At 47.6% G+C, this 70,745-nt stretch overlaps 1 protein-coding gene and 1 pseudogene across 2 annotated transcripts; one reads left to right on the plus strand and one right to left on the minus strand.

The window, feature by feature from the left end:
• The first annotated feature begins 7,289 nt into the window (after positions 1-7,289).
• On the plus strand, positions 7,290-31,733 carry UTP25 (UTP25 small subunit processome component). Of its 2 annotated transcripts, none has more exons than XM_064360333.1 (12): positions 7,290-7,456; positions 9,015-9,054; positions 10,023-10,269; positions 12,413-12,583; positions 14,322-14,410; positions 16,005-16,415; positions 18,042-18,261; positions 19,948-20,150; positions 21,366-21,548; positions 21,685-21,797; positions 22,529-22,774; positions 30,722-31,733. In XM_064360333.1, exons 1-12 carry the CDS (start codon positions 7,350-7,352, stop codon positions 30,963-30,965), a joined length of 2,274 nt encoding a protein of 757 aa, XP_064216403.1. In that variant the 5' UTR covers positions 7,290-7,349; the 3' UTR covers positions 30,966-31,733. The 2 variants fall into 2 exon arrangements, with proteins under 2 accessions (XP_064216403.1, XP_021532993.2); XM_021677318.2 differs by having other exon boundaries at positions 7,302-7,329.
• A 16,423-nt stretch (positions 31,734-48,156) lies between these two features.
• LOC105705178 (large ribosomal subunit protein uL3-like) lies at positions 48,157-49,220 on the minus strand (annotated as a pseudogene).
• Positions 49,221-70,745: the final 21,525 nt, after the last annotated feature.

The following is a 70,745-nucleotide window of genomic DNA, read 5'->3' on the forward strand; positions in this document are numbered from 1 at the left end:
TGATTTGTTAACAGTCGAAAGAGGGAGAACATTGATTTGAGCTAATAGGCGATTATAGACTCAGTTTCATTCAAGATTGTAATTCCTAACTTGATTTTTTAAAAAGCAGGACCACAATCTGCACCCTGGGGATTATTTTTCCCTTATTTCTCCCCTCCAAAAGAAAATTATTCTAAGTCATCACATAAATTAATCAGTGGTGCTCAGAAGAGTTGTGATTTTCCTGGGAAAAATGGCACATAAAATGTGAAAAAGAAAAACATGCATCATATGTAAGTCAGGCCACCCTAGACTGGATGAATCCCTCCCTCCTCTCTGTTCCCTTGGCTCATGCCTCACAGTTTCTTGAAAGAATTTCTCACCCTGTGATGTGGAGAATCATCGGCTTCTATGACTGCTCCCTCTCTCTGGACTGTGAGCTCCCTGAGGCCAGAGATTTTGTTTTATTCTTTCACATAAATTCCCTTGGCGCTTAATCTATTCCAGAGTGCAGTAGTAGAGAATCAGTGATTACTCAGCAAACGAACACTCCCTAGATTCTGTACTGCACCCAGTCTCCTGGATGAGGCGTAAGTCATTTGGCACCTAATGCGTGACTGAGATATGAATCCAGATCGATGTGAGCCCAGCATCCTCAGCCTTAACTCTTTTGTAAACCTGCCTTTCCTGAGAAGGATCAGTCCATAAATGGGAGACAACACCAGCTTTCCTGTTCCCCCAGTGGCTACCCCTCCTCAGTCACCTTCCTGGTTCTTCTTCATCTGCCCTGGGTCTTAAATTTGCAGCTACCCCAGGGCTGTTTTCAGGCTTCTTCTCTGTCCTTATACTAAGTGATTTCATGCAGTCTTAATCATACACTCACCACTCCCAGATGTGCATGGTCATCCTGACAGCATGGATCTTTCTCCTGAACTCCAGATGTGCCACATACGTAGACCTCTCCACTTAGATGTCTAAGGGGAATCTATCTGAAGCTTAATATGTGAATTGAATTATCTGGACACTGGCTGGGCGTGGTGGTTCATGCCTGTAATCCCAGCACTTTGGGAGGCCAAGGTGGGCACATCACTTGAGGTCAAGAGTTTGAGAACAACCTGGCCAACACGGCAAAACCCTGTCTCTACTAAAAATACAAATAAAAAAAAATTAGCCCGGCATAGTGGTGCAAGCCTGTAATCCCAGCTACTCTGGAGGCTGGGATGAGAGAAGCACTGGAACCCGAGAGGCAGAAGCTGCAGTGAGCCGAGATCACATGACTGCACTCCAGCCTGGGCAACGGAGTAAGACCCTGTTTCAAAAAATAAAAACAAAAAATAAGAATTATCTGGGCACTTGTTGGGAAAATGGATGCAGTGTTTCTGAGCGCACAGGGATAAATGGAGAACACAAGAAGTTATGGCTGCGGGGAGCTGGACGTAAGAAGTTAAGAGCCTTGGGTTCACCTGTGTGATTCCGTCATGTTATAATCATATTTGCACAGTGACCAGCAGGGATGGTGTGGATTTCATGGATGTTTCTGGTAAACTGAACTCATTACGGTCTCAAAATATAATAATTATACCAAGAGAGACTTGAGATCCTGGTTTCAATAAACACTGAGAAGTAGGAGGAAGCACTTGGTAAAAATATGAAAAAGTCCCCAAAGTCACCCCATATGGAGTGCAGTGGCACAATCTCAGCTCACTGCAACCTCCACCTCCCAGGTTCAAGCAATTTTCATGCCTCAACCTCCCAAGTAGCTTGGATTACAGGCCCATGCCCCAATGCCTGGCTAAGTTTTGTATTTTTAATAGAGATGGGGTTTCACCATGTTGGCCAGGCTGGTCTCAAACTCCTGATCTCAATTAACCCGCCCACCTTGGCCTCCCAAAGTGCGGGGATTACAGGCATGAGCCATAGCGCCCAGCTGAAAAAGTCTCCAAAGTCGTGGTTGGCAGCGTTCAAAGCATCAGGTAAGGCGTCAGAAAGGAAGATTTAATACCCTTGACACCCACTTCAGACATCCTTGTGATTCCTCTAAACTCCAAATCTGACACATAGCTCTCTTGCTTTAAATCACTTACCGCTCCTCACCTTTTATGGGATTGGATGCCACGTCACCTTCTCCACAAAGCCTCCAAGGCCTTTCACAGACTGGCTCCTCACCTACCTGCTCGCTAACCCCCGACTTCCTGCCAGTCCATCTCAGTGATGTGGACCACCTGCAGTTATCCAAACACATCTCTACACTTTTGTTCATGCTGTTTTCTCTACCCGAAATGCTCTTTTCCTATTTGTTCACCCAGGAAACCCTGACTCAGCCCAACCTCTGTGCAGCTCCCCACGAGCTTTTTCCTTTTTCCCAGGGCAGAATGACTTTATTTATCCTCTGGGTTCCTTTAACCTTTTCGTATCTTTTAGCCCGTGACAATGTCATTATTTGTTAACTGCTTTGTCTCCCAACTAGACTCTGAGATATTCAAGGTAAAAGTCTGATGTTTGAGTCTTTTAAATCCTTGATGCCCAGTGTCATTCCTAGAACACAGTAACTGCTTAGAAAATGCTTGATAAAATGAATAAATGTGTGAACAGCTGAGCCCTTGCCAGAAAAAAAAAAAAGAAAAATAGTATGTAGTTATAGCAGTATTCCACTAGAGGGAGCAATGCAAAACTTGATGCCCTCTAACAGCATTTTAGGCTTGTTCTCAACTAGATTAAAGTAATATAAAATATTTCCCATTTTAAGCTAGACTTAATGTAAATCAATCCCTGATACACCTGAGGAAACACATTTATAAAAGTTCTCTATATTCCAGGTCCTGAGTTCCACAGTGGGTACTTCTTACAGGTACAGATGAACAGGAAGGGCAGGGGCCACGTGTACTCACATTTTATGTTTTTATGTCATGTGGCGTCCATCACAAAGCTTTGCTCTTCACAGACATAATCTCATTTCTAAAGTCTGCTCCACCCTGAAAGCTTATGGCTCCACATACAATAAATGCTGTGGAATCCGATGACTGCACAGCTTTCTAATTTCCTGTTGTCCTATATCCTTCACATCCTGTCTTGATCACATACACTTACTATTCATGAGGTCAGCAGACACAACTCATACTGCCTCAGATCTAGAATTCAGATCAATTTTGAGTTCAATACTTGTGTTCAATGAACGTGTCTGGCTGACACATGCTCGGCCTGAGAGCAGCATCCCCCCACCTGGGTAAATGTGTCCTCGCAGATTCCTTAGCATCCAGCATTGTTCAGTTCAGTATTTAGCACAGTGTATTGTAATTGTCTGTGTACTTATCTACACCCAGACAGAACTGTGGAGACTGGCATGATCTTATTCTTTCTCCTAGCCTCAGCTGCCAGTATAATACCTGGCACATGATAAGTGTTAGATACATTTTTTTAAATGAATAGGTGAGCTAATTCCATAATTTTATAAGGGCAGTGAGAGTCTGATTTCTGCCAGCACTCTCAGGGAGAAGCTGGATTGCTTTGGGTGTGTACACAGACATACATGTATACATGTGGTAGAAGAGCTGGTCTTGTATGTAGGAAACTGTCTGATTTAAGGCTATTAGGAAAACACACACACACACACACACACACACACACACACACTCCTTCCCTAGAATCTTCCCAAATCAGAAGCTGAGGTGTCTGACTTTCACTATTAGAGAGTCATACCTTTGGATATACATGGCTTCCTCTCAACATATCTTGAAACCATGTGACCTTGTTATCACGAAAAAAATTAAATCTCAAACTCCCCAGCATCTGAGATGTATCCTCAAGCAGTGCTTCCCCCAGCTCTGCTGAGAATCTCAGATAGACCTCTGCTTACTTTCTGTATTTTACATTAGAAAGTGACTGACTTGTGTCTTTAAATATATAGCTGTATGTCAAGTAAGTTCTTTTAAATTATATATATATATCATAATATTTGCAAAACAAAACACATAAATTTGTATAACTCTATGAATTCATAATGATACTAAAAATGAAAACCAAAATTTAATTGGCCACCATAAATCTAGTGATCAACTTCTTATGGTGAAAATTGGCAAACGAAGGGAAAGAATCAAGCATTTATTCTTTCCTGTACAAACTGTATCACTGGGTAACCAAAATTTAATTAAGGTAGAAATTTATCTTCACGACAATTCAGCAAGTAAGTAAACAGTAAATGACAGAATCAGAGTATCACTCCCTGAGATAGAATTAGAACGTATTCATGAATTAATGAATTTAGACATTGAGCATCAGAGTCTGATAATATCACAAAAAGAAAGGCAACCAGACATCATATGACTTCTTATATATAACAGACCAGCTATAACAAAGTCTGCTCAGACTTCTAGATCCAACAATCAACTCGTAAGAAATATAGAGAGGAGCACAACATGTTAAACCAACAAAGAATTTTTAAAAGCCAACATTTATGAGACAATCAAAACTGTGAACACTGGAAGTATATATGACGATATTAAATAGTTATCACTTTTTTTTAGGTGAGATAATGCCATTGAGGCTACATTAAAAAAAAAAAAAAACAACCCTTAACTTTTAGAAATGCACACTAAAATCTTTACAGATGAAATAATACGATGTTCGGGATTTGCTTAAAAAATAATGCAGAGTAGGGACAGGGCAGCGGTTGGGCGTATAAATGAGACAAAATGGCCTTGAGCTGATACCGGCTGAAGCTGAGCAGCAGGTGCATGGGAGTCCATCCTTCCGTTCTGTCTGCTTTTGCATACACTTGAAATGTGCAATATGAAACATTTTTTTCTTTTGAATTATTATCTAATTCCTAAACATTCCGATATTCTTGTCCTAAGGGATAGCTATCCCTCTCCCACTCCTTGAGATCATTATCCTAGAGAATCTTCTGGAAATTGCAAATATCCCAAGGAAAGTAGCTTGTTAATTCATTAACCGCTATCTGTAAATTAACATAGAAGGTTATCTCCTGGACTGCCTTTAACCCTGAAAATACGGAGTGCCTGTGAGTAGAGGTAAAAGAAAACCTTGCGGGAGGGGAACAGAAGGGCAGAGGGAGGGAAGAAGAAAGAGGAGGAATGAGCTTTGTCTTCATGACAGTTTTCCCAAGGCCCTTTGTTGGCATATACATCTTCTCTGTGCAGGTTTTACTAAGAGAACTTCCATTGGAGGCATAAAAAAATGCTTACATTCTTGGCTCTTAGGTTAAATTTTCACAAAGGATTCCTTCTTATGTTGTCAAAGGCTAATATAAATATTTTTAGGACAAAAAGGACTCTTTTTCCAAAGTGAGCCAATGATGAGGCTGTTTGGGTGGGGCTAGGGTAAATTTTTGCCTGAACCCGAGAATCGTCTAGACCTGTACACGAGACCACAAGGATGTGGAAACCAGGAGAGTAAGAGTCACCTCAAGCGCTTGGGAATACAGCGTTCATAGATCACTGGAAGAACACCAAGAAAGTGGTTGCCTCTGGGGAAGGAAACTAGGTCACTTAGGATATGTTGGGACGGGGAAAAAGGATGGCTCTTTATTGTTATAGCCAAGTTAAACTGTGGTCAGCACCTTAAAATATATGATGACACCTTGCAAACAGGCTTTTGTTGACCTAAGTGACTGTACTTTTTATCTTGAAATTAGATAGAAGACAAATGGCTATTTAGGGGTTCCTTGGCTAGCCCAGTTGCTGGGCACCACCCACTCTGTTTGCGTGTGTTCCTCATATTCTTTGGCCCTGTCCTCCCTTCCCCACCCCAGCCTCTCCGAATCTAATTAAGAGTAGTAGACCGTCACTAGAATGGACACGAATCACATTCTAATAGTTTTGTTACAACTTCTACAGTGGGATATGGTATTGGGGAAAACCCAAATTTCCCACAGAAGTAGTCCAATAGCAGAGCCGTTCGATGCTCCTGCTTTACCTTAAATACTCAAGTAAATTCTGCGGCTTATGATTTAAGCACTCTGTTTCTACAGAACATGGTATCATAAGTTACTAATGGGAAAAGGGTCTCACCATCTTTATCCTGTGGTCTCAAGCAGCCCTGCACACTTTGCAAATCCCTGGAATACTGAGTCCACTTTCATATTTTTGCTTTTTCCTGTTTATTTAAGTGTTATTTACATACAATAAAATTCACCCACTTTAACTGTACAGTTTTTTTTTTTTTTTTGAGACTGGGTTTCACTCTGTTGTTGCCCAGGCTGGAGTGCAATGGCGTGATCTCGACTCACTGCAACCTCTGTCTCCCGGGTTCAAGCAATTCTGCCTCAGCCTCCCGAGCAACTGGGATTGCAGGCGTGCGCCACCACACCCGGCTAACTATGTATTTTTAGTACAGACTGTGTTTCGCCATGTTGGTCAGGCTGGTCTCAAACTCCTGACCTCAGGTGATCCACCCGCCTCGGCCTCCCAAAATGCTGGGATTAAAGGCATGAGCCACAGTGCCCGGCCGCAGTTTAACTTCCCTTATTGTATACATGGTGTAACTACCAGCACAATCAAAATATAAGATGGTTCCTTTACCTCCAAAAGCTGTTCCATTCAGTATGAGACACCGGGTTGGGTTTGACAGTCTTTTCTAGCATTGACGGGAGGTGATTTCAGTAAAGTCACTCTACCTCTCTAGATGTGTTTCTGCTGTTGTTAAATGAGGTATGCCGGAACAGATTTGTCTCCGGGGACTCTTCCAATACTTACAGAAAACGCGAGAGTTGGGTGAGGGTGGGAATCTCAGACTTGTGGGCCCCATGCTTGATATAACCCACGCAAGTGGCGGACCCCAATGTGTAAAAGCACGTGGTGGCATCAGTTAAGGTTTTTCTCTCTTCTCTTGCTAGCGTGCTATCCTTTCTAAGCATCAGCTTCCTCATCTGCAACATCAGGCTTATTAACAAGACCTATTTGCACACTGTCGTGATGACGAAGTGAGATGTTCAAGCACCCTTAAATGTTGGTTGATATTTTTATTGTAGTATATTGTAAAGTCACTGCATTCGACTGTCTCCACTACTACACATTTACGCACTTATTTCCATAACCAAAACACAAGCACAAAGCTCACGCCCCCCGACGCACGTAACCCGGGAAGCTCCCACGTTCCCTCAGCTGCCCACGTTCTGGGGCTCTGAGAACACAGAGGAACGAGCGCGCGTGCTTTCCAAGAGCAGCGGTAGGGGGCAGAGTGGGCCACCGGACGTTCTAAGCCTGTCGCAAGAGCGCGACGTAAAGCGGATCTGCTTTATGGCACCTTGCCTTCGCCGTAAAGCGCCGTCGGCGAGCCCACGTGCTTGTGTTGACTGGGTAACTTCCTGGTGAAAAGCGCGACTCCTGCAAGTGGGTAAGCTTGACGTTTTCGCTATGGGCAAACGCGGGAGCCGGAGTCAGAGCCAGCTGCTCAACACCCTAACTAAAAAGCAGAAGAAACATCTTAGAGATTTCGGCGAGGAGCATCCCTTCTATGACAGGTCTGGAGGGGCGTGGCGGGGTTCCCCAGTCGCCACAGTCGTATCCTCGAGTTTGTTCCTCTGGCCTCCCGGATAGCGCTGCTCCGGGCGTTTCTCACGCTTCCCCGGCTCCCGCAGTGCTCGGCCGGGGAGATTCTGGAGCCAACCCGCCGGGAGATGGAGTGCTTCCTGGGCCTTTTTGTTAGCCTGTAATTTCATACTAAGAGACACGCCCGTTGTGTGGGCGGAGTTTTGTGTAGTCGGAGATCTAGTAATTTTTTGTGGGTTTTTGTTTCTATAATTTTTTTTTTTTTTTTTCTGAGACGGAGTCTCGCTTTGTCGCCCATGCTGGAGTGCAGTGGCGCAGCCTCGGCTTCCCGTGTAGCTGGGATTACAGGCGCCCGCCGCCACACCCGGCTAATTTTTTGTATTTTTAGTACAGTCGTAGTTTCACCACGTTGGTCAGGTGGTCTCGAACTCCTGACCTCAGGTGATCCTTCCGCCTGGGCCTTCCAAAGTACTGGGATTACAGGCATGAACTACCGCACCTGACCTGTGTTTATAATTATTTTTAACTTACATAAAATGATGGTACATATTTGTGAGATACAATGTGGTATTTCGATACCAATACATGTACCCCACTGTATCTCACAAATATGTACCATCATTTATTTGCGTTGGGAACATCGAAAATCCCCTCTTCTAGCCATTTGAAAATATGGGATAAATTGTTAGTTATAGTCACATTATGTTTTCTGTGTTTTTAAAGAGTTTGTCACTGATCTGTGCAATTATGATAAGGAAATAAGTGTATTGGTAGTTGCGGTTTCTCTAGAAATGTCTAGGTGCAGTTATGATCTCAGTGCTCATCCCACCACTTTGGGCTGCTTTATCATCAGTTAGAGGAACTTTCTTTTTTTCTCTTTCTTTCTTTCTTCTTTTCTCTTCTCTTCTTTCTTTCTTTTTTTTTTTTGAAATAGGGTCTCACTTTGTTGCCCAAGCTGGAGTGCAGTGCTGAAATCCTGGCTTACTGCAGCCACCACCTCCTGGGCTCAAGCAGTCCTCCTGCCTCAGCCTCCCCAGTAGCGGAGACTACAGGTGCACACAATCAGACCAGGCTAATTCTTATTTTTTATAGAGACAGGGTCTTAATATGTTACCCAGGTTGATCTCAAACTCCTGGGCTCAAGTGATTCTTCCACCTTGGCCTCCTGAAGTGCTGGGATTCCAGATATGAGCCACCACTCCAAGCCTAGAGAGACATTCTAATTGAGAAATTTGCTAGAAAAAGATGAACCCCAAGATCTTTTCTTTAACCAAGTTGTATCCTTTTGGATGAGAGCCAGTTATTGTGTGAGTCTAGTGTTTGTCACGTGACCTCATTAAACTTTTCACTTGTCAGTTATTAACCATATTCTTGCAAGCCCTGCCTAAGTACATATGTGATTTTTGCATGGCTATATCTAAAACATATTTATAATGTTTATTCTGCCTTTTTCATTTAATGTCTTATTTGACTTTTTCCTAATTTGTACATACTAGTAGTTAGAGTGTAACATTGCCTGTTTCTTTTCAGGGTATCCAGAAAGGAAGCAAAACCACAGATTTGTCAACTGGTAATGCTTTATACCTTCTTTTTAATAGTTGGTTTTGGTTTATTGCCACTAAGATTATATCTAATAATAAAGCTTGATTACATTTCTGTTTTGATTTTAGATGCAAGCTATTATTTTGGCAATATTACTTAGTTTTAAATGCAGATGTCTTTAAAAATGCCATTGTGATATCTAATACAGAAGCCACAGTTTGAAATTGTCCCAGGAGACTAGCCTGTTAGGCCCTGTTATAGAGGCTTACCAGAGGACTCTTAGTGGATCCTAAGCGGGAATATCTTTTTTGCTTAGCATAAAGGAGTCACAGATACAATGCAAAATGAACAAAGGTCTATCATATTACAACAAGCTAAGAAAAAAAAAACTGTTTTCTTTTGTTGTTTTGTAATTGTCCTGTTGTTCTGTTAAACCTGTGTCCTAATGCCTAGGACGTAAATTGAGTATCATTATAACCGGAAGTTTTATGTTTTAAAAATCAGCTTTTGGCCAGATATGGTGGCTCACGCCTGTAATCTAACACTTTGGGAGGCCGAGGCAGGTGAATAATGAGGTCAGGAGTTCAAGACCAGGCTGACAAACATGGTGAAACCCTGTCTACTAAGAATGCAAAAATTAGCCAGGTGTGGTGGCTCACACCTGTAATCCTAGCTACATAGGAGGCTGAGGCAGGAGAATTGCTTGAACCCAGGAGGTGGAGGTTGCAGTGAGCTGAGATTGTGCCATTGCACTCCAGCCTGGGTGACAGAGTGAGACTCCGTCTCAGAAAAAAAGAAAAAAAGTCGGCTTTCTTCCCCTGTGGGGCAGTAGCAATTTGGAGACTATGAAGAGCTTCTAGAATCATAGCTAGATTAACTATTTTAAGTAAATTTGAATTTGGGCTTCGTTGAATAGATGTTGGCTTGATTAATAATTTTAGGGTAACAATGAGAACAATATAGTTTTTGTTCTTAAAATTCTCATTTTCCTTTTAGTCAGAGAGTTCAGATACTTCAGCTTCTGAAAGTGAATCAGAGAGTCAACCAGAACAAGTTTCTGGCTACCACAAACTGCTTGCTACATTAAAGAATGTTTCTGAGGAAGAAGAGGAAGATGAGGAGGAAGAGGAGGAGGAAGAAGAAGACAGTATTATAGATGATGCAGAAATGAACGATGAAGGTGGTGGTAGTGATGTCAGCGTGGAAGAAGAGTTGGCAGCAGAGTCTACTCAAAGTCCACATAGTAAGTGTCTTTGGTATGGGCTCATCATCTTTGCCAGAACTATAGACAGTTCACCTCATGGGCATGGTATCCTGTATACTGTGTGAGTTGGATGAAAGGACATAAATCCAAAATAGGGATTTAACCTTGTTGGGTTTGATTATATCTTCAAATGTGATGGAAACACAGAACCTTCTTAGCACAACTATGCAGAAATAACATTTTTGTTTGTGATTTCAGGGACTTCACCAGTACTAGTGAAAGACCTCCTGATACAGAAAAAGGAGAACAGTCTTTGTGTCTGTCTGAATTTATTGAAAAGGTTACTGTTCTTTCCTTAGGGAGACCAAGTTTGATGGAAGATAGACATAAAAATTTATAAAAATTTTCAAACAGTAGATTTGCGATTGCACGGAACAGCTAGATGTAAGGGGTTGAAGAGAGGCAGAGTAGTTGAACACTGCTAGTGTAAATTAGGGAAGCCTTCAGGGACTGTCTCACTCAGACTTCAAGGTGACTTTTTTCTTTAACTTAAAAATCACCTTCATTGAGGTATCATTTACATACAGTAGAAGGTATCCTGTTTAAGTATACAGTCTGATGGGTTTTGACAAAGGTATACATCAAAATCAAAATACAGAACATTTCCGTTACCTCCAAAAATTGTTCCTGTCCTTTTGCCATCACTTCCCCACCCTTGGCATCAGACGACCACTGACCTGCCTCCTGTCACTATAGATGGGTTTTGCCTGTTCTAGAAATTCACATAAATTGAATCATATAGCGTAAATCCTTCTGTGTCTGGCTGTTTTCGCTGCTCATGTTTTTCTAATTTATCTATGTTGTGCATGTATTAGTTGCTTATTACTTTTGATTGCTAGAGTAGTATTCCATTGTCTGAATATATCTGGGTGACTTTTTACATCTCACTGTTTTAATGCCTATTTTTCTTACAGCCTTATTTTCTTCTGTACCTTCTGATGTTATATATCATTCCAGATATTTTAACTGATCAGTTTTGCTGAAATAAAAATTCATTGACTCATGCTTAGAATTTTGTTTTGTTTCTATTTTTCTTTGCTTTTTTGGATTTTTAAAAATGAAAATATTTTTTATCATTATAAAAATAATATATATTTACTGTAAACATTTATGAGAGTAATATAGTTACCCTATATCCCTGCTACCCAGAGATAAACACCTTTAGCGTTGTATATAACCTTTCAGACTACATTTCTATGATTTTATATGTGAGTACAAGTGCGTATATATATTTACATGTATCTGTATAATGGCCTTATACAGAATGTATCATACAGAATATATTACATAGTATTCTTAATTACATAGTATTCCATTATAAAAATGTGATGATACCTCATTAATAGACACTTTTCCTCCCAGTTATTTCTTATAATCAGTGCTGCTTTGAACATCTTCTCGTGTACATCTTAGCATACTATGTCTAGTTACTAGTTTAGAATAAGTTCCTAGAAGTGGAACTGAGTATGTTAATCAGAGTTCTCCAGAAAAACAGAACTAATAGGATATGTGTATATATGAGAAAGAGATCTGGCTCACACTTATAATCCAGCACTTTGGGAGTCTGAGATGGGCAGATTGCTTGAGCTCAGGAGCTTGAGACTAGCCTGACCAACATGGCGAAACCCCGTTTCTACAAAGAAATACAAAACTTACCAGGGCATGGTGGCACATGCCTGTACTTCCAGCTACTGAGGAGGCTGAGGTTGGAGGATCACTTGAGCCCAGGAGGTAGAGGTTTCAGTGAGCCAAGATGATGCCACTGCACTCCAGCCTGGGCAACAGAGCTAGACCCTGTCTCAATAAATGAGTGAATGAGTGAATTAATGAATTAATGACCACTCATTCAAAAACATCCTCGCAGAAACATCCAAAATAATGTTTGGCCAGATATCTAGGCACTGTGTCCCAGCCAAATTGATACATAAAACCCTCCATCACACATCACATCTGTGTTGATGATTAGGCTTAATTTTGAAGTCTATGTTTTTCTACCTGAATTTGCCTAAAGATAAATAGTATCAATGAACATTATTGTTGGTATAGCCTGAGGAAATAAATTTCATCAATAGAAGCCTAATTTGTGAGTAAATAATTTATAAAATGTTTCTCAAAACTGCAGATGTGGCTTTATCTGCTGACCCTAAGGGAAAGGAAGATGGGGAAGGGCCACCAGGCACATCACAAGCATCCTCCGACGAGTTCACAGACGCAAAACATGAGTCACTGTTCAGCCTGGAAACCAACTTTCTAGAAGAGGAAAGTGGAGACCGATCTTCGCAGGCATCACAAGGTGATTGCATAGTGCGTGTGATTTGAATTCACCAGGTGCTTAGTATGGAATTTGTGTACTGATACACATTGAATCTATTATTGGAACAAACAGCAATAAAAACAGTTTAGTGGTTAGATCTAGAGCTGGGAAAACTTATTTCTATAAAGTATTTTATGTTTATCAAGGGTTACTCAGTGTTTAGGGGTGGGAGGCGCTGTGTAGGAGAACAAACAGCTTCAGGATGATGGTAGGGAAGGCCAGCCTCCCAGGCCTCACCTTCTCATTCTTGGGGTCACGGGAAGAGTTCTGACTTTTCACCCCAAGCAGAGAAAGAGGAAAAATACTTCATCTACCCCTCACTTGCTCTTCCTTTTTGGAGCAGTAATTTCAGATTTGCAGGACCCAGGGAGGGCTAATCTGAGTGGTCTTTATTATCAGGGAGACCCTCAAAAACCAAAAAGCCCTACCCTTTCTCTCCTGCCTCCCACAGACTCTTGACCACTCCTGTGACCAAATGGCAGTCACTTGGACAAGACCTGCCTGTGGCAGGCCTTGATGGGTTCCTGCCGTCTCAGGTCCAGTTTCTCGGCCAGTGCCTGAGTGGGCAAGTCAGGCTGGTCTCGTTGTGTATCCTGATTGCCTTCGTTGATGCCGTTGCCATTCTTCAACCCAGCTTTACCTTTGATGAAACAGAAATTTTAATCCTCATTTGCCTCATTTAGTTCTGTTGGTTATTTTGCAGGAGAAGGAGAAATGACACGTAGAATTTGTAGATTTTAGCATAAACTCTATTCTAAACCATTAAAACTTAGAAACTTTGGAGGAAACATTGGGAAGCTTGACTGTCCCAAAATTTCTCTGGTTTTCTCGTTTGTACAGATGTATTAGCATCTAGAATTCTTATCTCCTATTGTTCACTCTTAGATATTTAATACAAGATGCATTTCATTTGAAGTTTTACTGTTTGGATGCTTGAATGGGTCATTTAACTTTGTTCTGTTTCTTATGAGTGGGACTGGGACAGAAGGTTGGGTGGCTAGCTCAGAATACTAAAGATTACTCAGAGTGCAGATGCTATTGTGTGGATCATTTGTTCAGTTCAGTTGAGTATTGATCATTTCTATGTGTCTTGCAATGCAAGATCAATCAGACATGGAACCTCCTCTCAGAGATCATGCAGTCTGCCAGGTGAGACACGTATATATATGTGTTGGAATGGGTGGGTAGGACAGGGTAGGAGACTTGAGAAAATGATGACTCTATAGGGAACCAGGGATGGCCTTTTAGGGGAGCTAACGTGCCTAACACAGTAAGCCTGGGAGGTATTTATTGTGATTCAGTGGGTAACATTAAATTGATAATATTTGCATATGCAAAAATGAAGTGAAGGAGAGGCTGGAATTTTTGGTTGAAGGAAGGAAAAGCACAGAGGCAGAAGAATTTGAGGGCCATATATACAGTCCAGAAATGACCCTGGAGATGCAGGTTGCAGGTACATCCTAAAGTGCTCCAAATTTCAGGCCGAGAAGTTTCTTCAAAGGTTTTCAAGCTGGGAAGTAATATAATTAGAGAAATGTTTTAGGAAGATGGACCTTTCAGAAGTTTTTAAGCTCTGGACTTAGCTAGAGGTTGGGGAAAGTCAATTAAAAAAAGATGAGTTAACACAATGAAGATCAACGTGTCATTCACAGGGGAATACCAGAAAATGCCTCTATGGTTGCATTAAGTGTGCTGACATTTTTTATTTCTGAATTAGATCCATTTCTCCAACATGTGAACAAAGAACTGAAAGAGAAAGAGATTCAGGCTGTTGCCACAAATCCTAAAACTACCCACGAGCTTAAAGTAAGTGTCACTTGGTCATCCTGGTCCCAAATGGAGAAAGCTCTAAATAAAACAGTGGTCTTGGGTTTTAGTGGTCTCCCAGAATGTATGATGTACACCAGTGGTAGATGGCTTGGGGCACAGGTGTAGCTAGAAAAAGCACCAGGAAGCTGGAGTGTGGGTGCCAGATAATATAATGATAGGTAAGGGTGGATTTGGAGGCCAACATCTGCAAGGAGCTATCACATTTTGACCCAAGCCAACTTAGTCTGCTTTTTCACTATTCACTATTCTCGTCTGCTAGAGGGGGATAATAATGCCTACCTCAAAATAGAATAGTTTACTGAGTAACACATAGTTAGTGTTCAGTAAAACAGTGTTCATTAAAACAGTAGGTACTACTGTTGTTCATTGGTTGGAAATACCTGAGGTAGGTCCACAAATAAATTATTCAGGTATTGGGCAGGTTTTGCTTCTTTGTTGTCACCACTGATACCATTCATGAGAGTTGGTCACCCTTTTTAATTGGAATTTTTATTGAGGAAATAATTATAGATATACATGCAATTGTAAGAAATCATACAAAGACATCTTGGACCCTTTGCCCAGTTTTCCTCAGTGGTAAAATCTTGTAGAACTGTAGTATAATATCACAACCAGGAGACTGATGTTGAAACAAACTGCCAGTCTTATTCAGATCTTGTTTTACTCCTGTTCCACTGTGTGCGCCTGTGCCTGTGTTTGGTTATATACAGTTTTATCATGGGTATGTTCCCGTATCTACCCCCGCCATCAAGATGCAGAACATTTCCAGCAAAATTTTTTATTTCCCTTTTATAACCGTATCCACCTCCCTCTGCACCCTGCCCCACCCCCATTTCTAACCCCTGGTAACCACTAATCTTGTCTCCATTTCTATAATTTTGTGATTTCAAAAATGTTAAGTGACTCATACAGCGTGTAACCTTTCGAGATTTTTTTTTCACTCAGAATAATTCCCTGGAGATTCATCCAAGTTATTTCAGCTATCAGTAATTTATTTCTTTTTATTGCTGAGGTCATCCTATTTTTAGATCAGCAATTTAGCTATAATGAAAAATTCTTAAACTTGTATACCACAAAGTAGAAAATAGTATTCCTCAGAATTTAAACAAAATGGACAGATTTCTTGCCATGTAACTTGTCAGCACCTTTAGGATCTAATGCATATGGTAATCTCCCTCTGAGGGATTACGTTTTGTGACGTTTACCAAGGGTATTTGACCACGGAGCTCCCTTGTTTCTGGAATGAATTTTGACTCTTACCAGAATGTCTTCCACAGAACACTGTGGGACAGCTGATAGGGTGAAGATCTCAGATTTGCAGTCAGAAACCTTGGGATCTAGCCCTCAGCTCCATTTTCTTCTGTATAAACTTCGTATCATACAACTTCTGTATGAACCTCAGCAGAACCTAAACTATAGCATGAGTATTATGGTAGTTACCTTACAGGGCTGTTGTGAGGATTAAATGAGATGATCTATGTATCATGAAACTGTGCTAAATATAGTACTATGTGAATGTAATTTACTGTTACTCATTTCTAATTTAGCTCTTGATCTGTTTCTCCCCTAGTGGCCTATCCTGGGCCAGCTTGTCTTCTCCTCTAAGTTTCAAAAGTTGGAAACATTTAAACCCCCAAAGGATATTGACTTAAAGTCACTCCATCTCCAGAAGCCTCTGGAATCCACCTGGACTAAGACCAACAGCCAGTTCCTGTCGGGTCCCCAAAAATCAAGTAGTCCATTCACCCCAATCCAGAAAGAGCTCTTCTTAATTATGAATTCTTACCGGGACCTGTTCTACCCAGAAAGGACCGCCCTGAAGAATGGGGAAGAGATCCGCCACGTGTACTGCCTGCATGTGATAAATCATGTCCTCAAAGCCAATGCCCAGGTGCTTGGCAACAATGGCAAACGCCGAAGCCAGAAGTTTGGAGTGGGTGATGATGATGAGTTCAGAGACCAAGGGTTAACAAGGCCCAAGGTGAGTGCAGCAGGAAGGCTTTGCCCTCAAGAAGGAGGCGGCCAGGCACTGCCATAGAGGTGCCTGACACTTAGCAGGAACTTGGGTGTTTTAATAATTGACTGGCATAATGAATGAGCCCAATGTGAGCACATTAAGTAGGCCAGGTCATGTCAGAGCAGCCCTGCAGCAGCTTAGTGGGCTGTTTCTGACAGTGGATGTAGCTGCAGACTTGTGAGGAGGAGGCACTTCGTGACACTTTCCTTAAAGATAAACTCAACGCATGTATAAATAAAAGTCCATTATAAATCTCTCCTTTGTGGTTGTCAGAGGTGGACGGGACCTTAATGAGCCTTTTATCCAGTCCCTCCATGCTACAGCTGTGGACAGCCCCAAATTTGTAGAAATTTGAAGAGGGCCTTGCTAAAGAGAACCAGGGACAGAGTAGCAGAGATGGGACAAGAACCGTGGATTCTCGTCACTAAGCCACATACATACATCAGCCTTTGAAAACAAAAATTCACATTTGCCACTGTGAAGTTACTGCTGTTTAAAGTGATGAGTTTGTGCTCGTAAGTCTAAGCTCCAGTGGATTTGAGGCCTTAACAGGAAATGATTTTCAATTCTGTCTACGTTATTATGGAACCAGGTCTGTCCCCCTGCCCTGAACTGCATCTCACCATATTGAAGAAGCCTCATCTTTTTAGAATTTTCTCATCGAGTTTAATAGAATTCTAGAATTTTCATACTGATAACGGCTTTTAGAGATTTCTTAGTCAAACTTCCTTGTGTAATAGTCGGGGAAAGCAAAGCCCCGACACTTACTTAGTGTCACAGCTAGAACAATAACCCAGTCCTCTTAAATCTGTCCTGTACCGAGCTGAATCCACTGCACTCCTTGGGGCTTGAACATCAGGGTTATAAGGTTATGTGTTTCCATTTAGAATTACATAGAAGAGTAAGAAGCAGATTATCTGTGAAGCAGATTATAATGTGGTGAATTACATGATTTAACTGGGGTTATGTCCATTGTTTACAATAGGAAATTAGAAATTAATCATTTATTAAGCATCTTCTGTTTTTATTCTCAACTGTAGCTTTAAACATTTTTGAATATGCTTAGAAAGCTGAAAGAATGTACTAGAGAATGCACTAAAAATGCAATGATGTGTTAATCCTTTTTCTTACCTGCTTTATTTCTTCTCCACTTGTTCCAAAGAAGTGGATATTATTCAGTGGGTCTTATGGATAAAAATACTAGACTAAATTCTGTGGGAGACAAAAAAATGGAGTAACACTTCTCTCCCTCAAAGAGCTCATGTGTTTATGTCCTTGAGTTTTTACTGGTAAGTATATCTGTTAGAGGCATTGGCTTATTGTAAAAGGTATTTCCAAATTCTGCTTGAGAAATGTCTCACGTGGAGCCATGGGTCTGAAGCCCGCAGGCCATGGTGCTGGGGTTATGAAAGGCGCTCCGTTTCTGGTGTTGAGCCAGGCCCTGTGCAAAGCGGGTGATGTAGGTACGGTTCCTGGCTGGGAGCCACTGCTCTACCTGGAGCTTTTTAGCTCCACCTCCTTAGCACGTTCGCCTCGAGCTCCAGTTCCTTCCTCTTGCCCCCACTCAGGCTGCCGTCGCTCTCTGCGTAGGTACTGATAGTGGTGCCGTTCCGGGAAGCTGCTCTGCGGGTGGTGCAGCTCTTCATCAGCCTCCTCGAGGGTGACAGCAAGAAGAAAATCATCGTGAGCAACAAGAAGAGGTTTCAGGGAGAATACGGATCAGATCCCGAGGAGAGGCCACCCAACTTGAAGAGGCCTGAGGATTATGAAGCCGTGTTTGTGGGCAACATTGATGACCACTTCAGGATTGGTAATTCTTTCTTAGCAACTTTGAGACCTAATGTGTGAAGGTCAACGTAGCTGGAGACCGGAAGCTGGAATTAGACATTTTCCCAGTGGATCACCCACTCCGCCTCTTAACAGAACCAGTGTGCCTTTGAGACATGTTGTTTGCCATGGGAGAGTCTTGCCTTGGCTAGTGGGGTGGAGTAGAGAGGGCCTCTGAGGCCACATATGAAAGGCACATGTACATTTATAACAAGTGTATAACAGAAGTGTGTAAGCACACCCATAGCTGGTAGCAGATAGTCAGATGCTGTAAGGGGTGCTCTAGGAAGTGATGGGGCTGATGGGGTCATTCTGGGGAGGCTGAATAAACTGAATGTCTGTATGTAAGGTGGACTTCCCCCAGTCTGCTACATAGATGCCTACCCTGACTAATCTCCACATGTGACTTCCACCCAAATTTTTACATTTTTGCTTGTCTCTCATTCAGCTCCCATTGACTTTGGCTGGTTATACCTTTATAGAGTAAAGTTCTTGGGAAAATGTTCATTAGTCACATATCCTAATTCACAAACACTTACTGAGTATCTACAGTGTGCCAGACACTGTTAAGAAGCTGGGAATATGCAAATAAATGTAGAAATAAAAGTTGTAGTTCCCATTGCTAAGGAAATCCAGCCTACGACAGGGAACAGGCAGTGCAGGATATGTATGCAATGGTGGTTCTCGGAGCATTTAAAGCAATCCCCCTCACCCAAAATGGGGACAGGGTGGTTAGGAAAGATGTCGTGGCAGAGGTGTCATCTGTACTAGGTGGAAATCTGTGTAGGATTTAGCCAGTTTCAAAGGGAGGTGGCTGAGTGGAGGAAAACATTTCAGACAGGAAACTGCCGTTGCAGAGGCATCAGGGTGACTAAGCTTGGTATGACCTGTGGTTCACACAGGCTTTGGTATGGTGGAGTGCAAGGCATAAGGAGATGAGGGCTGGTGTTTCGTTTGGAACATATACAGCTGTCCAGCAAGCAGTTGGCATATTGTTCTAGAGCTCAGGAAAAAGATCTGGGCTAGTAATACAAATTGGTGTGATAGTGATGTTAAAGCCGTGATCAGTGAGTCAGTTTACCCAAAGCTTTATGCAGCATGAGAGCAGAGCTGACAAGTGAATCTATCGGTTTGTGGAAGAAGAGTTATTTGGATTTGGAAAGATGGACAAGGGCCAGGTTAGTGATGTAAGCAAAAGTGAGCACCGAAGTCATGGAAACGATTAACAAGGAAGAGAGCATTTCACGGCAGCTGTGCTTTCTGTGCCGTTTGTACATTCCTCATAAAGAAGCTCTCAAAAGTGTTTATCCTGTTGGTGACTGGGGCTGCCGGGACCTTAGCAAGAGTCATTTCTCTGGAGTCCTGAGAATCAGAGGCTAGATTGCAGTAGAGTCAGAAGTGAAGGAGAGATTTGAAAGTAGGGACTATTAACTGGAGTAGTTTGATAGTGACATAAAGGAAGAGAAAGTAGGAGCTCGAACGGACTGTAGATAGAAGGGTAAGAGTTCTCTTGTTCTTGTTTTAATAATTAAAGCATTTGAGCACAGTTACGTGCTAAGGGAACATACGAGATGTGGAAGCTATAGTAGTGGTGGGCTGCTTTGAGAGGGTGGAGGGTAATGGCTTGGTAGTGACTAATGAATTGGTGTGTACTGGCTGTTTTATATAGGAGTGGCAATACTTCAGAGAAGCATCCGGCTCTATGCCCCATTTTACTCATCAGATATCGTCATTGCTTCCCCTCTGGGCTTGAGGACCATCATTGGTGGAGAAGGAGAGAAGAAGAGAGATTTTGACTTTCTGTCTTCTATCGAGCTTCTCATCATTGATCAAGCTGACATTTACCTGATGCAGAACTGGGAGCATGTCCTGGTAATGCTGGCCATTCACATTCAGTGGGATAGTACTCACATTTAGAGGGACAAGACGCTCAGTGGTTTAAGTCCTAAAGAATTATTTAAGTCCAGATTAAAACCGTTTGGAAGCAAGGACACATTCCACGCTTTCTAATTTGAAAAAGCCTTTTGTCTCCTTTTCTACCCACCAATTGTCCATAATTAAACTATTTAGAGATTAAAATTCCTGTCAGTTATTTTTAAATCTCCAGAAAAGATTTCTTTCCCTTAGAAATTCTCTCTACTAACTTTAGGGTGGGTGGGTGGGTGGGTGAATGGATGGATGGGTCCTCACCAGGAACATCTTGACCTAACGTAGTTCCACTCCTGGTTTTTGGTTATGCTCTTTTGTTTGGTCTGGTGACGATGGGAAAACACTGCTTGGGGTTTTTTAATGTTGGATCTTGTTTCGTCGAGAAACAGAGGATGTTTTTATCTCCCTAACGTAATTTGTACTATAATTTTTTTCTCCTTCTCCACATATTCTGCCGTGTTATCAGTTTCAGGATTGAAAAACTGCTTTGGAGCAATCCTTATTGAGGAACTGTAGGTTTATTTTTCTAAGGCATATGGGAACTCACCCCTTCTGCAACCCCGTGACTTGAAGCTTGCAGGAAGTTTGGGACAAATGAAGGGTAGTACTTACTTCTAAAATGGGAAATAAATTTATAGTACTCATTACCCTTCAATATCTATTACAGTGTAAAAATATAATTAGAACGGAAAAGGCATTTTGGCATAGTCAAGTTTTATTCTTAAATTTGATGAAAAGGCAGGTAGGGTGATACTGGGAATATTCCTGATGTTTTGAGAACCAGGTCATTGAGGGACAGCAGCTCTGTTTTCCATGTCATTTCCCTTCTTGTCCAAGTCTGGGACTTGGGGCCCCTAGAGAGACCAGTGTGGCATTTCAGAAGTTCATTTTAAAGGACCATTCCTGTAGGTTCTATTTTGATCCTTTTTGAAAATTCCAGGAGGTGGTCAGTTTTAGCTTATCTCCTGATTGGGGATGTTTGGCTAACCGTGGGCAAGTCACTCACCCATCTGAGCCACAGTTTTCTTCTTACAATTTAGGGGATGATAGTACATGCTCTTTGTGGTTAACTGAGTTGATAGATTCGTAAAATGTTTAGCAATGTCCAACATGTAAATGCTCAATAAACACTAATGGTAGTATTATTTCCACTCAAAGCATTTGATGAATCACATGAACCTACTACCCCTGGATTCACATGGGGTAGACTTTTCTAGAGTGCGGATGTGGAACCTCAATAATTGGTCCAAGTACTATCGCCAGACACTGCTGTTTGGGGCCCTTCAGGATGCCCAGATCAACTCAGTGTTCAACAAGTACTGCGTCAACACGCAAGGCCAGGTGGGTTCTCGTCTTACTTCCTCGGTATCTTCATGAGCACTGTTTATTGTTCGGGTCCTGAGGCAGAAGGAGGGGATGGCATCTGCTCAGGAAGGGGGATAGCTCTTCACCTAATGCTGTCATTGACTACTGGCAGGTGGCTGTGAGGAATGTCCCAATGACAGGTTCCATCAGTCATGTCCTGGTGCAGCTCCCACATGTCTTCCAGAGGATGGAAGCTGAAAACCTAGCTTCCGTGATTGATGCCAGGTAACTCACTGCTCCCATCAGGCCCCTGGGGACCACATAGAGAGGTTCGACTTGGGTGTACAATCCTAGAATTGGATTCCATTTTGCTTTCATTGATTACTGTCTACCGAATCAGATGAGATAATTTAACTTAATTATGTCATTTGTCAGAGGAGGAAACTGAAGCCCAGAGAGTTCTCATAGTTAGTGGCGGGGTTATTACTGTAAATCAGGACTCTTTCCCTCTTGACTGTGGCATTTTAACTTACACAGCTTTGTGCTACAAAGTGTCTCATGTCAGCAAGTTAAATGTAAGCCCCTCAGGGAAAGGACTGTTTTTCTAATTGTGTAGATAATTTCTCCCTTTTTCTTCATTGTGTTTAGTTAGTGAACCCCAAAGTAGCTTAGTTGGGTTTAGTATATGGTAGATGTTCAATGATTATTTGTTGACTCACTGACTGACTGACTGAATGAATGCATGCATGAATAGCATGGCTTATACTTCCTAGAATAATTCTCTGGGATATAATGCATTACGTCTGTTTTTTTACTGAATAGTGTTGACACTTATTTTTTTAGTGTGCTTATCAGGTTTTATCCTTACATAATTTCTTTGAGAGGAGAGAAATCATATTGGCCCCTGGGGAGGTAATGTTTCACACAAGATTGTGATTTGCCCAGGGTCACACAGTTAAGAAACACCATAGCTTAGCTCTAGAACATTGACTTTGCACTTTGCCATTCCAAATCAGGTTTAACTTTTTTGTGAACAAGATTTTGCCGCAGTATCGTGATGCAGTCATGTCTCACACGCTCATCTACATCCCCTCCTACTTTGACTTCGTGCGTCTTCGAAATTACTTCAAGAAGGAAGAACTGAATTTTACCCACATCTGCGAGTACACGCAGAAATCTGGTGTCTCCAGGGCCAGACACTTCTTCCTTCAAGGAGAGAAACAGTTTCTGCTTTTCACGGAGCGCTTCCATTTCTACAAAAGGTAAAGTGTGCCAGGTTTCAAGCCTCGTCTCTGCAGGGAAAGTGCAGAACCAATCATGGCCTGCTCTGAGTGCACAGCAGGCTTCGTGGTGTTTCAGGGTCATCTCTCACTCTACCACTCTCACAAAGTACCCAGAGGGTTTTTGGTGGGGACAGACTCTTCTTGGTTGGTTAGTTAGTTTTCTCCCAAAATGGGCATTGCTGAAGAAGGATGTAGAAACCAAAGCTTACCTTGTCTATAGACCTGGGGTGTAGCTGTGGTTGTACCTGCAAGAAGGACATTACAGAGTGAACTATGCTAGACAGGGACAGCTCAGGTGAATACAGGGCACAGGGCACTTGAGTTGTCCCTGTCTAGCCTAGTTCAGCTCTGTAATGTCCTCTTGCAGGAGGGACCTTCCCTGTATCCACTTGAGTTGTCCCTGTCTAGACCTGTTCCCTTTGTTTTCCCTCAAAAGTATTGAGAGCTGTGTTTCCTGGGGAGATGGAGGCTGAGTACAGTGTCAACTTCCAGGCAGTTGGAGTGTTCCTGAGGTATGCACAGATGCTTCCTACCAAGGAGAACTGGGACTGTGGGCTCCTTGATGTTTGCAGAAGTCAAAAGGGGAAGGGCTTTGAGTTGAATGTTGAAGCGTTTCAGTATTTGCTTAGATTGCCTACCAGGTGACTGACAAAATAAGTTGATTGGCCTTTTTGTTATTTTTTTAAAACTCAGGCCGAGTGCTATAATCCCAGCACTTTGGGAGGCCGAGGTGGGCAGATCACCTGAGGTCAGGAGTTCGAGACCAGCCTGGCTAACATGGTGAAACCCCTTTTCTACTAAAAATACAAAAAAAATTAGTGGAGTGTGGTGGCGCACACCTGTAATCCCAGCTATTCCAGAGGCTGAGGCAGAAGAATCGCTTGAACCCAGGAGGCAGGAGTTGCAGTTAGCTGAGATCACGCCATTGTACTCCAGCTTGGGCAACAATAGCGAAACTCCATCTCAAAAAAAAAAAAAAACCTCTAATTAGAGGGTTAGTGGGATTTAAGTTCTGACTTTACTATTTTATTAGCTCATAATGGGTGCATTTTCTCAGAGAATCCCAAATAGATACGCCAGAAATTTCTAAATCTTCGGAGCACGTTACGTGCTGCACTTTTTTGTTTTAGTTTATGCTTAGGATGGTGCTCCCCAGATGTGTTCTTGTTAGCAGGATGGGGAGGGAGGAGTCCCAGCACTTTGCCAAGGCATAGCAAAGCTGGCAGGACATGGGCTCTTGGAGAGCTGAGGACTGAGTTTGTGCTTCCCAGGCTCCCCTCTTGGCTCCCCAGAGAAGGCCGTTTGGCCGAAGAGTGTTAATGAATGCCTGCTTGTTGGCATCATTATTTGCTCTGTTGCAGTAAGTTGCTGTTTCAGTTCTTGCAGTCATCGGGTCTTAAAAGCTCTTAGCTTTCTATCCTCTTGACAAATGAAAGCAGGCCCTTTAAGTGAAGTGGATGCATTGGAAAACTTCCCAGTGTGATTGTCTATAGCAAGTGTGAATTAAACTGGGCTGAGGACTGCTCTTAAATATCTCAGCAGCTTTTCAAGGACAGGGCACGGAGCCCTTTGTAAGCAGGACGGTTCCCTGTATTACACTGTCTATTTACCAAACCATGTTGCCCTCAAAGTCACAATAAGGACAAATCTCAGCATATGCCATTTGCTTTATGCCCTGGGCTAGGTTAATTGGTGTTTCTTTTGCAGAAGATGAATGAAAATAATGTGCTTTAGAGTTCTGCAACAGCTAATTATCTCAAGGTTTCCAACTATAGAATTTTTTGCTTCAGAGATCACCAAGGTGATGATGGGTGTTTGGTGTGCAATGCCTTTATAATTTTTTTTTTTTTTTTTAATTTGACCTTGGAAAAAGTACATGTTTTTTTTTGGTTTGTGGTTTTTTGTTTTTTTTTTTTTTTTTGAGACAGAGTCTCACTCTATTGCTCAGGCTAGAGTGCAGTGATACAATCTTGGCTCACTGCAGCCTCCACCTCCCAGGTCCAAGCAATTCTCGTGCCTCAGCCTCCAGAGTAGCTGGGATTACAGATGTGCATCACCACGCCTGGCTAATTTTTATATTTTTAATAGAGACGAGGTTTCACCATGTTGGCCAGGGTGGTCTTGAATTCCTGGCCTCATGTAATCTGCCCACCTCAGCCTCCCAAAGTGTTGGGGTTACAGGCATGAGCCACAGCACCCAGCCGGAAAATGTACATGTATTTTAAACTGTAGTATCCGACTCTGTTTTTATATTCTCTATGACAGCTGGCAGTGTTAGAAACGTTAGAATTCATTTTTGAGTTAACAAAAATTTTTTAACCTGAAGATTTGTTTTATTTGGGGAAGATTAAACTAGCAGAATCTTAGAATTGGGTGAACATTTGGTCATGATTACCCTCCCAGCAATGGGTCACAGCTCTTTTCCAGTGTGTTTTCAGTGTGTCACCACAGCAGGGAGGATCTCAGCCAGAAGGCAAGTCAGAAACTGGAGGTGGGATTTGTGGAGCTCGGAATGGCTGCTGGGGAGTTTCTGAGTACTCCCTTCCCCTACATGAGAATCCAGCTTCTAGAAGTGGTAGACTTGGTCGTTATGGGCCAGAGGAAGGAGCTAGCCTTTCAAGTTCATTGTGGTTGCCTCATCTGTCTGTAACAGTTGGCTGGTGAAATAGACATCTGGAAGGTCCTGTCAGGATGGTTAGGCTGTGTTTGTAGGGGGTCACTGAAGGCAAAGCATGTGCAAGGGAGGAGGAAGGCAGGGGAAGGGGTGCTCAAGCTATGGAAACTTGGCACTAACTGCCCCTTGGAAGAGGTTCTGGCCATGTTTTCTGTTGCCAGGAGATACTTAGTCTCTATTGTGGGTGCATTGGGACTCAGACAGGTGTGTGTGTGTGTGTGTGTGTGTGTGTGTGTGTGTGTGTGTAATATAACACTTAATGGCTTTGTTTTATTTTGTTTTTCCTGATTATGAGGGTATTATACAGTTACTTTAGAGAACTTGGAAATTTTGGGTTAAAAATCTCACTGCCCTGATACAAATATTCTTTTTGGTATATTTTTTCTGTCTTTTTTATATGAAAAATGTGTGTGTGCATGTGTGTACTTGCACACACACAAGTGTTTTTTTTAAAAAAAATACTGGCTGGATGCGATGTCTCACGCCTGTAATCCCAGCACTTTGGGAGGCCGAGGCAGGCAGATCACAAGGTCAGGAGTTCGAGACCAGGCTGATCAACATGGCGAAACCCCGTCTCTACAAAAATACAAATATTAGCGGGGCCTGGTGGTGGGCGCCTGTAATCCCAGCTACTCGGGAGGCTGAGGTAGGAGAATAGCTTGAACCCAGGAGACGGAGGTTGTAGTGAGCTGAGATTGTGCCACTGCACTCCAGCCTGGTCAACAGAGCAAGACTCACTCTCAAAAAAACAAAACAAAAAAAAAAAAAAACGCTAAACTAAAATTGGAATCTCTTTTTCTTTTAAGGAATTTTTTCCTTTGTCTTAGATGTTTTATGTGCTCACTGAAAAAATATTCAAAGACGTTAACATTTTGGCCTATGTATTTGTATATTGTGGATGTATTTTTAAGTTACTATATATAGCTCTGTCATATCCACTCTTCATCCAGGTTTTTATTTGAAAAGATTTCATTTTGAAAGAAAATTGCTAGAGACTAAGAATAAACATCTGTTTATTTATAAACCCTTTTACCCCAAATTCCGCCAGCTGTTCACATTTTATCACATTTGCACATACCCATCTCCCTATTCCCACTCACATCTCTTATTTTTTCTTCCTGAACCATTTGAAAGTAAGGTAGCGGGCGTCTTCATTGACACTTTACTGCTAAATATTTTAGCATGTAGCTCCTAAAAACAAAAACATTCTTTTATCCAGCCGTAACACCTTTATCATATTACTTGATGTTACTACAATAATATCATCTGATATTTAGTCTATATTCAGATTTTCCTAGTTGTCACCAAAATGACCATGATAGATCTTTCCCCTCCAGCCAAAAAGGATTCCGTAAGGATCGTATGTAGCATTTGGGTAGCTTACTGCTTTTGTTTCTTTAATCTAGTTTAGTTCTCGATTGGGGGGCTCCCTCGGGGACATTTGGCACTATCTGGAGACATTTTTGTTTTGGTTATCACAACTGGAGGATCCTTCTGGTGACTGGAGTGGGTTGAGGCCAGTGATGCTGCTAAACCCTCATGCACAGGACAGCCCCCAGCAACAAAGAATTCTCCATCTCAGAATGTCAGCAGTGTTAACGCTGAGAAACCCTCATCACGCTCTGGCTTTTTTACTTTTTCATGATACCGACTTTTTTTGAAGAGTCCAATCTGGTTTCCTGTAGAATGTCTCACAGTCTGGATTTATCTAATTGTTCCCTTATTACTTAGATCAGTGGTTCCCAAACTTTGCTGTACGTTAGAATAGAAGCTTTTAAAAGTCCAAATGCCCAGGTCACATCCCAGTACCAGTTAAATCGCAGTGTCTGGGTATGGGGGCCAAACGTAAGTATTAAAAACAATGACAACCAGCCAAGTGATTTCAATGTGCAGCAGTTTGGGGATGACTGATTTAGAATAAACATCTTGTGATAAGAATTCTACTTAGGGAATATTATGTACTTTCCACCTCATCAAGAGGCACGTAATGTCACTTTGTCTGATTCTTGGTGATGCCAAATCTCTCAAGTCACTGAATCAGTGTGGGTATGTAATTAACAAGTAACGTGTGAGGTAAACATCACCTTGTTCTTAACGGCTACATAGTATTACATTGCTTAATTAAGCTACCTTCCTTTTAGTGGGCATATAGGGTTTTTTTTTCTGTTTTCTGCTGTTGTGTATAGTAATGCCCAAAACATCCATATGCATATATTTTGATGAAATACCTACTTATTTTGTTGGGATAGATTTTGAAAGGAAAACTTGTTAGCACAGAGTGTACGCAATAAAAAATGTGTCATGCGTGGCTGCTTACCTGCTCCTTCTCACCTTTTCCGTATCTTCTCCCGAATTCATAGACAAGGTAATTTATGCTCCGTTGACCTATTTCTGCAAAACCCCACGGACTGAATTATTGCTACTGATGTGATCGTCATGATGGTATCTCATTGTTCAGATGTCTTTTTCTTGCTTTTTTGTGTCTTCTGTAACTTTCAGTGGAATGTGGAGGCCAAGGTGAATAATACTTATGTCCGGGTGCACCCCTTTTTCTGTAGGCCACTGGTGAGGGTGCTATCAGTCTAGTCAGGATTTGACTGTTTCTATAGATACCCTCCCAACACCACAGACTTCAAATTGCTCCAGCAGACAGCGGGCTTGGTGTAGGGTTTGCGGTGCTGGAGGGTTTTTCTCAGTGTCCTGATCACTCAGCCGTCACTGAGGCCTCGGCCCGTGTGCCAGAGGAGCATCTCCCTCCACACTCGGACCCCACCTCACAGGAGGCCTCTTGCTTGTATCTCTTTGCAAGGCATGAAGTCCGGGGGAGGGGGTTCTCCTGGTCCAGCTCAATTTTTGGCAGGCCCTTTTTATTCCAAGCTTTGGGGGTGAGGCTTTCTCAGGGTTCCTGTCCCGCCACCTCCATGTCAGCCAGACTCTACCTTTTATTGAGGAATCTTTGTGGTGAAGTGTATACAGCTCCTTCCCCAGTCATGGCAGAACTCTGCTTGTATCAGTGCAGGAACTTGGGCTGAACGGGTTTCTTACCCCTTCCCGTGGGGCAGAATGCTTTTTACTGGGTGCAAGTCTTATGTTGGGGAGAAATGGAAGGGTAGGGGTTTGCTGCCCTTCCCTTAAGGGCAGACAATTTTTGCTTCTATTCCCCCTCCCACTCCAAGGGGTTTGCGTTTGCCTGTGATCGGGGGTGGAGGCAGGGTGTTCCCTTTCTCCCATGGGCTTCAGGTTTTTGCCATGGGTTTCACAGTAATAGGCCTGGGAAATAGGTGGGCTTTCATGTCCCTGCCACCAGTGGCTTCTCCCTCGGGTCTTTTGCTTTGCCTCCAGTCTTTCTCCGGGGCTCCCAGTGCAGGCCCTGGAATGAGCTCATGAGTGGATGTGAACTAAAGGAGCATCCGGGGATCCCTGGGGTTCTAAATCAGGCAAGCCTATTCTTGACCTTTAAGAATTTGTTAAAAGCGTATCTATTTTCTTACACCCACTTGTTTGGCAGAGGCCGTCTTTCTCCTCTGCTCTGCCTAAGGTGCAGGAGTTCATGTGTCCTGTGCTTCCTCAGAAGTGCTGCTCTTTGGAACTCAGTCCATGGTGGGCTGAAGCTGGCTCACACTGGCTCCTGAGGCCTGGCTGATGTTACACTCAGAAGTGCTGCTCTTTGGAACTCAGTCCATGGTGGCCTGAAGCTGGCTCACACTGGCTCCTGAGACCTGGCTGATGTTACACTCAGAAGTGCTGCTCTTTGGAACTCAGTCCATGGTGGCCTGAAGCTGGCTCACACTGGCTCCTGAGACCTGGCTGATGTTACACTCAGAAGTGCTGCTCTTTGGAACTCAGTCCATGGTGGCCTGAAGCTGGCTCACACTGGCTCCTGAGACCTGGCTGATGTTACACTCAGAAGTGCTGCTCTTTGGAACTCAGTCCATGGTGGACTGAAGCTGGCTCACACTGACTCCTGAGACCTGGTTGCACATCTCTGTGTCAGCAGCATGACATTGATAGCTTGAAACTGACAAATCCTTCAAATTAGCACCCTCCCTTTCTCCCACTAAGGACCAATTATTAAACATACACCAGCTCACCACCTAATACAGTTTACCTGATTGCCTCATGATGGTAGTTCTCTGGGCTCAAGAAAAGGAACATTTTTGTATAGTTGATGATCTGACTTTTTCTTATTAGTACAGGAGCAGTATTCTCTTGAGTTTTATACATTCTAAGCAGAAGTGGAACTCAGTGTTGTTTTTGTTTGTTCTGAGAACTAGTGAGATATAACAGCTTATTCAAGTTCATTAGCCATTAGAATTCCTTCTTTATGGAAAGGTGGTGTTGAAAGGTGAACCACATAATAGATCGCAGTCATAGTTTGGAAAAGGAGGATCTCCAGAGAGATCAGGATGAGCCGTGAGGGAAAAAGACAAGGGAAACTTATCTTCTGTGAAAGAAATAAAATCCCCAAGGGAGTCTAACATCTTCAGTGTAGGAGAGAAACCAACAGGAAAAATCAGAACCTTGTCAACATATAAAATCTTTTGTTATGGAATCCCACAGGGAACAGGTGACCTCAACCTGACTGAACCATACCGTGAGCTAGTCCCCTGGGTCTACACCGCCCCCCACCACAGGGCAGCTCTGAGCAGCTGAGAAAGAGGTGGAAATGCATAAGCTGTTGAAACTAATTGCTTTCTCATGATGCCTAGCGGGTCCTCAGGCAGGGTTTTGTAAATGAATGAACTTGGGATGTCTGCCATGGAGTTAACATGTCTCCAGAGTGGCAAGAAAAGACTAATGGGAGTGTATTTACAATTTGTGCAGCTTATTTTATGTACTGGGTCTGACCTGATCTCCATTATAGAACATTCTTTTTTGCCTGATTATAATAAGGATAATGTTTCATTTTAAGTGCCTGCTTTTTAAGTTTTCTGTGACAGATTTTTAAATCCCAGTCTACTATTCTTCCCCACGCTATCTCAGCCTACCCTGAGTAGGAACAAGAAATGTGTATTTATTTTATTATTTTAAGCCAAATATTAGGAATTCAAGTATGCTGTCACAAAATAAGTGTTGCCACCTCAAATTGCAATAACTTTTGTTCTGTTATTTGTGCCATTTGTTCTGTTATTGTGCTATCTCCGATAGCAGGAAGCAGCAGGCATGAACTATGCCTCTGTACAACTCTTAGGCAGTTTTTCTAGAACTCGTTTCTCAAGTTGACGTAGGCTCTCTCTTTCCAATTCTAACAGGTATACAATAAAAGGCATCAGGAACCTGATTTTCTATGAACTGCCGACATATCCACACTTCTACAGTGAAGTCTGTAATATGCTGAGAGCCACCAACAGAGGAGAAGAAGCCACGTGGACCTGCACTGTTCTCTACTCCAAGTATGATGCCCAGAGGTTAGCTGCCGTGGCTGGTGTGGAGCGGGCGGCACAGATGCTACAGTCCAAGAAGAATGTCCACCTCTTTATTACTGGAGAAAAATGAGATTTTTGTTGAACAGGAAATGGTATTTGGCACATTACATAATGCTTCATTCTATGCCACTTGGTCTCAGTTCCGATTCCTTGCAGGAGAAGGATTGATGCAAAGAAAGAGCATGAGGCAATGTCAGTTTTATCTGACATTTCTTTCTTTTCAGGTCATGTGTCCCTGAAAAGTTAAATGTAAACCAGATTTTGGTGAATCACATCTTTCATAAGTCAAGAGGGGGCTAGAAGGACTCTGAGAAGTTAGTAGAAGAAAAGTTTCACTTGTGAATATTTTTGTGAGACATGAATTCTTTTATTACGGATACCTCTAATTGATACACTTAGTAAATTCTTTCAGATTTTTCTATTTGACACATTTTTAAAGTAAGGCATACTCATCATTGCTTGTGAGAACTGGTTGTGAGACATTGGAATACTTCTTGCTGCTACACGTCATCTTAATTTTGGATGGCATGGGTTTTGTAAAACTTATTTTCCCCCAACCAAACTTTTTCAAAACCTTAGATAGTCTATCTTAATTCAGCCTAGAAGAGTACATTGATTCACTGATCTTTTTTTATACTCGTAATAATTAATGTTTTAGTTTTGTTCAAATACATGCTTAAAATCACATTATATAAAAATATCTGCTCTGTTTCAAGAAGTAATTTTGTAGAAACTCCATGTTAAAATATCCATCTTCAACAGTAGTGTCTTCATAATAACTAGTCACTTTTTGAGTCATAAACAGATGCAAATAAAAAGGAAATTACACTTTTAAAAACATTTTTATTTTGAAACATTCCCAAACAGAAAAATTACAAGTACAGAACCTGAACCATTTGAGAGTAAGTTGCCCCCACCCAATGGGCCTATCATGTTTAAATACTTTAGTATATATTTCCTGTAAATAATTAAAGGTATTGTTTCTGATTAGGAACGCCCCTCCAATAAGGATAATGCAAATATTCCAAAATCCAAAAAAATCCGAAACACGCCTGGTCCCAAGCATTTCAGAGAAGAGACGTTCAACCCGTCCTAGTATGGACTTGTGGTTTCCTCTTTGGTAGGTTACAGTTCGTTCCATCATTATTTCTTTAGATGCTTGACTGGCCTCAGATATGGCCAGTGGGAGCACCTTCAGGTTAGCCCTGTGTCCTTCTGACGTGTCCCCCAGCTACTTGGTCACTGCTGTATTTTTTGACAATAAGACATTCCAGGTTTCTCTCCTCCAGCCCTGCTTGCCTTTAGTAGGACGTGATTTTAAAAGGTTAGATGGGAGTGCCTGCTGTCGTGGTGCCACCCATCCCAGGCTCCGTGGTCAGAGCTGGGGAATTGTGTACGTGTACACACACACATACGTATGCACATTTTCTAAATTTGCTTCACATTAATAACTCAATTTACTTTCACATCCATATACTGAAAACCATGAATTCACACCAGAACCTCCAGGTCTAGTCCCAACAACACAGGGTTGCTTCTCATCTGCTTTCTTTCCATTTTGGTAAGTCTTCCTCAGACAGTGCCTCCCATTATCCTCCGTGTAATAACCCGTGATTGGTACTTTTTCTTTTTTTTTTTTAATCGTTGGACACACTTAAAATCACTTATCCAAAAAAAAGTAAAATCACTTTTGAGGTAGTATTTCTGCTAAATATTTAAATAGACATTTTTCTTCAGCATGGTAAGTAAAACCATTTATTCCATATTTAGATGGTTTTCTAAATTTCAGAAAATTTAGTTGATGGATAAAAGTCAACCGAACCCATGCTACAAAGAACTAAAAACTTCTATAGGCATGCCCTGTGTTTACCGGCATAATTGTGCTGCTGCTTACCATAGATCCTGTATATTATGAGAAAAGAAATGAGTTTATTTGCCTAGTTCAGAAATGTGAAGTGAAGGGACTGTAATTATCTTTCTCTCTTTTTTTTTTTTTTTTTTTTGAGATGCAGTCTCGCTCTTGCCCAGGTTAGAGTGCAGTGGCACAAACTCGGCTCACTGCTCTCTGTGCCTCCCGAGTTCAAGCAGTTCTCGTGCCTCAGCCTCCCAAGTAGCTGGGACTACAGGCGCATGCCACCATTCCTGGCTAATTTTTTTTATTTTTAGTAGAGATGGGTTTTCGCCATGTTGGCCAGGCTGGTCTCAAACTCTCGACCTCAAGTGATCTGCCCACCTCGGCCTCCCGAAGTGCTGGGGTTACAGGCGTGAGCCACCATGCGTGGCTGATTACCTGCATCTTTCTCTGCTTCCATATTCTTTTGCCTGTGAATTGTAGTTCATCTTGTGGTTTCCATTATCACTGTTCACAAGGCTCCCAAATCTCTAGCTTCTCTGGCTCTCCACTCACATGTGAGCCTGGGTTTCAAATCCATGATGTAGCCCCAGAAATAAACATTTTATTAAGCACCCCTAGTGATTTTCATGCTGGCGTAGAGCCAAACCCAGCCAACTGCTTCTTGCCTGCAGAGAACATGCAGGATTTCAAGTGTGAACAAAGTAGTGTTGCTTTGTTTCTGCCTCAGCACCTGGAAAGAAGGTCAGCCTCTGCAGTTGACCCTGGCTCCTCAGTGCATTGCAAAGAGTGGAGTCTCTGGAAGGGTTTTATTAAAAGGATGCCTTACCTTCTGGTCTCTCTCACATACACAGTAAGGGAGAGGACAGGCTACTGAAATGCGGATGCATAAGCTGGAATTCACGCTATCTTGATGTTAACAAGGCTCATTTATAGCAAGCGTCTGTATAGGGACTGGAATATAGGCGAAAGAGTGGTCCCAAATCTGGGAATAGTGGAATTAAAAGGTAGAGAAAGGAACTTATCCACTTTTAAATGTTTTTTTCTTTCCCCATAGTAAAAACAACTAGCTTAGCACTTTTCTTTCTGAGGGAGAAAACGCTTTGAATCATGGATGCTTCTCACAGCTGGCTGCACCATGTGCAGTGTTCAAAGAACAAGAACAAGCTAATCAAAGAGAACAGCAGCAGCTAACAGCCCTCTGCCGGCTTCCAAAGGGCTTGTAATTGAGTGCAGATGGTCCTGGCAGAGATGGGGAATGTGTCCCTGCTGACTCCTCATACCCCAGAGGACCAACGGGGGCTCATGAAGGGTCTCAGCCCTGATTGTGCCCTCCTGAGGGCAAGGAGCTAGGCTGCTGAAGGAGGAAAGGGAAAGGCAGGTGGGGCCAGACCCTGCTGCCACCTTCCCCAAGGCCACATGAGCAGATCTTGAGGCTGCCAGAGTTCAGATTTGGTAAGTCTAGGGTCTCGAGATTACAGAAGGCGGGTGAAGGAGCAAGAGTTAGAAGTTCTTTATAATTGTCTGAAGAGCCTCATTGTCCAACTGCAGGTGGCTCTGAGGTGCCAGAAGCTTCGTGGAAAAGGAAGGTCAGTGGAATGCTCAGAAGTGGCTCTTTCAGGGCCCGGCCTCTGAGGAGGGTGGGGCCGTCACAGCTAGCCCGCCCTCCCCCTAGCCATCCTCTCCTTCCAGTCCCTTTCCCATCTTCTCTCTCAAAGGAGCATGGTAGTGATTTTTATCACCCAGTTTCTGCTCCACACTTACTAATTGATGAAGCATTGGAAGGTGAAAGAGGGACCTCTTCTTTCCGTCTGGACCTGGTCATTTCCTCCCAAGCGAACCCCACGATGTTCGCCTGGCTTCCTCCTATACCACGTGCTCTCGCCAGAACTGCAGCAGAACTGCGTTTTCTGTCCTGTGTCTAAAGCTAAACACATGTTCCTGTCTACTCATGTTTGCTTTGTTTCTATTTCCTGTCAATGAGGACCTTCCCCTCTTCAGATGTTTGGAGGAGTGGCCTCTGCCTGCATTACGTGTGTTTCAGAGTAGATCACGGGCGCCCCTTACACCTCTGGCCACATTGCCATTATTCCTATGGTAGGTAAGGGCATGAGAAAGAACAGAGCTCCAGGCCTTTTTCAAACAAACTAGTTTTCTCAGTAGTTACAGCCCTATGCTACAAAGGAGTAAGGACTGATGTAACTGCCACGAGGAGCTGTTTGCTTTGCACGGAGAAATCGAATCTTGCCTCTGCTGCACAGCTCAATGCAGATGTCCCCTCACTGCTGGGAGAAACACCTGTCCCTGCTTGTCCTCCTGATGGGGCCTCAGTCAGGTGAGGGATGGCACATTCCCAGGTGCTCCTCCCCGAGCTGTCATGGGCCTCAGTCTTGGGCCTCTGCAGCTGGCTGTGTCCAGGTGGGGACTGTAGCCTTGGCTGACCCAGAGAAGGAAAGAAGGCAGTCTGCCGCTTGGCTGATTTGGGAGTTGCACCGAATTCCTGCCCATCTGTTCTCCCAGCTGAGCCAAGGCCAAAGCTATCTACCTTTTGCCAACCTAGGGAATGACAGAGCACGGAGCATCGTCACTGAGACATCTGCCCCAGTGCCCTGCAACCCTCGTCCTCACTGACCTCTGCAGCCCCTCTCATCTGCCAGTTTGATTCTGCAGGGAGAGGTGGCCCTGGGCTCACAGCTGGTGCTTGTCCACAGATGTTCTTGGGTTTCTGTCTTTGCGTTCTCATTTTTCAAAGCTGGGTGTTGGGACCAGCATCATCACTGACATTCTGTGGCTCTAAGCAAGTCCTCATGACCACTGCTTAGTTTTCTCATCTTTTTTTATTCTTTTGAGACGGAGTCTCACTCTGTCACCCAGGCTGGAGTGCAGTGGTGCAATCTCGGCTCACCACAACCTCTGCCTCCCGGGTTAAAACAATTCTCCCTCAGCCTCCTAAGTAGCTGGGATTACAGGCGCCTACCACCGCGCTCAGCTAATTTTTGTATTTTTAGCAGAGACAGGGTTTTGCCATGTTGGCCAAGCTGGTTTTGAACTCCTGACCTCAGGTGATCCGCCCTCCTCGGCCTCCCAAAGTGCTGGGATTATAGGCGTCAGCCATCACGGCCGGCGGTTTTCTCGGACTGATCCATATAAAGGGACTAACCTTACAGAGGGACGGTGAGAGGGGGGAAGAGACTGGATTGTTTGCCCTACGTCCACCTACTCCCCTAGTTCCAGAACATTGGATTTTCATGAGATTACAAAGTACCTGGTGAAAACACTACATCATTTTCCACCTCCCATCCCCCAGCCCCCACCCCGTGCCGTAAGATGTGGCCCATGAGACAGAAGCACTGAGTACTGAGCAGGACTTCTAGGGGAGTTCCTGAAAACTCAGAGGGGCGTCGCTTTTACCTTTTGCTCTTCCCTTTTTTCTGCCTGGAACGAGGAAGTGATGACTGAAACTCCTGAGGCTGTAAGCTCTGTACATAGGATAGTGGTGGAGAAAGGAGCCTGGTTCCCTAAGGACGTTGCAGAGCTGCCTTGCCATCCTGCATGGTATTCCTGTACACTGCTCTCATGTGAACACATAAACGCCTCGTTTGTTGCAGCCACCGAGGTCAGGGCGCTGTTAGCCCTTCCTGACTGATACAGAAGACAAAAATGGCATCACAGACTCCTGAACTCCAGACACTGCCTATTCTTTCGTCTGTTCTCGGCAGGGACCAGCATTGGGACTGTACTTCAGGGTTGACCCTGGCCGTTTGGTGGCAATGAGGAGTGAGCCCTCAGGAGTCTCTGCTATCATTCTGACATGTCCATTCCACACTGGATCCATAGAATGAGAGAACACAACTGTCTTCTCATAGGATTTATGGAAACGGTGATAGTTGCAGAAAAATCATTGGCAAGAGAACGGACTTCAACTCTGAAAGCTGATGACCACCTGTTTCTTCTATCTCTTCCGGTGTATTTCAAAGCTAAATTAGGTCAAATAGGAAATGAATCAGAATCCCCAATTCAGTAGAAACTTGGAGGCCTTGTGATCCAGTCTGCTGCTTGATCCGTGCATTCCCTGTAGCTCATCTCTGAGAGGTGGCCTCCCACCTCTGCTTGAACTCCTTCGAGGATGGGGCGCTCACTATGGCTTTTCTAATCATCTCTGATTGTTACAGACGCTGTGAAACTTGTATCCATCAGTCCTAGTGTTTATGAAGCTGTACAGTACAAATCTCTTTTTTTCCCACTTGTCAAGCCTCAACTATTTGAAGACATCTACCATGTCTTCCATGAGACTTCTCTCCTCCAGGCCGATCATCCTTAGCTCCTTCAACTCTTTTTTTTCCCCCTGAGAGGTTATTGTTTTGTTCTTACTTATTAAAAAAGCAGCCCGTGCCCATTCAGCAAAGACAAGTAGTGAAAAACAAAAATCAAAACTACATCTATTTGGTGATAATTATTAATGTCTTATGTTTCCTGCCGGAGTCTTTTCTACATGAATGATAACAATAATAGCCAACAATGTAAGTATATGTATATATATTTACTTTTGCATTACAAGGTGGTTTTGAAGGTAGCATTTTTTAGAGTACTCGTTGAGTGCCAGAAGCTCACATCTCTCACCCATTTGAGGTAGGCATCCTTATTTTTCCCCATTCTATAGAGAAGAAATCTGACCCTTAGAGATATGAAGTCACTTTCTGAGTCAGCAGGACTGCCAACATTTGAACACAGGTAGCACGACCCCAAAAACCTACACTGTTGTTCACATTGTTTAAAAACAAAAACAAAAAAGCACTCAATAAATACCAACTATTATTACCCTTTTTAAGGGAGCAATCTTCTTAATTGTTGAACTGTTAAAAGAAGGACTAAGGGATAGCTCACACCTATAATCCCAGGGCTTTGGGAGGCCAAGGTGAGTGGATTCCTTGAGGTCAGAAATTCCAGGTCAGCCTGGCCAACGTGGCAAAATCCCATCTTTACTAAAAATACTGAAATTAGCTGGGCGTGGTGGCACCTGCGTGTTATCCCAGCTTCTCAGATGGTTGAGGCACGAGAGTCTTCTTCTTCAAAAAAGAAGAAGAAGAAGGACTAAGGGAGATGATTCAAGCACCTGAAGAGCCTCAGGATTACTTAAGGCCTGTTTTTCACTCCCTTGCTGCTCTGTTTATCCTTGGTCCGTCGAGCTTTACCTAGAGAAATTAAATTCTTAATGACAGTCCAAATAAAAGGCGGTATTTTTTTTCTTGAAACACACACATACACAGAGAAGCAGCATTAAGAATGTGTGGGCACTGAAGCCAAGCTGCCTTAGGTGCAAATTTTTCTTTTAATATTTTCTAGCTGTGTAACTTTTGGCAAATTCCTTAAACTCGCTGTGCCTCAGTTGCTATCTGTAAAATGGGGATGGTCATCATAATACCTGTCCTCAGGGTTGTAATTACTAAGTTACTTAATCCATGCAGGGCACTTAGAACAGGACCTGGCACAGAAGTAAATGCTCAATAAATCTTTATTACATACAGACCTTCTCTTCCACGTTACAAAGCTTAGTAAAGTCTTAGATAATTAACTCTTATTTTGGATTATTCTTGCTTATATGCCTCGTACTCTTCAAGTGAAAGAAAAGAGATTTTGAGAGAGAATGCTTCAGAAAAACAGCTGTAGGGATCTTTTTTACTTAGCAAATTCCAACTCTTAAGGGTGAGGAAGCTTGTGCGTTATGAACACCAGGTGGCGCTGTAAACAAGTACAGTAAGGAGATCCGCACCGCCCCTCGAGTGCCGGCCTTGGGCTGCGCTGCCGGTGCCTGGTGGCTCTCAGAGCTGGAGAAGACACAGGGACTCAGGCCTTTTTTTTTTTTTTTTTTTTTTAACAACTTCCGCACATAGGAAATTAAGAACTTCAAAGACAGTTACAAAAAACTGTGATAGAATTTGTTTATAAGTTAACACCTTATTAAAATTATTTCATAATAGTGTATTTCAGGAAATAATTTTATGGAGTAGTGAACATTTTAAGAAATGGAAAATCTCCAATAGGGGCTATGGCGTATTTAAACTCACAAATAATTTCTTAAAAACTAACCCCTAAATTATTATACTAACTATGAGTAGCCTCATTTGGTTATTCATAACCCAATTCTCAATTCTTGCCCTTTGGTCCTCTTCTTGGGAACAGTATTTCCTGAGCCAAAAGACATCAGGAAACTGTGGGGAAAGATAAGTGAATTAATGTTTATGGAACACCTACTGTGGGCCAGGCCCTGTCCTGGGTGCTTTACGTACATCATCTCCCAACAACCCTTAAAAGCCAGCTGGTTGGCCGGGCACGGTGGCTCATGCCTGTAATCCCAGCACTTCAGGAGGCCAAGGTAGGCGGATCACCTGAGGTTGGGAGTTCGAGACCAGCCTGACCATCATGAATAAACCCCATCTCTACTAAAAATACAAAATTAGCCGGGTGTGGTGGCACACACTTGTAATCCCAGCGACTCAGGAGGCTGAGGCAGGAGAATCGCTTGAACCCAGGAGGCAGAGGTTGCGGTGAGCTGAGATCGTGCCATTGCACTCTAGCCTGAGCAACAAGAGCAAAACTCCATCTTAAAAAACCCCAGCTGATTGCTCATCACCATATAGCAGGGGAAGAACATGCTCAAAGATCTTTGGGCAGATGTCCCAAAGTTAAATAACTGCCTAGTGGCCAATGCCACATGTTTTTTCTGAATCCCCATGTGACTGAATCCAGTGAGAGGGAGGTCAAGACCAGCCACTCACATGGAGATGAGTCCGCGAAGGGATTTCTCCCTTTCCATCTGTGCTTGAGTCTGGTCAGTTTTATCAACCCACTGCCTCAAACATGAGCTCCCCTCTCTAACTTCCTCCCCACAGCTTCACTTAGTACAGGCCTTCATTAGTCTCTTCCTGGCAAAATCTACACTTTACAAAGTGATAACCTAGGCTACTAGTCCCAGCTTTACCTTTTACTGGGAGTGTGACTAGAGTAAGTTACTTACCTTTGCTTACCTCTCTTTCCTTATTTGTAAGGTAGAGATGATTATGTTTTTCTCGAACGGTATCGTAAGGATGAGATGAAACCACATATGTTAAAAAAGCAGAGTTTCCTTCTCCCTTTTCCTTGGACCGACCATGATTTATCCAGTCTGTGAATATGTGCTGAGCACCCATGATGTGCCCAGAATTATTTTAGGCACTTAGGACACAGAAGTGAATGAAGCACTCATATTTCTTGCACTCATAGACAGAAAAGAAACAATTAGAAGCTAGATAAAAGTACAATTTCAGATGGTGCTGAATGTTGGAAGAGAATAAAACAGGGTCAGATAACAGTGATCTTTGACTATCCTGTTTCCTTTGCCCAGAATGCCCGATCACTACTCCCCAGCTGAAAGTATTCCTCTCTCAAAGCCCCCTTCAATGACAGTCTCTGTGAAATCATCACAGCTCACTGTTAACTTTAATCGTGCCCTCCTCTAGCCTCTCCTTCCCACTGGTTGTCTAAATCCACCTATGAGGCTGAGGACATTCACTCGTATCTTATTGTTCCATCCTGCACACCTTTGTCCCACCCTCAAGCAAAGCTCCTCAATGCCGAAGAGGAAAACCGACACTATAACCCCAAACAACTACCAGATACGTTGGTTTGCGGTGGCAAATCCTCAGTGGGGCCACCGAGAGTGGGGAGAAAGGGGACGGGCATCCTGGCACCTCTAGACGGGGACAAAGGAACAAACTTCCAAACAAAATGAAACATTCACCTGGGATGTGTGTGTGTGTGTGTGTGCACACGCCCATGTGCTCATGACTGTGCGTGTCCCCGCCTGTCTTAGAGGCAGGGATGAAGGCTGATAGGAGGGAAAATCCCAGCAGGAGGGGTACTAGTTCTTTGTTTGTTTTTTCCTAAAAGGCTTAAGAAGCCTTCCTGCAAAAGGCTGGATTTCTGGAAGCCACTTACATGAAGGCATTTTGCGCATGAAGGACATGCGGAGACTGAGTGAGGTCACCTGGTCCTCAGGGCCCGCAGTGAGCCGCTGGCCACCCGCATCACCCCAGCTCCAGCACCACAGTAGCAGATTCATCCTTTTTAATGAGATGCTCAGAGTCTGAGCACAGCTGCTCCCTGGGGTCCTAATCATTTCCAGAAAGTGGCTGCCCTGCACCCTGGAATTCAAGTTTTTCATGTGTTTCCCTTTCCAGCGCCAGCCGCAGCTGGGTGAGGAGGTGTCGACGGGAGGGGAATGGCTGTGTAACACCTGTCACAGAGCTCTTCCCAGCCCCTGTGGGTGGGCAGGGAGATACCCCGGTTTTGTTCTCTCTGTTATGAAACCCGCAGAGAAAGCTAAATCTGGCTGCACTGACTTAACTCCCGGGTCGAGAAAAGCTGCTCAAGAGTCTTGGGCACGGAAAGGAATCGGAGCCAGCAGCCGTCATCTGCAGAGCTGCCTTTGTTCCCACAGGAACGTGAACTCAGAGGAAATGCCAGCTGAGCTCTTCTTGCCCCATCTGTGACAATTCCAGCTGTTCTGCCTCAGAAACCTGGCTTGGAGAGTGTGGTGGCTTCCCTGTACTCCATCAAAACAAAGCGGGGTGGCTTGTGAGGTGCTAATTTTGGCTTCATTTTTGTTGCTGTAAATGTTCCTGCAAATTGCCACCAAGAAGTTAACCAGGCCTTGCATTCCTTGTCTTGGGGAGCTTTGGGAGAGAGGTAAACAGCACTTTCCAGGCCAGGGGAACTTTGTTGGCTTGTCATGTAAGTAGAGGACATTGAAGCTAGGGTGGAGGAGGGGGAGACAGAAGCAGCCGAAGGAAAAGAATTTTAAGGGTTTTTCTAGAACAGGAGAGAAGGGTGTTGCAAAGACCTTCCTGTCCAAGCACGGAACAAAAGCGATGACACTGCCCCTTTAAGCACTCATAGAAGTTTGGAAAACAAGTAAACCTGTTAATGGCAGCAAATCTATAACGGTTTGCAGCAACCTCAATTCTTGCCTTCTCAGAAGAAATAATTCCCCGGGGGGCATAAGGCAGAGGGAGAGACCAAGGCAAGTTTTAGAGCAGGCGTGAAAGTTGATTAAAAAGCTTTAGCGCAGGAATGAAAGGGAGGAAAGAACACTTGGAAGAGACCCAAGCGGGCAACTGGAGACGTCAGGTGCGCGGTCTTGACCTTTTGACCTGGGGTTTTGGACGCCGGCATGCTGGCATATTTGCGTCCCTTATCCTCTGATTCTTCCCTCGGGGTGGGCTGTCCATGCGCACAGTGGCCTGCCAGCGTTTGGGAGCGGAGCTCACACACTGTGTTTACTGGAATTGTGCGCATGTTCTCTTGAGACATTCTTCCCTTGCCAGTCAAATGTCTCTAAAGGTCATATACCAGTTAAGCTTCGCCACGTTGCCGCGTGATGTGAGCCCACTCACCCAACTGCTTGGATCAGGAAGCTGCTGATCACCAGTTTCAGGTGCTTCTGTTTGCTGGAAGACTGCCTTTCCCTGGCGCTGGCTGAAACCAATTACTATTTTAATGAGACCGTTTAACAGTTGCCTGACCATCACCTGATAGTTGCCTAACATTCCTGGGGTGTGGGGGTGTGGGGGCGTAGGGGTGTGGGTGGGTAGGTGGCAGCGGGAAGGTGCAGGGGTGCCTATCCTGCCCTGCTCATGTCTGACTAGCCACCTACTGTAACAAAAAGAGACCAGAGTAACTGAAGGCCAGGCCAGAAGGCCTTCCCTAAATGTTGTACCCTCTATAAGATGTCCGGGACTTTTGCACAAATCTGGAAGGAGGAGCTGGAGGTATGAATGAAATTGAGTTTCCGGTCAGTTAGGAGGGATGAGATTTAGAGCAGATTATATCTGTTTTGAAGAAATAAATGAAAGGTGATACTGCTTACACTCCTAAGCTTTAGGGAGCAGAAATATATACTTGGATCAAAACATTAGCACAGCATACCAGACGCTCTTCTTATGAGTAAACGGTAGGGCAGAGCTGGGAAGCAAAACCCCACGTGGGATTCAAGGGACCTTGCTCTCAACCTTGTAAAGCCACGAGTTGTGAGAGAAAGGTGGGCAACTGACATCCTGCAAGGAGCAATGTGTTAGTTTGCTAGGGTTGCCATAAGGTACAACAGACTGAGTGGCTTCAAAATCCAAAATTTGGCTGGGCACGGTGGCTCATGCCTATAATCCCAGCACTTTGGGAGGCTGAGGCAGAAGGATCATTTGAGCCTAGGAGTTTGAGACCAGCCTGGACAGCATAGTGAGATCCTGTCTCTCCAAAAAATAATTTTATAAAATTAGTTGGGCATGATGATACGTGCCTGTAGTCCCAGGTATGTGGGAGGCTGAGGTAGGAGGATTGCTTGAGTCTGGGAGATCGAGGCTGCAGTGAGCTGGGAGATGGAGGCTGTACTCCAGTCTGGGTGAGAGAGTGAGACCCTGTCTCAAAAAACAATAAATAAGTAAATAACAAAAATCTGTTTTTAATTCTGGAAGCTGAAAGTCCAAGATCAAGGTGTTAGATGGGGCGGTTTCTTCTGAGACCTCCCTGTGCCTTCCCGTGGTCTTTCCTCTGTCTGTCCATCTGTGTCCTTCTCTTCTTATAAGGATGCAAATCAGACCCGCCCTAATGATCTCATTTTACCTTAATCACCTTTTTTTTTTTTTTTTGGAGACTGAATCTCACACTGTTGCCCAGGCTGGAATGCAATGGTGTGATCTCAGCTCACTGCAACCTTCTTCTCCCGGGTTCAAGGGATTCTCCTGCCTCAGCCTCCCAAGTAGCTGACGCCCACCATCACACCCAGCTAATTGTTGTATTTTTAGTAGAGACGGGGATTTCACCATGTTGCTCAGGCTGGTCTTGAACTCCTGACCTCAAGTGATCCCCCTGTCTTGGCCTCCCAAAGTGCTGGGATGACAGGCGTGAGCCACCGAGCCCAGCCCACCTTAATTATATTTTTAAAGACCCTATCTCCAAATACAGTCACATTCTGAACTACAGGGGGTTAGGAACTCAAGATAGGGATTGGGGGAAGCACTCATTTAGCTTATAACAGGTAGAAATGCCCCCTTTCTGCCCAGACTTTAATCCAAATGTAGATTCACCAATCTATCGGAAAAAGGCCACTGAGAAGGGAGGCCACACTTCCAGGAGGAAATTACACTGGGGAGGAATAAACACGAGTCTGTGGACGTGTGGGAAGGAAGGGGAAGCTGAAAATCTGTTTGTCTGCCTACACGCTTGGTACTTCCTACACGTGGGCAGCAAAAGGATGGTACCCCACACTTCAGCCCTGTTCGTTCCCTTCCGCCCGCTCCCACCCTCTGTGGATAGCCTGGGGAAAGCATTCTGACGTTGTACTTCTCTTTCTCCAGTCACTCTAGGAGAGAGTCTGCAGGGCATCTTTACAGGAGGCTGCAAATATTTTGCTACAGAAAACTACCCAAACCTCTTAGTTAAGAACCTACCTTATTGGACCATTTGGTGGGAAAAGCGTGGCCCTAGAAGACCGGCCCTAAGGTGGGGCTGTTAAGATGTGACAAAATAAAGGGAAACTAAGCTGCTGCACTTAATAATAACAGCTTCTGCCCCAGGAGCATCTCTAGGTTCCTCCATGGCTCCTTGAGCTCTTGGATAGGTCCAGCCAAGAGGAGCCCCAGCAAATGACGCGTGATCATGTGGAGGCCTTGGTTCTCCGGGTCTCCCTGCTGGGTTGCCGGTGGTTGGTGGCTGCTGCCTCTATGAAAACCACAGCTCCTGCTGCGCACTGTCTCTACTACAGCCCACTCTCTGGATTCCTCCCTTTGCCCTGGGACCCTCCAGCATCTCTTGTACCTTTCCCCTGATCCTGCCCACACCTTTGTGAATAGACACTTCATTAATCTCTCTTTAATAACTCATGTCAACGTGCCGTCTGCTTCCTCTCAGGTCCCTGAGCTTCTCTATGTACCAGGCACTGTTATAAATATAAATATACATTTCCTCTTTTTTTAAAAAAAGGTTGTTGAGATATTAATTCACATACCATACAATTTGCCCATATAAAGGGTACAGTCAATAGCTTGCGGAGTACTCACAGATATGTACAAACAATACCACAGTTAATTTTTAGAACATTTTCATCACCTCAAAAAGAAACCCCGTGTCCCTTAGCTACTAGCCTCCTTTCCCCACGCCCCACCCCTCAGTCCTGAGCAATCGCTCATCTACTTTCTCCAGATTTCCCTCTTTCTTTTTCACATGAATAGAATGATGTAGCATGTGGTCTGTTACGACTGGCTTCTTCTACATAGCGTAATGTTTTCAGGATTCTTCCATGTGATTATAGCTTATGCCAGCTCTTTGGTCTTTTCTGTAGTTGAATAATACTCCACTGTATGAATCTAACACATTTTGTTTCTCCATTTGTCAGTTGATGGACACTAGATTGTTTCCACTTGGCTGTAATGAGTAATGCTGCTGTAAACATCCAGGCAGGAGTTTTTGTGTGGACATTGTTTTCATTTCTTTTGGGAATGTAAGAGTGGAATCACTGAGTTCTTTTTTTTTTTTTTTTTTGAGACAGTGTTGCTCTGTCACCCAGGCTGGAGTGCACTGGTGAGATCTCAGCTCACTGCAACCTCTGCCTCCCAAGTTCAAGCGATTCTCCTCCCTCAGCCTCCCGAGTAACTGGGACTACAAGTGCGTTCCACCACGCCCAGCTAATTTTTTTGTACTTTTTTAGTAGAGACAGGATTTCACCGTGTTAGCCAGGACGGTCTCGATCTCCTGACCTCGTGATCCACCCACCTCGGCCTCCCAAAGTGCTGGGATTATAGGCGTGAGCCACCGCGCCCGGCAGGAATCACTGAGTTCTATAGTAACTCTATGTTTAACTATTTGAGAACTTGCCAAACTGTTTTTCAAAGCAGCTGCACCATTTTACATTTCCATCAGCCATGTAGGAGGTTCGGATTTCTTCACATCCTCACCAACACTTGCTATTATCTGAATTTTTTATTCTGGTCACCCTAGCTGTGGCGGTATCTCATCGTGATTGTGATTTCTATTTCCCTGATAACAAATAGTGGCAAGCATCTTTTAATGAGCTTACTGGCGATATATATCTCCTTTTATTCTCACAGCTACTTTATGAGATAGGTGAGCTACTAAATCCATTTTACAGACGAGAAGAATGAGGCACGGAGAGGCGAAGGGACTTACCTTAGGTACACAGCGCGTGGGAGTGAGACTGGGATAGAACTCGGGCAGGCAACCCTCACACTCCTAACTGTTAGAACGCACTGCCTTTGCACGAAAGAACAAGAAGATCTGGGGGATGGCAGAGCAAGAAGGCAGGGTGGCCAAAGGACTTTTAAGACGAGGAGTATCCGCCGTGCCGTTTAAAATAGCTTATGTTGCTGCATGGAAATCTCCTTCATTTCCATGTGTGAATGGTTATCTTGTGGAAAGCAAGGAAAGAGGGCCAAGTTCTTTCATGTTTGGGTTAAAGCCAGAGTGAAAATAAAGGAACAGCCACAAGCAATGGGCGGAGACCAAGAACTCAGCTGGAGCAGAAAGTTGGAGCCAGAGCTAATAAGATCATATTATTAATTCACAGAAATATGGAAGAGGGCTGTAGCTTTTCCACAGTCCAGACAGTTCAAACAAACTTTATCTGGATCTGAAGGGCCTGGGAGACCCCCAGCTGGGTTTCATTTATAAAGTACTTTAGCAAAAGTGTGGCCATTCCCTCCCCATCTCACCCCCAAGTTCTCAGCCTTTTATCCAAATGAAATGTGGGCACCAAAGCCTGCGCTTTCCTCCTTCTGTCTTCGTATTAACACTGAACACACTGACCTTTGTTTCCGACCTTGAAAAGACAGTAAAATCAACATGATTTTCCAAAACATCCCTCAAAGATGGGCCTATGGCCAGGTGTGGTGGCTCTTGCCTGTAATCCCAGCATTTTAGGAGGTCGAGGCAGGCAGATTGCCTGAGCTCAGGAGTTTGAGACCAGCCTGGCCAACACGGTGAAACCCCGTCTCTATTAAAATACAAAAACTTAGCCGGGCGTGGTGGCATGTGCCTGTAGTCCCAGCTACTTGGGAGGCTGAGGCAGGATAATTGCAAGAACCCGGGAGGTGGAGGTTGCAGTGAGCCAAGATGGTGCCACTGCACTCCAGCCTGGGCGACAGAGCAAGACCCGGTCTCAAAAAAAAAAAAAAAAAAATGGGCCTATAAGAATTCAGAGAGGTTAGATAACCCCTGCTTGGAAGCTTTCTCCCCTCAAACTCATTCCAGGAATCTTCTCCCTTTTACACCCCCTCCTACCCTCAACACATCACACACCACACACACACACACACACACACACACCCCTCCCAATTCACTGCCAGACTGCCTGATGGTGCTCTCTGGTGAGAAAAGCCAGGGCAACAAGGAGGGAGTGAGTCTGCAAATCAGGTATATTTTGGAATTTCCATTCTGCATCCCCAGCATCTGTCTGCTGATTTATCAAGAGAACCAGAGATCCTTTAGGAATGATGGACAGTCCTCTGAGGAAGCAATGCCAGAAGCATGATGAGCAGAAATGCTGAACAAGATGCTGGCTGGAGGGGAAATCAATCTCCCAGGCCGATTAGTTTGGGTGGGAGCCAGCAGAGGCTGAAACTTGTTACAGCTACAGTCATCCTTCTTGCTACTTTTTTTCTATTTCCCGGAATAAAATCAGATTAGCCTTAGAGCTCGAGGTAGCTAACAGGTCTGCACATGCCATGGCAATGTCTCAAAACAGATGACTGTTATTAAAAATGCACGTGATGCATCTCTCCACTTGGTCTGTAAGATACTTAAAGACAGGAGCTCTGACCTTTCTTCTATGATTTATGGTGTAACCAGCACAATGCTGGGCCCAAAAGGTCACTAAACAACTTGCTGAAGTGAATGGGCTTAAAGTAGACATGAAAGGAACTTTCTTTTTTAAAAAAAAAAATAAAACAAAGAGACTTTGTTTAATCTGCCAGCTAAGAAATGAAAGCCAGATGAGTCCAATTCATTATGATGCATAGAGAATAAGATGGATAATTATAAACAGAAGCCCACAGAGAAGTTTGAGGAAGGGGGATGCTATTCAGTGTAAAAGCGTGATGTGCATACAGACCTAGTTGAAGATCGATCTAACTGGTTAGTGAGGGAACCGGCAGGAAGACAAATCCGAGTCAAAGGAGAAAACAGGAGGCTGTTTTCTACGATCATTGAAAGTAAGGATGAAGAAGTGGGTTTGTAAAGCTGGGCAGAACTACTTAATGTCCTACACAGAAATAAGATCAGACCCTTTGTGGTTATGTTTTCTTTTCTTTTTTTCAGTGGAAAATAACTTTTATGGAGACCCCACCTGCAAAATCTGTTCCTGGCGTTAAGCTCCTGCGTCCTTTGCAATTCGGCCTTTCTTGAGTGGTCCCGTGAATGCTTTCTTCTCCTCCGTGGTCTGGAAGTGGCCATGGCCAAACTTGGAGGTGGTGCCAATGCACGTAAGATCAATATTCTCCAGAGCCCACCATTTGGTCTGCACCAGCAACGACTTGCAGAGGCTGGGGACTTGCTTCTTGGTTCCCACCACACAGCCTTTCAGCATGATAAAGTCATTGGTCACTTCACCGTGGGGAACAAAACCACCCAGAGGGTTGATGCTCTTGTCAGACACGTTGTAGTCAGTAGGGGCGCTGTTCTTCATCAGTTTGCGTCCTTGATAAGGTAGCCCTGGCCGATCTTTACATCTTCTTGTTGATCTGTGTGGTGATGGTAGCCTTTCTGCCCAGCGCATGCCACAGAGAAGGCCACACGGGCGGGATGCCATGCCCCAACACAGGCCACCTAGTGCAGGCCTTGGCGGGTCTTGCAGAGCAGCTTCTTGATGTGCCAATGACAGGTGACCCCTTTGTAGCCTTTGCCCTTGGTCACCCCAGTGATGTCGATCACCTCATCCTGCCCAAACACTTGGTTCACAGGTACCTGCTGCTCCAGCCTCTTGAGGGCCCAGTCCAGCTTCTTGGCCACGGTGCCTCCATTCACCTGGATCTCCATCAGGTGGGCCTTCTCCTGCACAGAGGAAGCAGACGCATCTGGGTGTGGGCGAAGACGCGGGTGACCGGGCCTTATTCTCATGCTGCTGAAGTCCTTCTCCAGCTGCTTCTTGCCATCCTCATCCTGCCATTTCTTGCAGTACTTGGTGAAGGCCTTCTTCTTAGATTTATGCCAGTTCTTACAGAAACGCCTCTTGTACTCATCGCCGACGTGCTCAGCAAAGACAGTCTTGAAGGTCCGGAGGCTTCGAGGGGTTTCCACACAGCCCACAATGCCCACAACCACCACGGGTGGCGTCTCCACAGTGGTCACAGCCTCTACCACCTCCTTCTTGTTGACCTTGGATCCTGGCCTGTGGACTTCCCGCACGATGTGGGTCATGCCAGCCTTGTATCCCAGGAAGGCTGTGAGGTGGACCGGCTTGGAAGGGTCATTCTAAGCAGTCTCTTCACCTTCCCACGATGCCTGCTGCTACACTTCTGGGGCAGGAAGTCGAAGGACCCAGGTCTGGGAGTGGAGAACTTTCTGTGAGACAGCACACCGTCAAACCCCGCCCATAGAGGGGGGTTATGTTTTCTATTTGGCAGAATTCATTTGCCTTTCTACTGAACAAGAGTCATTGCAATGTAGCAATTTCTCAAGTTAACATCCGATTTTACAGAGTCTGGGCCCTAATCATGAGTAATTGGAACCAGAGAAATGCGCTCTCACTCTCTCGCTCTCTCTCAAAAAATCCTGGGCTGGTACAGCAGGTGACAGTAGCAGTTACAAGTATTAATCCTGTCATTGGCTTCTGCGAGTTTGGATGGAAATGTCAGGGAAGGAAAAGCAGGCAGGGTACGCAGTGCGCCTAGCGGTCATCACTCTTGGTGAGATACCACTTGCCGATAGATAAAGCCACAATGCATGATCACCCATAAACCCAGAAAATGGTTTTCAGCGTGAGCTAATCCAACCTGCAGACCCTGCCTCCTCTTCCTCCCTGAGATTTCCATCCACATTCTTCAGGTGGAAGGTAGAAATAACCACCCACCTGGGGTGAACAGACTCACTTCTCCTTGTCTACCAGTCTAAGCTCTAGATTTTTAAGCCAGTCTTTCCTGTGAGGAAGGGACTTAAACCGTTGTTAAACAAGTGTTTGTTTTCTTTTGCTTTTTCCTTCACAGGCCAGAAGCCATTTCTCTGGATCCCACTCAAGTTTAGGTTGGCTGTGCCAGTAGCATCAACTCCGTGGGCTGTGTTTATAGACAAGCAGTGTCTGACAGTGAGGCAATTGCTTCTTGAATGACTTGGAGGCTCTCCCTGCCCCACTGAACCAAGATTAATAAACTCAGCAGTGGAGCTTTGGAGACTTCACTGTCCACCTCAGGGGATACGGCTTGGGAAGAACTCGAATTCACCTCTATGACACTCTAAAACTGGCAGAAGCAAATGAGAGGATTAACACTTATAACTGTTACTGTCACCTGATATACTAACCCAGGATTTAAAAAAAAAAAAAGAGCATTGGCCGGGTGCAGTGGCTCACACCTGTAATCCCAGCACTTTGGGAGGCCGAGGAGGGCGGATCATGAGGTCAAGAGATCGAGACCATCCTGGCCCACATGGTGAAACCCCGTCTCTACTAAAAAATACAAAAATTAGCTAGGTGTGGTGGCCTGTGCCTGTAGTCCCAGCTACTAGGGAGGCTGAGGCAGGAGAATTGCTTGAACCCAGGAGGCAGAGATTGCAGTGAGCCGAGATTGCACCACTGTACTCCAGCCTGGCGCCTGGTGACAGAACAACACTCTGTCTCAAAAAGAAAAGAGAGGATTTATCTGGTTCAGCCCCATTTGCTGCTATGAACCCTCCAGCCCCTGCCTTTTTGTCCCTGCTGGTTCTAGGACACCCCGAGGAGCACTCCACACGGGCACATTGCACAGTCCTCTGGTACATATCACTAATACCGTCATTTCTCTCTAGTTCTGCCCTCAATTTCTGCGCAGAGTTCCATTACAGAGATCACATGCTCCTGTGCACATACCACTCATGATGTCAAAGCCACTGGTCCCAGGGCCACAAGTGCCCTGTGCTGTCTGATGCCCTCCATGCCCCTGCCCGGCTCTATGGAACAACTCAGTTCTCTCCTTATGGCAGCCCTTTCTGCCTAGGACTCAGGCAGGTGCCCTTAGCCCCATCTGAGTTTCTCTGCTCCTCTTACAAGGACCCAGATTTGTGCAACTCTACCCTTTGCTCCTGCAGGTGAACTCCCCTGGGAGACTCACGAGAAAGGTCTCTTAGGGGAACACATGATCACCCATACACCCTAACCCTAACCCTAACCCAAGCCACGATTCCTCAAACATGCTTAGGGGTGTCTGGATCCAAGGTAAATAAAGTTGAGGTTCAAGCTGAGACACTGTCACTCTTTAAAACGGACGTAGATGGAATAAAAGAGCATCACCCGCCAGCTCTGAGAGGAAGCTCACGTAGATTTTCTTAGCTAAGCAGAAAAACATGAGGACACTTTCCTAGCTCCTCCAGAATCACACCTTCAATGTGAGAGTTTGCTATTCCAGGGAAGAAACAGGAATATTCAAAAAGAGAAGCTGAAAGGTGGAACCTAGAGCGAAGTCTCAGCTGTGCGTTAATGAGCCTGAGAAAGTCCTTTCCTCTCCCTGGCCTCAATCTCCTTTTATGTCAAATGAGAGTGGTACTCTAGACTGCGGGTCAGCAAACTTTCTGGGTAAAAGGCCAGCTCGTAAACAGCCTCTATGGGCAATACCGTTTCTGTCACAGCTACTCAATCCTGCAGTTGTCATACAGCAGCAGCTATAGGCAATGTGGGCCTGTGTTCCAATAAAACTTTATTTACAAAAACAGGCAAACAGGCAGTGGGCTGGGTTTGACCCACAGGCCATAGTTTGCCAACCCTGGGTGTAGGCGATCTGCAGCATTCTTTTAAATAACAATAATCCCTTTAGGTGAGAACTGGATCTTTTTCGATACCACACATACAGTTCATTTAAATGTAAGATCCCCCGTATAACTCCAACTGTTTTTTTGTTGTTTTAAACGTCTGTTCTTCTCTCCTTCAGTGATAAATTGAACCTCAACAGAATTTATTTAGAGGCTAGAACAGGTCAGGAGATGCTCTTGCTGAGGAATTTAACGATATGCATGACTAAATCCTAGACCCCAAAGTGTTCACAATGTAATGAAAGAGACATACACATAAATGCATCATTATAAAGCATTACTGTAATTGCTATAATCATGCTATTATCCATTATCAAGACTTAAGTTCTATTACATCCAAATTTCCGATGCTGGAGTAGACCAAGTTCAAGGACATTTCAACATAATATGTGTAGGCTATGCAGAGAAGTGGTGGGCCATCTGAAATGCATTCCTGTGAAAATTGAGGGTTGTGACTTTGCAGAGAAGTCTTGACTCAGACTAGGACTGGTCCACAGAGAAAGTCTGTGACAGATTACATTTGATGCCTAAAGAGTGGCCATCTGTGATAAAAGTCAGACCTTTGTTCAATTGCAAAGAAGGCGTAGTTAGGATACAGAACATGTGAAGGGAACTTTTTGTTCTGGAAGGCGGCAAGTGACATTCCATTTGAATGAGAAACATCAGAGAGAGCCGTGCTTTCACGCTCACAAGGTACGATCCCAGCTGCACAAAGCTTTGTATTTCTTGTTGCATTTCCTTTTTTCAGGGAGATGAGGGGCTGGTGCTAGAGATGCATGAGCCACACAGCAGGTAATTGTTCCACGATTTTGTCTTTGACATACTTGCTTCTGAAGTTCATTAGGACTTGAAATATCCTTTTCATAAAGACTGCAATAGACTTAAAGTCGTTTGACAAGATGGCTACATGGATCGAAGGGCTTATCTCTGTTGAGTATTGAGTAGCCACCCAGATATCATTGGAGAAGCAACGACGCAGGTAATTCAAAACACCTTCAACTCATTTTAGTTAACTTTGGGATGTAGTACAGTTTGGCAGGGATGTATTTATATTTCTTATATTTCATAGCCTAATAGAAGCTTAAACAGTTACCTCAGCCTTCATTGTGCAGATGATGAAAGAGAGGCTTAAAGAAGAGAAGTCAAGTACTTGCCCAAGTCACATTGTTAGTTAGCGGAAGAAACAAAACTAGGACCTAGATCTTCTGATGCCACATTTTGAGCCCCATGGACCACTGGTAAGAACTACCTTTTATGCTGGTACACGGTGTGTGTGTAAGATTACACCTATAATTATCAAACTGATGGTTTTTATTCCGTCCTTTTCTTTCTGTTTGATTATTTCCTTTTAAAAAGTGCTAGTCGTGCCCCACAAACTCACTACGAGGTCTGTGGATCACAGAATAGCTTGTATGCCATCCTGACCATACACCAAATGAGGCTTTCATACAACACTGAAAAACTATTTCCCTTGGAAAGATTCCATTTCTGCTGTCACCTTTTGTAAGTGAGTAGAAAGAATTTGTGACTATTTGGTTTTCTTAGGGAAAAAAGATTAAATGTGCATGAAGGGAGCGTTTTCAGACCGTGCTCAAAAACTCACTGTCTCCATGAACTCTTTCCACACTAGACTCATTGAGCCTCTGATCTTCTCAACACTGATATCTTTTTGCAAAACATTTAGTCCCTGATGCTAAACTTCAACTTTATTCCCCTTTTTCTAGAAAAGTTGCCAATTCCATTGGCATCGGGGACTCTTAGCTGCTTATAACCCAAATCTGGGAGGTGTGGTAGAAGGCTCACATGTACGATACAGAACGACAGGCATCCACACGTGCCAAATACTGTATATCTGAGAGCCGAAAATATGATGGGAATGCAATGAAAAGTCAAAATCAAGTGGTTGAGGATGGAAATTAAGCCTTAAAAAAAAATCACTGTGGGCCCAGTGGCTCCTACCAAGAATCCCAGCACTTTGCGAGGCGGGCAGATTGCTTGAGCTCGGGAATTCAAACCAGCCTGGGCAACATGGTGATACCCCATCTCTACCCAAAAAACAAAAATTAGTTGGGCATGGTGGCACGTACCTGTAGTCCCAACTACTTGGGCAGAGGGTAGGGGCGCTACTGCGAGAGGATCGCTTGAGCCTGGGGGGGTCAAGGCTGCAGTGAGCTGTGATCACGCCACTGCACTCCAGCCTGGGTGACAAAGCAAGACCTTGTCTCATTTAAAAAAAAAAAAAACAGATTTCTAATGCAATTTTAGAAATCTTGCAGCCTGTGGATACCATAGACTCAACTGAATCCAACCTTGCACTAGCCCTCCCTTCCTCCCAAACATCTTCAGAGTTACACACTTCCAGCAAGGAATGCTTTGAAATTCATTTTGTTTGCTCAGCCACCAGGCCTGCAGGAGATCATGGCTAAGGGCAAGGAGCAGGAGGGAGATGCACAAGATGAGCAAGTCTTTAAAAAATCCCCGTAGGTAGAATCGTGCCACACTTGGGCAAATCACATCCTGAAACTGTGGACTCAAAACAGCCTTCAGGCCTGATCTGTCTCCTTTCCCGGCTTGAACGGTGTTTTCCTAAAGTGGTTTCACTTTCCTCCTTCTCCAAAAGGCGGCATCAGAAAGGAGGGAGCAGGAAGGCACAGGCCAAACGCTCATCTCAGTGGCTGCCTCAGCCATGCTCTGACAACCAAGCTGATGGGAAAATTGCTCCTAATTAAATCACTTCATAAAAAAAGAGACCATTTTTCCAAGCGAATGCACTCCGCAGTTCTCGTGGTGAGTAATTTGTTGTGTTAATAAGCTGGAGAGGTTGAATTCCAAGGTTGCAGCCGCTGACAGTCCACAGAAATAGGGACCATATTTTGGCAATGCCCTTGCCCTGTCGAGGGTACGGAGGAAAGCTGACAAATGGCAGTTCCTTAGAGTAGTTCTGCTCGCTGGAGACCTGGGGGCGCTGAGAATGATGTTTCCCAGTCTGTAGGTTTAGGATGCCAACAAATAAAACAAATACCCAGAGAAAGGCCCTGTGTCTTTTGTTCGCTGAAAAACAAACAGGGGAAGACTTCCTTTTGTAGATCCTGCTGTGATAGAGGAAGAGCGTGACGCATGGAAAATTCCCATCTGCATTCGACGCTGTGGTTTTAGGGCAGCGTCTGAGGCTGTGGACCCTGACGTCAGACTCAGTGTCGGTTCCATTCCTAACACTTACCAGCTGTGACACCTTGGACATGCGTGGTAAAAGCTTCATTTTCCTCATCTGTCAAGACAGTCATAATACCTACCTCTTGGGATGGCGGTAAAGAGTAAAGAAGTTAATATTTGTAGCGTGCATAGTGTCTGGCAATAGGAAATACATACTAAATGGTAGAGAAAGTTTTCCCCCCACTTTACAGATGAGGAAATGGAGGATGACAGTGATTAAGTAGCTTAACCAAGGTCATAAAACCCCGAGTGGCAGGGTCAGGCTTTAAATCCAGGCACCGTGGTTTCCCCATTGGTACAGATGGAGGCAAGCACTTAAATGCGTATGATCTTATTGGCTGTGAAGTGAGCAGGACCATTTCTGATATTTCTGTTTAGAGCGGGCCCACCACACAGTGCGCAGATTATATTCCCTGATGTATCACTTGGCAAAAATGGTGCCAATCCCTTTGGTTCTTGGGCTGATCTTGTTTGGGGATTCTGTTGCTCAGAGTCCCTGTGCCCGTCTCTCTGCAGCTTCTAGAGAACATTTGGTCTCCTGGGTTCCCTGTAGCCAGCCTGCTGCTTCACTCTTCTTCTTTAGCAGCTAAAAAGAAGACTTTTTCCCTTATTTCCTGAGATCCAAAAGAAAACGGGTGGTCCTGGCTCTTGCCTTCTGACCTCCACTTCTTTCTCAACTCTCTGCTTTAGTTTGGCTTCTGTGGAAAATTCCACCGTGGCCTTCTATGGATGAACGCACCCTCTAATTACATTGAATCTACAGAGATCCATTTTCATAACCCTAACAGGGTTAGTCCCTGAGTTCCCGTGACTGTTAGATGATCATAGACCCATTCTGCTGGGTACAAGTGCCCCTCAGGGAGGCTCACTGACGGTGGCCAGTTATCTGTCATGAGTCATTGCTGTCGTGCTAGAAAATGGAAATGTGTGGCTTTGATCAGTATCTTTCCCCAGGGCTCATCGTCTCTTGGCTCCATTCTCTTGCTGGCACTCTGAAACAGCAGTTTTTAAATTTTTTTTCTATTGCAAATAATTTTTTTTTTTTTTTTTTGCTACAGTTTCTCTGAGGGCGCTCACTGCAAACGTGAGGCTCCTGTCTAGTTCTCTTTCCCGCTGTTAGATTTCCTTGCTCTGTCTTCCCCCCTCCTTCCTTTTCTCTCTTTTTCCTTCCTGTCTTTTCTTTCCCTCACTTCCCTTGCTTTCCTACCTTCTCCCTTCTCCTATCCACTCTGTGTTTCCACATTCTTTTCAATTCAATAACTATTGATTAGGCACTCAGTTGATTGGACTAGGTAACTGAGTAACCCCAAAATGAGATGGTCTCCGTCCTCAGGGAACTTTCGCTTATAACTTAGTAGAAATCTTTCCTATATTGCCTTTTCCCGTCAGCTTATAGTGAAGGCTGAAAAATCTAGACACTATTTAGGGTTAGTAAATATTCTCTTACAAAAAGTCAAAATAGAGGAGTCTTGCTTAGTCATTCACATATTAGTATGAATTAATTTAGTAAGATTGTTTTCCCTTTCACACCTAGTTAAACAGTTTGCCCTATAAGAATAAAGATTCTGACTGGGGAAGAAGAATTAGGAAATTTGGAAACTATAAAACAATTTTTGGAGTTTGGCAGCCTCAGGGAAGCCCTTGGAAGAGGACAAGAACACTGTTCATTAAGAAAGAGATTCTTGTTTTAAAACGACATCAGTCCGGACGCAGTGGCTCACGCCTGTAATCCCAGCACTTTGGGAGGCCAAGGTGGGTGGATCACCTGAGGTCAGGAGTTCAACATGAGCCTGGCCAACATGGTAAAACCCCATCTCTACAAAATTACAAAAATTAGCCATGCATGATGGCAGATGCCTGTAATCCCAACTACTAGGGAAGCTGAGGAGGGAGAATTGCTTAAACCCAGGAGGCAGAGGTTGCAATGAGTTGAGATCATACCATTGCATTTCAGCTTGGGTGAAAAAGCGAGACTCCATCTCAAACAAATAAATAAACAAGTAAATAAAAAAATAAAATGAAATCAATAAAACATAATTTTTAAAGACAGATATTCTTTTTACCCACGGCTTGTCAAACACCTCTGTGACCTATAATTTGAACCAAGGCTGAGTCAGAGAATTTGGAAGGATTATGATTTTAATTTCTCCAGCTGTAAAAATCTTTGACTCCACTCTCAGCAGCAAGAGGTGGAACTTTTTTGCCATCTTCTCCACTAGACTGTAAGCTCCATTCGGCTAGGCCATTACCTGTCTCGTTCATAATTGCGTCCTCACTGCCTAGAACTGTGCCTGGTGTACATGTAGCAGGTTCTTAAGAGATACTTGATAAATAAGTCAATGGATGAACAAAGTGACAGTTGGATACAAACTGCTGTAGGAGTGCAAAGGAGGGGAAATTGCATCAAGCTGACGAATGCTTTCTACACCCTGGTTTAGAAAGAGCTTCATGACGAAGGGCTTTCCGTGCAGAGCTAGTGGGCTGTTTGCCTGGACCTCAAGGACAACAGAGGAAAAAATAACTGCTGAGAACCAGTAGGGAACATTAGCCAGTCAGAGCGATAGCACTTCCAAAAAGCGAACACTCTAACGATGAACTATTTCTTGAGCACAATGGAATGGACAATAGGAGTGTGTGCATATGCTGATTGTACAGGATATGCGTGGTGGGATGATTTTACTTCCCTTCTGAGCAATCTGGGAATTGTCAGGAAAGTGGAGAAAGCTTCAGGCTAAGAAGGGATTGCCCAGGGAACCGCCTGGTGTTCCTGCAGAATCACCACATGCTCCACAGGGCAGAGCCTCTCACTGAAGGCTCCAGGCGCTCTGTTTCTCAAGAGCTGTCACTCCTTAAACCCAGGAACCCTCTAGAAATGTGTTCTACGGGGTTGTGCCTATCTGGAGTGAGTGACAGGTGATGACGCAGTCTCTTTGTAGGGAAGTCTTTCCAACCCACAGTGGCGTGGGTGTGGGGATGATTCTGCCCCAAGGCAGGGAGGAGAGCAAATGTCCTTCAGTGAGCTCCTTCAGCCTGAGAATCCATAATTACCCTGTAGACTCACTGCAGAATGGGACCTATTTTCCAGCTCCCTGAGCCACGGCAGGTGTGGTGAACCCGAGAGTCTTCCTCCCGTGCTGTGCACCTTCTCCTTCCCCCACTTACACCGACAGATTATTCCTTCCTGGTGTCCTTTTTTTTCCTTTTGTCTCAGAAATAACGAGGTGTCAGGAGTCTGCCATACATCACCCTATCGGCAGCGAGTGGTGGCTTCTGATTAGTGGAACACCATGGGAGCAGAGGGAGGGAGCGTGGTGGCACCGGCTGCTGTGCCTGGCAGCCCTGTCGCACCTCAGAGACTGGCGTTTTGTCTGTGTCAACAAGAATCCACCTGGGTATTATTCATGTAGCTGGACATAATGAATTCAACTGTTTGCTAGTGCAGCAAATAGGTTTTTTGCCAGTGATATTGGGATCAAGCTGAGTAATAGGACGTGTCCATACCAGAGTAATGCCCATTTATTAGCTTCTATGGGAACACACACATTAAGAAAATCACATTTCACGTGGCTCTGTAGCTGAGGGAACTGCTTGTTAAAAATTTCCACTCAAGCAACCTCGAGCTAAGGATTTGTATTCCAAAGAGCTGGACCTATTTCACCAAATGTATTTACTTGAGACATAGAAAAATCCTACAAGCTTAATGGGCGCAAATGACTCTGCCCTATGTCAAATCCCCGTGAGAACGTTAACCTTAGTGAAGGAGAAAAGCTGTAGGTCTGCAGAGAGGGCGACCCAGGGGAAATGGCTGACACATGCTGTCTTTCAACATGACGTCAATTGGGTTTTTAAAATGGCAACATGAGATTGACTTTAATTGCCTAGGGGGTTACGCTGGGAACAAGAACGGGCTTCTAAGTCTTCGAGAGGAGCAGCTGTCTACTTGATTTCAGGGACTGGGGGCAGATTCCCTTAGTCCTCTTCAGAAACCTCTCATCAGTTCAACCAGGACAAAACTCCCACCATTTCAGATTCATCCCCTGGCTTGAGATTTGCCTTTGCCCAGTGAAAGATGTCACCAGGAAGTGTCACACATGAAGCCGCTTAGAACTGTACAGTGCCAGCCCCCACAGACTTGGTCATTTGAAACTCTTTCTTGTGAATGAGTTTTGACGGGAGGGAAGGTGAAAATTGGAGGGCTCTGGGATCTGGTGGAGGGGAAAGAGAATATAGACAAGGTAGAGAGGGGGTGACTAATAGTTCCAAAAAGGTAGGGAAAAGTAGATTTGGCACGCCTATAGTCCCAGCCACTCAGGAGGCTGAGGCAAGAGACGTGCTTAAGCCCGGGGGTTCGTGGCCAGCTGGGCAACATAATGAGACGCTCTCTTAAAAAAAAAAAAAAAGAAAGGAAGGAAGAAAGAGAGGGAGAGAGAAGAAAAAGAGTCAAGACCAGAAACAGAGACCTAAAATTTTGCCTATTTCACAGTCTTGCAAAGGAAAACTTAATAAGTAGCAGTCCCAATCTTTGTCATTTGGGAGGTTAGAAATGTAGAATGCCTTCTAAGGTATACCCATGCAGCCTGGGCAACTGCTTTCCATGGAGCCAAAGTGCCAGGTAGAAAGGCCTTGGTGATACGCTTTCTTCCAGGTGGGAAGGAAAAGGCAGACGTGAGGTGAATGTGCTGAGGTGAGGCAACCCCCTCCTGTTTTCCCACACAGACGGCCCCAGGCAGTGCTAGCCGCGGAGGTGCTGGGTGACGCTGTGTTCCTCCATGGGTCTGTCCTAGCCGCGGAGGTGCTGGGTGACGCTGTGTCCTCCATGGGTCTGTCCTAGCCGCGGAGGTGCTGGGTGACGCTGCGTCCTCCATGGGTCTGTCCTAGCCGCGGAGGTGCTGGGTGACGCTGCGTCCTCCATGGGTCTGTCCTAGCCGCGGAGGTGCTGGGTGACGCTGCGTCCTCCATGGGTCTGTCCTAGCCGCGGAGGTGCTGGGTGACGCTGCGTCCTCCATGGGTCTGTCCTAGCCGCGGAGGTGCTGGGTGACGCTGCGTCCTCCATGGGTCTGTCCTAGCCGCGGAGGTGCTGGGTGACGCTGCGTCCTCCATGGGTCTGTCCTAGCCGCGGAGGTGCTGGGTGACGCTGCGTCCTCCATGGGTCTGTCCTAGCCGCGGAGGTGCTGGGTGATGCTGCGTCCTCCATGGGTCTGTCCTAGCCGCGGAGGTGCTGGGTGATGCTGTGTCCTCCATGGGTCTGTCCTAGCCGCGGAGGTGCTGGGTGATGCTGCGTCCTCCATGGGTCTGTCCTAGCCGCGGAGGTGCTGGGTGATGCTGCGTCCTCCATGGGTCTGTCCTAGCCGCGGAGGTGCTGGGTGACGCTGCGTCCTCCATGGGTCTGTCCTAGCCGCGGAGGTGCTGGGTGATGCTGCGTCCTCCATGGGTCTGTCCTAGCCGTGGAGGTGCTGGGTGACGCTGCGTCCTCCATGGGTCTGTCCTAGCCGCGGAGGTGCTGGGTGACGCTGTGTCCTCCATGGGTCTGTCCTAGCCGCGGAGGTGCTGGGTGACGCTGCGTCCTCCATGGGTCTGTCCTAGCCGCGGAGGTGCTGGGTGACGCTGCGTCCTCCATGGGTCTGTCCTAGCCGCGGAGGTGCTGGGTGATGCTGTGTCCTCCATGGGTCTGTCCTAGCAGCGGAGGTGCTGGGTGACGCTGCGTCCTCCATGGGTCTGTCCTAGCAGCGGAGGTGCTGGGTGACGCTGCGTCCTCCATGGGTCTGCCCTAGCCGCGGAGGTGCTGTGTGACGCTGTGTCCTCCATGGGTCTGTCCTAGCCGCGGAGGTGCTGGGTGATGCTGCGTCCTCCATGGGTCTGTCCTAGCCGCGGAGGTACTGGGTGACGCTGTGTCCTCCATGGGTCTGTCCTAGCCGCGGAGGTGCTGGGTGACGCTGTGTCCTCCATGGGTCTGTCCTAGCCGCGGAGGTGCTGGGTGATGCTGCGTCCTCCATGGGTCTGTCCTAGCCGCGGAGGTACTGGGTGACGCTGCGTCCTCCATGGGTCTGTCCTAGCCGCGGAGGTGCTGGGTGACGCTGCGTCCTCCATGGGTCTGTCCTAGACGCGGAGGTGCTGGGTGACGCTGCGTCCTCCATGGGTCTGTCCTAGCCGCGGAGGTGCTGGGTGACGCTGCGTCCTCCATGGGTCTGTCCTAGCCGCGGAGGTGCTGGGTGACGCTGCGTCCTCCATGGGTCTGTCCTAGCCGCGGAGGTGCTGGGTGATGCTGTGTTCCTCCATGGGTCTGTCCTAGCAGCGGAGGTGCTGGGTGACGCTGTGTCCTCCATGGGTCTGTCCTAGCCGCGGAGGTGCTGGGTGACGCTGCGTCCTCCATGGGTCTGTCCTAGCCGCGGAGGTGCTGGGTGACGCTGTGTCCTCCATGGGTCTGTCCTAGCCGCGGAGGTGCTGGGTGATGCTGTGTTCCTCCATGGGTCTGTCCTAGCAGCGGAGGTGCTGGGTGATGCTGGGTCCTCCATGGGTCTGTCCTAGCCGCGGAGGTGCTGGGTGACGCTGTGTCCTCCATGGGTCTGTCCTAGCCGCGGAGGTGCTGGGTGACGCTGCGTCCTCCATGGGTCTGTCCTAGCCGCGGAGGTGCTGGGTGACGCTGTGTCCTCCATGGGTCTGTCCTAGCCGCGGAGGTGCTGGGTGACGCTGCGTCCTCCATGGGTCTGTCCTAGCCGCGGAGGTGCTGGGTGACGCTGCGTCCTCCATGGGTCTGCCCTAGCCGCGGAGGTGCTGTGTGACGCTGTGTCCTCCATGGGTCTGTCCTAGCCGCGGAGGTGCTGGGTGATGCTGCGTCCTCCATGGGTCTGTCCTAGCAGCGGAGGTGCTGGGTGACGCTGCGTCCTCCATGGGTCTGTCCTAGCCGCGGAGGTGCTGGGTGACGCTGCGTCCTCCATGGGTCTGTCCTAGCCGCGGAGGTGCTGGGTGACGCTGCGTCCTCCATGGGTCTGTCCTAGCCGCAGAGGTGCTGGGTGATGCTGGGTCCTCCATGGGTCTGTCCTAGCAGCGGAGGTGCTGGGTGACGCTGTGTCCTCCATGGGTCTGTCCTAGCCGCGGAGGTGCTGGGTGATGCTGCGTCCTCCATGGGTCTGTCCTAGCCGCGGAGGTGCTGGGTTACGCTGCGTCCTCCATGGGTCTGTCCTAGCCGCGGAGGTACTGGGTGACGCTGCGTCCTCCATGGGTCTGTCCTAGCCGCGGAGGTGCTGGGTGACGCTGCGTCCTCCATGGGTCTGTCCTAGCCGCGGAGGTGCTGGGTGACGCTGCGTCCTCCATGGGTCTGTCCTAGCCGCGGAGGTACTGGGTGACGCTGCGTCCTCCATGGGTCTGTCCTAGCCGCGGAGGTGCTGGGTGACGCTGCGTCCTCCATGGGTCTGTCCTAGCCGCGGAGGTGCTGGGTGACGCTGCGTCCTCCATGGGTCTGTCCTAGCCGCGGAGGTGCTGGGTGACGCTGCGTCCTCCATGGGTCTGTCCTAGCCGCGGAGGTGCTGGGTGACGCTGCGTCCTCCATGGGTCTGTCCTAGCCGCGGAGGTGCTGGGTGACGCTGCGTCCTCCATGGGTCTGTCCTAGCCGCGGAGGTGCTGGGTGACGCTGTGTCCTCCATGGGTCTGTCCTAGCCGCGGAGGTGCTGGGTGACGCTGCGTCCTCCATGGGTCTGTCCTAGCCGCGGAGGTGCTGGGTGACGCTGTGTCCTCCATGGGTCTGTCCTAGCCGCGGAGGTGCTGGGTGATGCTGTGTTCCTCCATGGGTCTGTCCTAGCAGCGGAGGTGCTGGGTGATGCTGTGTCCTCCATGGGTCTGTCCTAGCCGCGGAGGTGCTGGGTGACGCTGTGTCCTCCATGGGTCTGTCCTAGCCGCGGAGGTGCTGGGTGACGCTGCGTCCTCCATGGGTCTGTCCTAGCCGCGGAGGTGCTGGGTGACGCTGCGTCCTCCATGGGTCTGTCCTAGCCGCGGAGGTGCTGGGTGACGCTGCGTCCTCCATGGGTCTGTCCTAGCCGCGGAGGTGCTGGGTGACGCTGCGTCCTCCATGGGTCTGTCCTAGCCGCGGAGGTGCTGGGTGACGCTGCGTCCTCCATGGGTCTGTCCTAGCCGCGGAGGTGCTGGGTGACGCTGCGTCCTCCATGGGTCTGTCCTAGCCGCGGAGGTGCTGGGTGATGCTGCGTCCTCCATGGGTCTGTCCTAGCCGCGGAGGTGCTGGGTGATGCTGTGTCCTCCATGGGTCTGTCCTAGCCGCGGAGGTGCTGGGTGATGCTGCGTCCTCCATGGGTCTGTCCTAGCCGCGGAGGTGCTGGGTGATGCTGCGTCCTCCATGGGTCTGTCCTAGCCGCGGAGGTGCTGGGTGACGCTGCGTCCTCCATGGGTCTGTCCTAGCCGCGGAGGTGCTGGGTGATGCTGCGTCCTCCATGGGTCTGTCCTAGCCGTGGAGGTGCTGGGTGACGCTGCGTCCTCCATGGGTCTGTCCTAGCCGCGGAGGTGCTGGGTGACGCTGTGTCCTCCATGGGTCTGTCCTAGCCGCGGAGGTGCTGGGTGACGCTGTGTCCTCCATGGGTCTGTCCTAGCCGCGGAGGTGCTGGGTGACGCTGCGTCCTCCATGGGTCTGTCCTAGCCGCGGAGGTGCTGGGTGATGCTGTGTCCTCCATGGGTCTGTCCTAGCAGCGGAGGTGCTGGGTGACGCTGCGTCCTCCATGGGTCTGTCCTAGCAGCGGAGGTGCTGGGTGACGCTGCGTCCTCCATGGGTCTGCCCTAGCCGCGGAGGTGCTGTGTGACGCTGTGTCCTCCATGGGTCTGTCCTAGCCGCGGAGGTGCTGGGTGATGCTGCGTCCTCCATGGGTCTGTCCTAGCCGCGGAGGTACTGGGTGACGCTGTGTCCTCCATGGGTCTGTCCTAGCCGCGGAGGTGCTGGGTGACGCTGTGTCCTCCATGGGTCTGTCCTAGCCGCGGAGGTGCTGGGTGATGCTGCGTCCTCCATGGGTCTGTCCTAGCCGCGGAGGTACTGGGTGACGCTGCGTCCTCCATGGGTCTGTCCTAGCCGCGGAGGTGCTGGGTGACGCTGCGTCCTCCATGGGTCTGTCCTAGCCGCGGAGGTGCTGGGTGACGCTGCGTCCTCCATGGGTCTGTCCTAGCCGCGGAGGTGCTGGGTGACGCTGCGTCCTCCATGGGTCTGTCCTAGCCGCGGAGGTGCTGGGTGACGCTGCGTCCTCCATGGGTCTGTCCTAGCCGCGGAGGTGCTGGGTGATGCTGTGTTCCTCCATGGGTCTGTCCTAGCAGCGGAGGTGCTGGGTGACGCTGTGTCCTCCATGGGTCTGTCCTAGCCGCGGAGGTGCTGGGTGACGCTGCGTCCTCCATGGGTCTGTCCTAGCCGCGGAGGTGCTGGGTGACGCTGTGTCCTCCATGGGTCTGTCCTAGCCGCGGAGGTGCTGGGTGATGCTGTGTTCCTCCATGGGTCTGTCCTAGCAGCGGAGGTGCTGGGTGATGCTGGGTCCTCCATGGGTCTGTCCTAGCCGCGGAGGTGCTGGGTGACGCTGGGTCCTCCATGGGTCTGTCCTAGCCGCGGAGGTGCTGGGTGACGCTGCGTCCTCCATGGGTCTGTCCTAGCCGCGGAGGTGCTGGGTGACGCTGTGTCCTCCATGGGTCTGTCCTAGCCGCGGAGGTGCTGGGTGACGCTGCGTCCTCCATGGGTCTGTCCTAGCCGCGGAGGTGCTGGGTGACGCTGCGTCCTCCATGGGTCTGCCCTAGCCGCGGAGGTGCTGTGTGACGCTGTGTCCTCCATGGGTCTGTCCTAGCCGCGGAGGTGCTGGGTGATGCTGCGTCCTCCATGGGTCTGTCCTAGCAGCGGAGGTGCTGGGTGACGCTGCGTCCTCCATGGGTCTGTCCTAGCCGCGGAGGTGCTGGGTGACGCTGCGTCCTCCATGGGTCTGTCCTAGCCGCGGAGGTGCTGGGTGACGCTGCGTCCTCCATGGGTCTGTCCTAGCCGCAGAGGTGCTGGGTGATGCTGGGTCCTCCATGGGTCTGTCCTAGCAGCGGAGGTGCTGGGTGACGCTGTGTCCTCCATGGGTCTGTCCTAGCCGCGGAGGTGCTGGGTGATGCTGCGTCCTCCATGGGTCTGTCCTAGCCGCGGAGGTGCTGGGTTACGCTGCGTCCTCCATGGGTCTGTCCTAGCCGCGGAGGTACTGGGTGACGCTGCGTCCTCCATGGGTCTGTCCTAGCCGCGGAGGTGCTGGGTGACGCTGCGTCCTCCATGGGTCTGTCCTAGCCGCGGAGGTGCTGGGTGATGCTGCGTCCTCCATGGGTCTGTCCTAGCCGCGGAGGTACTGGGTGACGCTGCGTCCTCCATGGGTCTGTCCTAGCCGCGGAGGTGCTGGGTGACGCTGTGTCCTCCATGGGTCTGTCCTAGCCGCGGAGGTGCTGGGTGACGCTGCGTCCTCCATGGGTCTGTCCTAGCCGCGGAGGTGCTGGGTGACGCTGCGTCCTCCATGGGTCTGTCCTAGCCGCGGAGGTGCTGGGTGACGCTGCGTCCTCCATGGGTCTGTCCTAGCCGCGGAGGTGCTGGGTGACGCTGCGTCCTCCATGGGTCTGTCCTAGCCGCGGAGGTGCTGGGTGACGCTGTGTCCTCCATGGGTCTGTCCTAGCCGCGGAGGTGCTGGGTGACGCTGCGTCCTCCATGGGTCTGTCCTAGCCGCGGAGGTGCTGGGTGACGCTGTGTCCTCCATGGGTCTGTCCTAGCCGCGGAGGTGCTGGGTGATGCTGTGTTCCTCCATGGGTCTGTCCTAGCAGCGGAGGTGCTGGGTGATGCTGGGTCCTCCATGGGTCTGTCCTAGCCGCGGAGGTGCTGGGTGACGCTGTGTCCTCCATGGGTCTGTCCTAGCCGCGGAGGTGCTGGGTGACGCTGCGTCCTCCATGGGTCTGTCCTAGCCGCGGAGGTGCTGGGTGACGCTGCGTCCTCCATGGGTCTGTCCTAGCCGCGGAGGTGCTGGGTGACGCTGCGTCCTCCATGGGTCTGTCCTAGCCGCGGAGGTGCTGGGTGACGCTGCGTCCTCCATGGGTCTGTCCTAGCCGCAGAGGTGCTGGGTGATGCTGGGTCCTCCATGGGTCTGTCCTAGCAGCGGAGGTGCTGGGTGACGCTGTGTCCTCCATGGGTCTGTCCTAGCCGCGGAGGTGCTGGGTGATGCTGCGTCCTCCATGGGTCTGTCCTAGCCGCGGAGGTGCTGGGTTACGCTGCGTCCTCCATGGGTCTGTCCTAGCCGCGGAGGTACTGGGTGACGCTGCGTCCTCCATGGGTCTGTCCTAGCCGCGGAGGTGCTGGGTGACGCTGCGTCCTCCATGGGTCTGTCCTAGCCGCGGAGGTGCTGGGTGATGCTGCGTCCTCCATGGGTCTGTCCTAGCCGCGGAGGTACTGGGTGACGCTGCGTCCTCCATGGGTCTGTCCTAGCCGCGGAGGTGCTGGGTGACGCTGTGTCCTCCATGGGTCTGTCCTAGCCGCGGAGGTGCTGGGTGACGCTGCGTCCTCCATGGGTCTGTCCTAGCCGCGGAGGTGCTGGGTGACGCTGCGTCCTCCATGGGTCTGTCCTAGCCGCGGAGGTGCTGGGTGACGCTGCGTCCTCCATGGGTCTGTCCTAGCCGCGGAGGTGCTGGGTGACGCTGCGTCCTCCATGGGTCTGTCCTAGCCGCGGAGGTGCTGGGTGACGCTGTGTCCTCCATGGGTCTGTCCTAGCCGCGGAGGTGCTGGGTGACGCTGCGTCCTCCATGGGTCTGTCCTAGCCGCGGAGGTGCTGGGTGACGCTGTGTCCTCCATGGGTCTGTCCTAGCCGCGGAGGTGCTGGGTGATGCTGTGTTCCTCCATGGGTCTGTCCTAGCAGCGGAGGTGCTGGGTGATGCTGGGTCCTCCATGGGTCTGTCCTAGCCGCGGAGGTGCTGGGTGACGCTGTGTCCTCCATGGGTCTGTCCTAGCCGCGGAGGTGCTGGGTGACGCTGCGTCCTCCATGGGTCTGTCCTAGCCGCGGAGGTGCTGGGTGACGCTGCGTCCTCCATGGGTCTGTCCTAGCCGCGGAGGTGCTGGGTGACGCTGTGTCCTCCATGGGTCTGTCCTAGCCGCGGAGGTGCTGGGTGACGCTGCGTCCTCCATGGGTCTGTCCTAGCCGCGGAGGTGCTGGGTGACGCTGCGTCCTCCATGGGTCTGTCCTAGCCGCGGAGGTGCTGGGTGACGCTGCGTCCTCCATGGGTCTGTCCTAGCCGCGGAGGTGCTGGGTGACGCTGCGTCCTCCATGGGTCTGTCCTAGCCGCGGAGGTGCTGGGTGATGCTGTGTTCCTCCATGGGTCTGTCCTAGCAGCGGAGGTGCTGGGTGACGCTGTGTCCTCCATGGGTCTGTCCTAGCCGCGGAGGTGCTGGGTGACGCTGCGTCCTCCATGGGTCTGTCCTAGCCGCGGAGGTGCTGGGTGACGCTGTGTCCTCCATGGGTCTGTCCTAGCCGCGGAGGTGCTGGGTGATGCTGTGTTCCTCCATGGGTCTGTCCTAGCAGCGGAGGTGCTGGGTGATGCTGGGTCCTCCATGGGTCTGTCCTAGCCGCGGAGGTGCTGGGTGACGCTGTGTCCTCCATGGGTCTGTCCTAGCCGCGGAGGTGCTGGGTGACGCTGCGTCCTCCATGGGTCTGTCCTAGCCGCGGAGGTGCTGGGTGACGCTGTGTCCTCCATGGGTCTGTCCTAGCCGCGGAGGTGCTGGGTGACGCTGCGTCCTCCATGGGTCTGTCCTAGCCGCGGAGGTGCTGGGTGACGCTGCGTCCTCCATGGGTCTGCCCTAGCCGCGGAGGTGCTGTGTGACGCTGTGTCCTCCATGGGTCTGTCCTAGCCGCGGAGGTGCTGGGTGATGCTGCGTCCTCCATGGGTCTGTCCTAGCAGCGGAGGTGCTGGGTGACGCTGCGTCCTCCATGGGTCTGTCCTAGCCGCGGAGGTGCTGGGTGACGCTGCGTCCTCCATGGGTCTGTCCTAGCCGCGGAGGTGCTGGGTGACGCTGCGTCCTCCATGGGTCTGTCCTAGCCGCAGAGGTGCTGGGTGATGCTGGGTCCTCCATGGGTCTGTCCTAGCAGCGGAGGTGCTGGGTGACGCTGTGTCCTCCATGGGTCTGTCCTAGCCGCGGAGGTGCTGGGTGATGCTGCGTCCTCCATGGGTCTGTCCTAGCCGCGGAGGTGCTGGGTTACGCTGCGTCCTCCATGGGTCTGTCCTAGCCGCGGAGGTACTGGGTGACGCTGCGTCCTCCATGGGTCTGTCCTAGCCGCGGAGGTGCTGGGTGACGCTGCGTCCTCCATGGGTCTGTCCTAGCCGCGGAGGTGCTGGGTGATGCTGCGTCCTCCATGGGTCTGTCCTAGCCGCGGAGGTACTGGGTGACGCTGCGTCCTCCATGGGTCTGTCCTAGCCGCGGAGGTGCTGGGTGACGCTGTGTCCTCCATGGGTCTGTCCTAGCCGCGGAGGTGCTGGGTGACGCTGCGTCCTCCATGGGTCTGTCCTAGCCGCGGAGGTGCTGGGTGACGCTGCGTCCTCCATGGGTCTGTCCTAGCCGCGGAGGTGCTGGGTGACGCTGCGTCCTCCATGGGTCTGTCCTAGCCGCGGAGGTGCTGGGTGACGCTGCGTCCTCCATGGGTCTGTCCTAGCCGCGGAGGTGCTGGGTGACGCTGTGTCCTCCATGGGTCTGTCCTAGCCGCGGAGGTGCTGGGTGACGCTGCGTCCTCCATGGGTCTGTCCTAGCCGCGGAGGTGCTGGGTGACGCTGTGTCCTCCATGGGTCTGTCCTAGCCGCGGAGGTGCTGGGTGATGCTGTGTTCCTCCATGGGTCTGTCCTAGCAGCGGAGGTGCTGGGTGATGCTGTGTCCTCCATGGGTCTGTCCTAGCCGCGGAGGTGCTGGGTGACGCTGTGTCCTCCATGGGTCTGTCCTAGCCGCGGAGTTGCTGGGTGACGCTGCGTCCTCCATGGGTCTGTCCTAGCCGCGGAGGTGCTGGGTGACGCTGCGTCCTCCATGGGTCTGTCCTAGCCGCGGAGGTGCTGGGTGACGCTGCGTCCTCCATGGGTCTGTCCTAGCCGCGGAGGTGCTGGGTGACGCTGCGTCCTCCATGGGTCTGTCCTAGCCGCGGAGGTGCTGGGTGACGCTGCGTCCTCCATGGGTCTGTCCTAGCCGCGGAGGTGCTGGGTGACGCTGCGTCCTCCATGGGTCTGTCCTAGCCGCGGAGGTGCTGGGTGATGCTGCGTCCTCCATGGGTCTGTCCTAGCCGCGGAGGTGCTGGGTGATGCTGTGTCCTCCATGGGTCTGTCCTAGCCGCGGAGGTGCTGGGTGATGCTGCGTCCTCCATGGGTCTGTCCTAGCCGCGGAGGTGCTGGGTGATGCTGCGTCCTCCATGGGTCTGTCCTAGCCGCGGAGGTGCTGGGTGACGCTGCGTCCTCCATGGGTCTGTCCTAGCCGCGGAGGTGCTGGGTGATGCTGCGTCCTCCATGGGTCTGTCCTAGCCGTGGAGGTGCTGGGTGACGCTGCGTCCTCCATGGGTCTGTCCTAGCCGCGGAGGTGCTGGGTGACGCTGTGTCCTCCATGGGTCTGTCCTAGCCGCGGAGGTGCTGGGTGACGCTGTGTCCTCCATGGGTCTGTCCTAGCCGCGGAGGTGCTGGGTGACGCTGCGTCCTCCATGGGTCTGTCCTAGCCGCGGAGGTGCTGGGTGATGCTGTGTCCTCCATGGGTCTGTCCTAGCAGCGGAGGTGCTGGGTGACGCTGCGTCCTCCATGGGTCTGTCCTAGCAGCGGAGGTGCTGGGTGACGCTGCGTCCTCCATGGGTCTGCCCTAGCCGCGGAGGTGCTGTGTGACGCTGTGTCCTCCATGGGTCTGTCCTAGCCGCGGAGGTGCTGGGTGATGCTGCGTCCTCCATGGGTCTGTCCTAGCCGCGGAGGTACTGGGTGACGCTGTGTCCTCCATGGGTCTGTCCTAGCCGCGGAGGTGCTGGGTGACGCTGTGTCCTCCATGGGTCTGTCCTAGCCGCGGAGGTGCTGGGTGATGCTGCGTCCTCCATGGGTCTGTCCTAGCCGCGGAGGTACTGGGTGACGCTGCGTCCTCCATGGGTCTGTCCTAGCCGCGGAGGTGCTGGGTGACGCTGCGTCCTCCATGGGTCTGTCCTAGCCGCGGAGGTGCTGGGTGACGCTGCGTCCTCCATGGGTCTGTCCTAGCCGCGGAGGTGCTGGGTGACGCTGCGTCCTCCATGGGTCTGTCCTAGCCGCGGAGGTGCTGGGTGACGCTGCGTCCTCCATGGGTCTGTCCTAGCCGCGGAGGTGCTGGGTGATGCTGTGTTCCTCCATGGGTCTGTCCTAGCAGCGGAGGTGCTGGGTGACGCTGTGTCCTCCATGGGTCTGTCCTAGCCGCGGAGGTGCTGGGTGACGCTGCGTCCTCCATGGGTCTGTCCTAGCCGCGGAGGTGCTGGGTGACGCTGTGTCCTCCATGGGTCTGTCCTAGCCGCGGAGGTGCTGGGTGATGCTGTGTTCCTCCATGGGTCTGTCCTAGCAGCGGAGGTGCTGGGTGATGCTGGGTCCTCCATGGGTCTGTCCTAGCCGCGGAGGTGCTGGGTGACGCTGTGTCCTCCATGGGTCTGTCCTAGCCGCGGAGGTGCTGGGTGACGCTGCGTCCTCCATGGGTCTGTCCTAGCCGCGGAGGTGCTGGGTGACGCTGTGTCCTCCATGGGTCTGTCCTAGCCG

This window comes from Aotus nancymaae, unplaced genomic scaffold (assembly GCF_030222135.1).
Source record: "Aotus nancymaae isolate 86718 unplaced genomic scaffold, 86718_ANA_hifiasm-v0.15.2.pri h1tg000039l, whole genome shotgun sequence".
Taxonomy (NCBI): domain Eukaryota; kingdom Metazoa; phylum Chordata; class Mammalia; order Primates; family Aotidae; genus Aotus; species Aotus nancymaae.

Coding starts and splice junctions, on each gene's coding strand:
- UTP25 (XM_064360333.1), top strand. CDS start 7,350: ATGGGCAAACGCGGGAGCCGGAGTCAGAGCCAGCTGCTCAACACCCTA. Junction 14,411..16,004: donor AAACTACCCACGAGCTTAAA/GTAAGTGTCACT, acceptor TTTCTCCCCTAG/TGGCCTATCCTGGGCCAGCT. Junction 20,151..21,365: donor AGAACTGGGAGCATGTCCTG/GTAATGCTGGCC, acceptor TTCCACTCAAAG/CATTTGATGAATCACATGAA.